The sequence below is a fragment of the Mobula birostris genome, chromosome 11, assembly GCF_030028105.1.
Source record: "Mobula birostris isolate sMobBir1 chromosome 11, sMobBir1.hap1, whole genome shotgun sequence".
Lineage (NCBI taxonomy): Eukaryota > Metazoa > Chordata > Chondrichthyes > Myliobatiformes > Myliobatidae > Mobula > Mobula birostris.
Genome location: NC_092380.1, coordinates 15,555,060 through 15,617,750, shown reverse-complemented (window position 1 = coordinate 15,617,750; position 62,691 = coordinate 15,555,060). Strand labels below are relative to the sequence as shown.

Here is a 62,691-nt window from a genome sequence, read left to right as displayed (position 1 = left end):
TTTCCATTGGTTGGAGGGTTGACCCGAAGATTTAAGATCACTAGCAAAAACTTCAGTGGGAGATGATTAGGAAGCACACCAGCTCCTCTGCTTCCTCAGAAGGCAAAGGAAACTTAGCAAGTCCCCAGTGACCTTCAGCAAGTTTCACAGAAACCCATAGAAGGCATTCAATCTGGATGCACTATATCTTGGAGCATCCAAGGCTGCCAGAATTTCCAGGGAGTTATGAACGGAGCCCAGCCTATCACAGAATCCAGCCTCCACTCCACGGTAAGGCCTGGACAGAGTGGACTTGGAGAGTAACAGAGTCCAGAATCTGAGGGCATTGCCTCGGAATAAATGGTGCGCCCCTTTAGAACTGAGGTGAGGATCAATTTCTTCAGTGAGAAGGCAGTGAAACTATGAGGAGCCATGGCCTTTGAGGGCAGTGAAGGTCAAGTCATTGGGTATATTTAAAGCAGGTTCTTGTTTTCTAAGGGAGAAGGCGGGAGAAAGGGGTTTGAGAATACAAGTCAGCAATGATTTTAGGACTTGATGGGCCAAATGGCCTAATTCTGTTCCTGTTTCTTATGTTCCATTACATTTCCCTCTGTATCAGAAAAGTAGCCAACAAAATCAAGGGCTCTCACCCTGGACATTCTCCCATCGAGCAGAAGATACAAAAGCCTGAAAGAATGAACCACCGGGCTCAAGGTCAGCTTCTATCCCGCTGTTATCAGACCTCCCCTATGCCAAAAGATGAACTTATCTCCCAATCTACCTGGTCGTGATCCTCACACTTTCTTTGTCTACCTGCATCCGCGTGCTCTGTCCGTGCAAGGCTGCCCCCAGTGGCCACTTTATTAGGTACACCTGTACGCCTGCTCGTTGATGCAAATATCTGTATCGGCCAATCACATGCCAGCAGCTCAACGCGTAAAAGCATGCAGACATGGCCAAGAGGTTCAGTTGTTGTTCAGACCAAACCTCAGAATGGGGAAGAAATGTGATCTAATTGACTCTTGACCGTGCAATGATTGTTGGTGGCAGACGGGTTGGTTTGAGTATCTCAGAAACTGCTGATTTTGTGGGATTTTCTCACGCAGTAGTCTCTAGAGTTATAAAGAATGGTGCAAAAAACATTTTAAATGAAACATCCAGTGACTGGAAGTTCTGTCGGTACAAATGCCTTGCCAATGAGAGAGGTCGGGGGGAATGGCCAGACTGATTCAAACTGACAGGAAGGTGACAGTAACTCAAATAACCACAGGTTACAACAGTGGTGTGCAGAAGAGCATCTCTGAACACACAGGAGGTACCTAAAGAATCTGAATCAGAATCAGTTTTAATATCTCCAGCATACGTCATGAAATTTGTTAAAAATAGGAAATAAAAAAAGTAGGGGAGAAGTGTTTATGGATTCAATGTCCATTCAGAAATTGGATGGCAAGGGGGAAGAAGCTGTTCCTGAATAATTGAGTCTTCAGGCTTCTGTACCTCCTTCCTCATGGTATCGATGAGAAGAGGGCATGCCCTGGGTGGTGGGGGTCCTTAATGATGGACGCCGCCTTTTCGTGGCATTGCTCCTTGAAGATTTCCTGGATACTACGGAGGCTCATGCCATGATGGAGCTGGCTAATTTTACAACTCTCTGCAGCTTACTTCGATGCTGTGCAGTGCCCTCCTCCCCCAATACCAGACTGTGATGCAGCCAGTTAGGATACTTTCCACAATACTTCTGTAGAAATCTTTGAGTGCTTTTGGAGACATACAGAATCTCCTCAAACTCCAAATGAAATATAGCCGCTCTCTTGCCTTTTTTGTAGCTGCATCAGAATGTTTGGTCCAGGTTAGATCCTCAGAGATATTGACATCCAGGGACTTGAAATTGCTCGCTCTTTCCATCTCTGATCCCTCTATGACTGGTGTGTGTTCCCTCGTCTTATCTTTTCTGAAGTCCACAATCAGTTCTTTAATAAAGTGGTATCTAATAAAGTGCATACAATGCACCCTGTTTTCTTTTTTACTATCTTGATGTGCTTCCAAACACATGCGACCTTCCTGGTGGCCAAAAAGCTAAGAAATCCGACTTAAAACATCACTAAAAATACCCTTTCTGAGGTAAATTTTGTTAAATTATCGGTGCAAACAGTGAAGGGGTGAGTGATGGTGAGGTGAGTTAAGGGGATAAATCGAACAGATGGAGTTCCGATGCTGGTGCAGCTGGTCCGGGAGGGAGGCTGGATTATTCTGAGCGCCGAGCTGACTTGAAGAGCTTGAGAGGGGCTTCGGGCCGGGCGGCGAAATCCAAGCCCGGAGTGAGTTGCTGGGCAGTGTGGCCTAGGCCCGGGGTCCTTCGCAGCAGCGGTGCCTGAGTCCCTAGTGTGAGGTCTGATACACCATTGAGACATTTTAAACGCTGGCCCAGATTAGAAGCGAGAACCGATTTCGCCCGTTCTCTGCCATGTTCACTCCTCTCTCCAGTGTGCCGGAGCCTTTTGTTGTTCCATTGTTGGGTCAATTTAAACACCGGCCCGGATAGACTGAAAAGACAGGGTGTCGGTCGGGACAAGAGCCAATTTCTCTTGTTCTCCGCAATGGTCATCTCCATGGCACTGAGGCTATGAAGACTGCAGCGGCTGCTGAGCTCCATGCCCCCCAGTATGATAAGCAAGGCTTTGGGCCTTCTCTGGGCTGCTCTAGGGTTCAGATCTGAGGGGTCAATTTTGGTTCAGAATATTGTTGTTCGCCTCAATTGTTTGTGCGATTTTTTTTTCTTTCTCCTGCACATTGGGTGTTGGTCTTTCATTTTTATTTTTATTCTTTTTTCCTTTAATTGTTTTTTTTTTGGGTTTCTTGCTTGGTAGCTACCTGTGAGCAAGCAAAGCTCAAGACTGTATAATTTATACATTCTTTGATAGTAAGTGTACTTGAATCTTGACTTGAATCTAATTATGCATTGCATGATCTGTCTGGATGGCAGACAAAACAAAAGATTTCCACTCTTTCTTGGTACATGCTTTGATAGCAAAACAGTACCAAGAAATACTGAAAGTGATTTAATTCAATCTAAAATCTGGGTCTTAAGTATAAATAAAGGTATATGATATGAATTGGCGGCAGTAGATTGAGAAACTGCATTACAATAGATGGCAGAAAGGAACGAGTGACTAACACGACCTAGTTTACAAAGCATAAGCAAATAAGAAAAACTGACAGAAATCAGTTGACCATCCATGGTCATCAAGAGAATTTATTCAAAATTAGATCTGAGTCAGAAGAAAAATAAGGTTCAGGTTTATTAGTACTGCCTCCAAGATGATCACAACCTTGTGGTTTGGAGGCCTGGGTGCCTCAACGACCCGGAGAGGTATGTTGGCTGGAGTCAGGGCTTTACATTTTGGCTCTTGGTAGAGTCACCCATGCCGAACAGGTCAAAGGGTAGAGGCCAGACTGGGAGTCCTCCAGGTTCAGGGGTTCAGCTCAGGGCTAACAACCCTGACAGGTCAAACAAAACTGTTACAGAATCAGCAATGAAGAATCCTTTAACATCTGAGTGTGACAGTATTCCTGAGTCTCCACCCAGGACTTGCATGACTGACAGGAGTGAAAACTGAGAGGAGGCTACTTATGGGACGAAGGAAGCCCTGAACATTGGCAGAGATGCGGTCCTTCGTTGTCACCCTGAACGCCAGTGGCCTAACAGACAGTAAGTAAGTAAGTTATTTTCACTGACATATGTCTTGAAATTTGCTCTTTTGAGTCAGAAGAACAGTGCAAGATATAAAAATTACTACGTTTCAAAAACATACAGTGTAAAGGAGAATAGCAAGGCAGCGTTCATGGATTCCTAGACAGTTCAGAAATCTGACGGTAAAAAGGAAGAAACTGTTCCTAAAATGTTGAGAGTGGGTCTTCAGACATTTGGAGAAGGACATGGATGGGAAAGGCTTAAGGGGTACAGGTAACTGGGGCTATTGGTCAGCATGGACAAGTTGGGCCGAAGAGTCTGCTGTTTTCCTCAGTGACTCTATGCTTTTATTTTATTCTCCCCTTTGATACCCTGTACATTGCCTCTCATTTCATTTTAATTTATTACTTTCCATCACTAGAAACCTCCTCCCCCTCTAACATTGTGTGTGTGTGCGTGTGCGTGTGTGCGTGTGTGTGCGTGTGTGCGTGTGTGTGTGTGTGTGTGTGTGTGTGCGTGTGTGCGTGTGTGTGCGTGTGTGTTTGTGTGCATGTGTGTGTGTGCACGTGTGCGTGTGCGTGTGTGCGTGTGTGTGCGTGTGTGCGTGTGTGTGTGTGTGTTTGTGTGCGTGTGTGCGTGTGTGTGTGTGTGTGTGCACGTGTGTGCGTGCGTGTGCGTGTGTGCGTGTGTGTGCATGTGTCCCTGTGTCTCTCCCCCTGCTGCACCATGCTCCCCTCAGACAATGCGAGACCCTGAAACCAGTGAAACCACCCCTGTACCTCAGTACGTGAATGATAAAGCTCACCACACCTTCCACCGACCAGCACAACCTGTGGCTGTTTGAAGATATAGACTACAGACCTAGTACAAACCTCCTAGTGATCCCCTATCCTCCTGTACACATGGACACCTGGACCACCCAGGGCAGTGGTTCAGGGACCCAGAGAGAGGGGGGGGGCACCGACCTTGTGACCACAAAGTCCTCCAGGTCATCAGGAGGATCAGTCGTTTCCCAGGGACAGCATTCCCAACAGTGGTCCTACCTACCTCCAGCTGGTTACACAGGGTAGGGCACATCACACGCACGATGCCAGAGCCTGGCAAACAGACACTCCACTCCCAGTTCTGCTTTGGGCACACACTTCCAGTCAGACAGGAAGGAAGATTCCTGGATTTGTTCAGCACCTCCTTCAAGGAATGAAGCAGTGCCACTAGCTCCTGGGAATCTCTGGCCTACAACTGCTCAGAGTTTAGAAACAGCATGGTGGATGGCCCTGGGAACACTGAGTCTGGGGATCAGGAGTCCGGTGTAAATCGAAGGAAGAGGGCAGCAGTTCACAAACTGCTCACCCACCATATCAGAGGGGAAGCAAGCCCTGGAAGTGAGGGAGTCATGCAATACAGCAATAGCCCCTTTGGCACAAGAGCAGAGGGACATAATCCACGTGCAGGTGAACAAGAGTACTTCCAATCGGCATCAAGGTCAGCACAGACACTGTGGGCTGAAGGGCCTGTTCCTGTGCTGTACTGTTTTATGTTCACATCACGGCTCCCCCTAAGCTGCGAGCACGCACGGCCACACAGTAACTGAAATGCTCCCGCACACATAGCCTTCACTGCCGCGCAGCTGGAATTGGATGCAGCTAGAACAGGATTACGAAACATAAAAAGATTTTCTTTGTTATACTGCATTTTATTGTACTCTCCAACAAATAAATATAATCAAAATTATGTGATTTTTCAATTTCCATTCTAAATGCTCTTAATATGCATATTACAAAAACAACATTTAAAGTGCCATACAGTTTCAGGCCATGTAAAAGTTTCCTGCACAAAGCAATGGTTGGTCTGTGCAGCTGTAAAAAAAATTAGAGGGAATTTCAGTTTACATCCATGCTGACTTTTTTGTCCATGCTCACTATAATTTCCTTTGCCTGCACTAGGTCCATTTCCTTCTATGGTTTGCCTATATAAATATCAAAGTATCTCTTAAATGTAATGATTGTATCTGATCCCACCACCTTGTTGGGCAGTGAGTTCCAGATCGCAACTGCTCTCAGCTTTCCCCACACACCCCCTTTAAAGTTCTTTCCTCTCACTTCAAACCTGTGTCCTTTTGCTTCAGAGTCGGGTCTTTTATCACCGACATTGGGCGGCACGGTAGCGTAGTGGTTAGCACAACGCTTTGCAGTTTCCAGTGACCCGGGTTCAATTCCCACCACTGCCCGTAAGGAGTTTGTACGTTCTCCCCGTAACCGCGTGGGTTTCCTCCGGGAGGTCTGGTTTCCTCCCACAGTCCAACGATGTACCAGTTAGTAGGTTAATTGGTCATTGTAAATTGTCCCATGACTAGGCTAGGGGTTAAATTGGGGATTGCTGGTCGGCACAGCTCAAAGGGCCAGAAGAGCCTACTCTCATTAAATAAAAAGTATCATGAAATTAGTTGTTCTGTGGCAGCAGTACAGTGGAATACATAAAATATACTATAACCTACAATAAGAAATATATCTAAACTAAAATAAGTAGTGTAAAAATAGTGAGGTAGTGATCATGGGTTAATTGTCCGTTTAGAAATCTGATGGCGGAGGGGAAGAAGCTGTTCCTAACTGTAGAATTTTGACCTCTTACTTTATTTAAGCCTCTTATGATCTTATATAGCCGTCAACTTCCTTCGCTCCAGGGAAACCAGTCCCAGCCTGCCCAGCCTTGATCCTGGGGGACTACATAGGATGAAGTGTAAATGAGGGGGAGGAGAGAAGAAGTAGTTTAACGTCGTTTGCTTGGTGCATTTCCCAGCCCATGTCACGCGGACCTGGGGATTGCAGTGGAAATCACTAGGATCCTATCAGCTTCGGGATCAGAATCCTGGGCCAGGGACTGGAGGCTGGAGGCCTGGCTGTGTGTGTGAGTGGGAGGAGAGGGGCTTGTTTTGCTGTTGTTGTTGCCTAACTGCTGCTTGTGTTGTCCTGATTATCATCGTGCGCATGCTTTGCTGTGATAACCCTGCTGGGCTGCTGCCAGCTCATCCTTAAGCCTGAGAAGAGTTTATTCATCATTTGGATTTGATGTTTCTCTCTGAACGACTTTTATGTTCTTTCTTTGTTTCATGGCTATCCGGAGAAGGCGAATTTCAGAGTTGTATATGGATACATGCTTTGATAATAAGTGAACCTTTGAACATACAGTCACACAAAAAGATAGTCACGTAGATACTAGTCCCTGAGTATCATGTCTTGTTGACTGATGGCGCATGGCATGTCGTTGGCAAGGACAAGCCCACTGCAGTCCAATCATCACACACTAAACAAAATAGTGCAGCCGCAGACGAACACAAACAGCTTGTCTTCCACCAAGCAAACTCTAGAGGGCAGCACCAACAGGAGGGGGAGCAACTCCCAACGCAGGTGGGTGCTGTTCCACACTGCCTCCAGCGCCTCCTCCCCAGGCGCCTGCAATAGGCAACCCCGCGGCATGAGGTCCTACTCCGCGCTACAACCGAGGCCACACAGCTCCCTCGCCTTTGGTCTTTCCAATGAAGCAGTGAACTGAACTTGTAGTAATCCACGTTACCAATGTCCAGCAGGGTCTAGCGATCACAAGAAAAACGTCCAAGACAATCACCCGCTCTGTTTGCTGGATCGCGCACCGCCTCTGACAGCTTCTTCCTTGGGTGGCTGAAGCAGGCTGCAACACAAAGTCCAACTCCACTGCTATTCAGTTACTTGCTAGTGTGGTAGGTGTTCTTTCCACTCAGGGAAGCAGCCATCATATTCAAAGACCCCTCCAAAATTGGCCATTCTCTCTTCTCCATCTTCCCATCAGGCAGAAGATACAAAATCCTGAAATCGCAGGTGACCAGAGTCAAGGATATTTTCTATCCCACTGTTATAAGACTCTTGAATGGATCTCTTACGCAATAAAGGTCAACTTTTGACTATTCGCTCTACCTTACTTGAGGTTCCTGATAACCAGCAGTGTCTGCGATTGTGAAAAAAAGAGCAAAGGACGAACAACTACACCTTTGGTTGGACCCAGAGAGCTGCTGCGTCCAAGCACGACGCCATTTTAGCAGGACAGTGGACTGTCCATTTTCTCAGCTGCCCCTCTCCCCACCGATTTAATTAGTGATTGCTTTATTATTGTCACATGTACCGGGAAGGGATACAGTGAAAAACTTTTGCTTGAACGCCATTCATGCAAATCAGTCCAAACATAAGTAGATTGAGTTAGGACAGAAGAAAAAGCAATGGAGGTCACAGAATGTTGTATTACTCTTGCAGAGAAAATGCAGTGCAGACCAACAAACTTGTTGTACGGGCCATGACAAGGTAGAGCAAGCAATCAAGAGTGATCTTTATTGTATAAAAGAGTTCAAGTGTTATGAATCTTATAATAGGCATCTGTTAGTCTCGTGAGACCACGGATTTGCTTGGAAGGTTTCCAGGGCGCAGGCCTGGGCAAAGTTGTATGGAAGACCGGCAGTTGCCCATACTGCAAGTGTCCCCTTTCCACACCACCGATGTTGTCCAAGGGAAGGGCACTAGGGCCGATACAGCTTGGCACCGGTGTCATTGCAGAGCAATGTGTGGTTAAGTGCCTTGCTCAAGGACACAACACGCTGCCTCAGCTGAGGCTTGAACTAGCGACCTTCAGATGACTAGACCGACGCCTTAACCACTTGGCCACGCGCCAAACAGTGTTATAATAGTCAAGAGTCTGAGAACAGTGAGATAGAAACATCCTTGGTTCTGTTCAAATGTGTTTTCAAGGTTGTGTGTCTTCTGCCTGACAGGAAGAAGGAGAAGAGAGAATGACCAGATTTGGAGGGGTCTTTGATTATGATGGCAGCTTCCCTGAGTGGGAAGTGTAGATGGAGGAGAGGCTGGTTTTCAAGCATTCACCGCCCTCTGGAATTTCTTGTGGTCTTGGGCAGAGTAGCTGATATATCAAGCTGTGATGTATCTGAATACAATGGTCTCTGTGAGGATCTATACAAATTGGTGAGACCACTAAGGACATGCCAAACTTCTTCTATCTTCTGAAGAAGCTTCCTTGGCCATAGTTCTACATCTTATGGCAGAGGTGTTGCCACCTATCCTTACAGATTGCAGTCTATCGATGGGGATGTCAATCCCCTCAGATCCCTTTGAGTGGGTACATGAAGCTGACAGCTTCCTCCTTTGTCAAGACATCTTTCAGTAAGATCTAAGATATTGTAATTCACTTCATTCACGGCGTTGACAGTTTTAAGCTCAGATAGATACCATTAAGCACTACAAGAATCCTTCTTTGTTGACTTCCCACCATTTTCCACCCTAAATGTGGAAGCTGGTGGTGAAGTTGATGGGTGCAGTTGCTAAAGTAGTGTAGAAAGAGTTGGGGAGTTGGGGTGTGTTAGCAGTGTGGACTTGCAGCATGGACTGCTCCATGTAGCCAACGAAAAGGCAGGCATAGCCGGGGCCCTTACGAGTGCCCATGGCCACACCTTTGGTTTGGAGGAACTGTGAGGAGCCAGAGAGTAATTGTTGAGGGCGAGGGCCAGTTTTGCCAGATAGAGGAGGGTGGCGGTGGAAGGGTCTGACTGTCAAGTTTTTGGCCAGAAGTACCCCAATTGTAGAGGAAAAAGGAAGCTTGAGGACTAAGGGTTAACAGAGTCATGGGGACAGCATGATAAGATGCAGAATGGGTCTATCTTACTTGTACTAACAAACAATAGATCACGTCATTAATGAGGGACCGTTTACCCTTGTCTGAAAGGCAATGTGATTCACACATAAAGTTGCTGGTGAATGCAGCAGGCCAGGCAGCATCTCTAGGAAGAGGTACAGTCGACATTTCGGGCCGAGACCCTTCATCAGGACTAACTGAAGGAAGAGCTAGTAAGAGATTTGAAAGTGAGAGGGGGAGGGGGAGATCCGAAATGATAGGAGAAGACAGGAGGGGGAGGGATGGAGCCAAGAGCTGGACAGGTGATTGGCAAAAGAGATATGAGAGGATCATGGGACAGGAGGCCTAGGGAGAAAAAATGGGGGAGGGGTGAAAAACCCAGAGGATGGCAGGGGGTATAGTGAGAGGGACAGAGGGAGAAAAAGGAGAGAGAGAAAAAGAATGTGTGTGTATAAATAAATAACGGATGGGGTACGAGGGGGAGGTGGGGCAATAGTGGAAGTTTGAGAAGTCAATTTTCATGCCATCAGGTTGGAGGCTACCCAGACGGAATATAAGGTGTTGTTCCTCCAACCTGAGTGTGCTTTCATCTTTACAGTAGAGGAGGCCGTGGATAGATCCTGCTTTCTCTGGCAGACAGAATGTAGGTGTTCAGCGAAACGATCTCCCAGTCTGCGTCGGATCTCACCAATATATAGAAGACCACATCGGGAGCACTGGACGCAGTATATCACCCCAGCCGACTCACAGGTGAAGTGTTGCCTCACCTGGAAGGACTGTCTGGGGCCCTGAATGGTGGTAAGGGAGGAAGTGTAAGGGCATGTGTAGCACTTGTTCCGCTTACAAGGATAAGTGCCAGGAGGGAGATCAGTAGGGAGGGATGGTGGGGACGAATGGACAAGGGAATCGCGTAGGGAGCGATCCCTGCGGAAAGCGGGGGGGGGAGGAGGGAAAGGTGTGCTTGGTGGTGGGATCCCGTTGGAGGTGGCGGAGGTTACGGAGAATAATATGTTGGACCCGGAGGCTGGTGGGGTGGTAGGTGAGGACAAGGGGAACCCTATTCCTAGTGGGGTGGCGGGAGGGTGGAGTGAGAGCAGATGTGTGTGAAATGGGGGAGATGCGTTTGAGAGCAGAGTTGATGGTGGAGGAAAGGAAGCCCCTTTCTTTAAAAAAGGAGGACATCTCCCTCGTCCTGGAATGAAAAGCCTCATTCTGAGACCAGATGCGGCGGAGACGGAGGAATTGCGAGAAGGGGATGGCATTTTTGCAAGAGACAGAGTGAGAAGAGGAATAGTCCAGATAGCTGTGAAAGTCAGTAGGCTTATAGTAGACATCAGTAGATAAGCTGTCTTCAGAGATAGAGACAGAAAGATCTAGAAAGGGGAGGGAGGTGTCGGAAATGGACCAGGTAAACTTGAGGGCAGGGTGATAGTTGGAGGCAAAGTTAATGAAGTCAACGAGCTCAGCATACATGCAGGAAGAAGTGCCATTGCAGTCGTCAATGTAGCGAAGGAAAAGTGGGGGACAGATACCAGAATAGGCACGGAACATAGATTGTTCCACAAAGCCAACAAAAAGGCAGGCATAGCTCGGACCCATACAGGTGCCCATAGCTACACCTTTAGTTTGGAGGAAGTGGGAGGAGCCAAAGGAGAAATACCACTCTGCTCCGTCTAGCGGAATTAGTCCTTACTCTTAATAATTTCTCCTTTGGCTCCTCCCACTTCCTCCAGACTCAGGATCTGTCCTGGGCCCGACACGTTGATGCAACCGTGAGGAAGGCCCACTGGTGGCTGTGCTTCACTAGGAGCTCGAGGGGCTTTGGTGTATCACCACAGACTCTGACAGCCCTGCAACGGAGAGCATTCTGGTTGGTTGTATCTCAGTCTGGCGTGGAGGCGCCAGTGTGCAGGATCAGAAGAGAACACAGAGGGCTGGAGTCTCAGACAGCTCCGCCACGGGGATAAACTTCACTGCCATCAAGGACGTCTCCAAAAGATGGCGCCTCAGGAAGGAGGCGTCCATCACTAACGACCTTCCCCATTTGGGACAGCACCTCTTCTCATTACTATTTATTCAATTTCATCGATTTTTATGTCCTTGCATGGCAAAATAACAACTTTTTATATCTTTTCTGCAGCAAAGTAACAAGCTTTGTTGATTGATTTATTTATTGAGATACAGTGTGGGATAGGCCCTTCCAGCCCTTTGAGCCACACTGCCCAGCGACCCCTGATTGACCCCTAGCCTAATCACAGGACAATTTACTACAGGAGTAACAAAGTAGAGTTCGTGGGGTTCATGGGCCGTTCAGAAATCTGATGGTAGAGGGGCAGAAGTTTTTTATAATTCATTGAATGTGGGTCTTCAGACTCCTGTAGCTCCTCCCCAGTGGTAGTAGAAGGAACAGTGATTAGGTGAGATGGTGTGTGTGGCGTGAAGGAGATCAGAAGTGTCAGCGGTCCTCCACAGGCTCCTGAACGGACATGAGGACATTCAGTCCTCGTTTATTGTCATTTAGAAATGCATGCATGCATTAAGAAATGATACAATGTTCCTCCAGAGTGATATCACAAAAAAAACAGGACAACCAAAGACTAACACTGACAAGACCACATAATCATAACATATAGTTACAACAGTGCAAAGCAATACCGTAATTTGATAAAGAGCAGACCATGGGCACAGTAAAAAAAGTCTCAAAGTTCCGATCGACTCCCGATAGTCCCCGATAGCAGGCGGCAGAAGGGAGAAACTCTCCCTGCCATAATCCTCCAGGCGCCGACAACTACCGATGTATTGGAAGCACCCGACCACAGCCGACTTTGAGTCCGTCTGAAAACTTCGAGCCTCCGACCAGCCCTCTGACACTGAGCACCGAGCACCATCTCTGCCGAGCGCTTCGACCCCAGCCCCGGCCGCCAGCAACAAGCAAAGCTGATGACTCGGGGCCTTCCCCTCCGGAGATTCTGGATCACACAGTAGCAGCGGCAGCGAAGAAGGCATTTCAGAAGTTTCTCCAGATGTTCCTCCGTACTCTCACGTCTGTCTCCATCAAATCAGGATTGTGCACGGCCCCCTACTTGACAAATAACAGACATCACCACCAGAGTGGCCACTGCGCGCTGCGTCGCACTGTCATCTTCTCCTCCTCCCTCAATAAGATGAGCCCCTGACCTCACAATTTACTCTGTTATAATCTTGTACTTAACTATTTACCTACACTGCCCTTTCTCTGTGGCTTTTACACTTTATTCTGCATTGTTATTGTTTTACCTTGTTCCATCTCAATGCACTGTGTGATGATCTGATCTGTATGAACTGTGTGCCAGACAATATTTTCACAAGAACATGTAGCAACAGTAAGCCAATAATCCTAATAATGAGGAAAAGCAGAGATCTTTCATGTTGTTTTACTGACTACCAAAGAGCTGTTTTGTGACTGCCTGTAAGGAGACAAATCTCAAGCTTGTATGCAGTATACATACTTTAATAATAAATGTACTTTGAACTTTGAACAAGATGATAAGAGGCATACAAAGTGTGAATAGCCAGAGCCTTTTCCCCAGGGCGGTAATCGCTAATACAAAGGGGTATAATTTTGAAATGATTGAAGGCAGTATGGGGGGGGGGGGATGTCAAAGGGAGGTTCTTTATTATGAGAGTGTGGGTATGTGGAACGGTTTAGGCAAACACATTGGGGGGCATTTAGATAAGCACGTGGACGATAGAAAAATTGAGTGTTATGTAGGAGCGCAAGGTTTGAGGAGGTTAAAAAGTTGGCACAACATTGTGGGCCAAGGAGACTGTTCTGTGCTGAATTGTTCTATGTTCCATAGTTTCAAGGAAAGGGGCCAGTCATTTAAAGCTGAGGCGCGTTGAAATTTCTTCAGAAGTTGTGAATCTCAGGAGTTCTCTGCTCTAGAGCATTGTGGAGGCTGGGTCAGCAGGTGTACTTAAAGTGAAGGTTGATATACTTATGAAGGATCAGTGGGCATCTGGTACAGTGGAGCAGATGAGGCCTGTGTGGTAAACCATGTATATAGGTTGTAACTGGGTTACCTGTCTGGACATGCCTGGACACGCCCCTCTGCTGACTGCTCCTGTGGCTCCTCCTACAGTCCCTGAATAAAGGTGATTGTGCCACTGCTCCTCCCCCAGTCCAGGACAGACATACAGCATGGACGTGGATCCATTTTACTGTTAATAAAAGCCTTTCAGTATTTACTCTACTTCCAGTCTTTTGGAGTAATTGATTGTACAACCTATACACATGGTTTACCACATTCTGGGACAGATCAGCCATGATCATGTTGACTGGTGGGGCAGCTTGAGGGGCCAAGTGGCCTACTCCTGCTCCGAGTCCCTTTGTTAGTTAGAAAGGCACAAGTTAATCTGGGACAGTCGGGAGTCTGACTGAACTTTCTAGAGAGGTGGAGAGTGGATGAGGGTGTAGCTTTGCTGTCGTCTACGTGAATTTTGGCTGGCTTTTGACAGGGTCTCATGAGAAGCTGTTCAATAAAGAGAAATAAAACATCAGATCCATGAAAGAAGAGTAAATTGTGTCCAGAACATCCTCCATGATGAGATGGAGCCAGGAATAGTTGTCCGTTACCAGTGGGGTCTCTCTGCACTTAGTCCCTGTCCCTTACTCTCTGTAATATATTACTTGTTCATCCATCATCGTCGTCGATGAGGACCTCCACACCATTAGGATGGTGTTGAGACTAGTGCATGATTTGAATTTAAGTGAGGGAGAGTTGCGCAGTGTCAGCCTCACTCTCTCTTCCCAATTCCCATCTGGATCCAGTGGCAAGACAGAGTCAAGACAGCTGGAGATGGGACTAGGCACAGTGGATGACCAGGACATCTTCTGTGCCTTGTTCTGCTCTACACGTTCCACGACACTTGCAGAGACCGTCTTCTTGACCGTTGGACCTTCCATTGGTCTCGTCCGCTCAATCCGCCGGAGTCTGTCTTCACAGGCTGGGATAGACAACTCCCTATCTCACCGAGGGTTTGAGACCCGTCTGCTACCCTCACCTGGCTTAGCCGGCTTGTCGAAGCCTTTGCCCAGGGTGTGGCCGCTGTCGCATGCAAACAGCTACAGGGAGCCACAGGTGAGAGCTGAGTGCCAGGTGGGGACCAAAGGTGGACAAACCGCCTTAAAAAGGATGCAACATGTTCCCCCACCAGAGGTTCTACCCCTCCCTGACACCCCATACACCCCAGGTATGTAATATAGTAATGTATACCCTGTTCATGTTCCATTGTCTTTCTATTTCCTCTCTTAATTCAGCATATTTCTGCTGTTTTTCACTTACTGATTTTCATAAGTTATGCGTGTTTGGAATGGCTATATCTATTAAGAGGCATAGACTTTAGTAAAGGTGGCAGGAGAAAAGAGTATGCAAATGATAGGGAAGTTCAAAGTTCAGAGTAAATTTATGATCAAAGTACATATATTTATCACAATATGCAACCCTGAGACTCATTTCCTGGTGGCATACTTAGTAAATCCATGATAGAATAGTAATCATAACACAATCAATGAGAGACCGCCCAATCTGGGCATTCAACCAGAGCGCAAAGGGCAACTAACTGTGCAAATATAAAAAGAAAGAAATAATAATAGAAAATAAATAAACAATAAACATTGAAAACATGAGATGAAGAGTCCTTGAAAGTGAGTCCATTGGTTGTGGGAACATTCCAAAGATGAAGCAAGTGACATTGAGTGCAGATATCTGCTCTGGTTCACCAGTCTAATGGCTGAGGGATAGTAATTATTCCTGAACCTGGTGGGGTGAGTCCTGAGGTTCCTGTACCTTCTTCCTGATGGCAGCAGCGAGAAGAGAGCACGTCCTGGGTGGTGGGGGGTCCTTGATAATGGATGCTTCTTTCCCGTGACAATCATTTGTGTAGATGTGCTCAATGGCGGGGAGCGCTTTACCTGTGATGGGCTGGGCCTTATCCACTACTTTTTGTAGGATTTTCCATTCAAGGGCACTGGTGTTTCCAAACCAGGCTGTGATGCAGTTGGTCAATATTACTCTCCTCAACACATCTTTCGAAGTTTGTCACAGTTTTAGATGTTACATCGAATCTCTGCAAACTCCTAAGTAAGTAGAAGTGCTTCTGCGTTTTCTTGGCAATTGTACTTACATGCTGGGCCCAGGACAGGTCCGCCGAAATAATGACACCCAGAAATTTAAAGTTGTTGACCCTCTCTGCCTCTGACCCGATGATGCGGACTGGCTCATGGACCTCTGGTTTCCTTCTCCTGTAGTCAATAATCAGCTCCTTGGCCTTGCTGACATTGAGTGAGAGGTTGTTGTGACAACACCACTCAGACAGATTTTCAGTCTCTCCCCTGTATGCTGAGTCATCACCACCTTTGAGTTGTCCCTGTGGAGGAAGGATGACAATGCAGGAGACAGAGATGGTCTGGGCCACTGGGCAAAGTGGCAAACGGAACCAAATGTGAAGAAGCGTGAGGTGATGCAGTTCGGTTCGTTTCGGATCCTGCAGCCCACCTGTGGGTCGTAGGGGTGCTTTCGCGTGCCTTGGGCTAGTGAGGCCTTAGTGGTGCCCATCTCCCTCCAGGCCAGACCACAGCCGATGTCCTCCAACTCGCTCTGGTCTTCAACACTTGGCTGCTGTAGTTCTTTGGGGAACTCATCTGCCCTGGCCGGTGACTTTGTCGACACGGTCCTTCGCCCAGTGATGCCGTGTTAACGCCACCCCGATCACGTCGTTTAGCCCGCCAGCTGAAGCAGTGTACTGGGGTGTGCCACTAGGAGGCAGATGTGACAGATTTAGGAGATGGATGAGGACCAGAGGTGCCCGTCCACCCTACTATGTAGAGTGCAGCTGCCAGACATCAAAGATACTACTTCTATCCAGAGCCCCCTACACCCCAAGGCGATGCAGTATAACATGGAAAAGGCATCTATTAGTCTTGCGAGACCATGGATCTGCGCCTGGAAAGTCTTCATTCTCCAGGGCACGGGCCTGGGGCAAGGTTGTATGGAAGACCAACAGTTGCCCATGCTGCAAGTCTCCCCTCTCCACAACACCAATGTTGTCCAAGGGAAGGGCATTAGGACCCATACAGCTTGGCACCAGTGTCGTCGCAGAGCAATGTGTGATTAAGTGCCTTGCTCAAGGACACAACACGTTCCCTCGGCTGGGGCTCGAACTCATGACCTTCAGGTCACTAGTCCAATGCCTTAACCACTTGGCCACGTGCCCACACAACATGGAAAAGGCACAGTCAATAAATAGAAAATACAGAGAAGAAAGGAGGGAAGGGACTTTGGGATGTCCGTCCACTTGTCCTTACTGGTAGCAGGGCAGGTTAAAGAGGCAGACATGACGTATTCCTTCATCAGCCAAGGCACAGAATACAAGCCTAGGCTGGTTTATTGTTATTGTTGCATTGTTATTTTTTTCTCAGCTCAAGCTGGTAAAAGCTGAGCTACGGGCATAGCCAAGCACACTCATTTCTCAATTGCTAGGAACTTTCAGACTATTCTAGTGGTGTTTAGTATTGTAGCTTTCTGGAGATTTACACAGATATTGCTGTGCAGCAATAATTGGTTGGTGCTAATGTGTGGTGACTTTGGGATGATACCAGTTGTAGATATTACTATCAAGACAATGTATACCCTGTTCATGTTCCATAGACTTCAATTTCCTCTTTTAATTCAGCATATTTTTAATGTTTTTTACTTATAAATTTCTGTATGTTATGTGTAATTGGAATGGCTACATCTATTAAGTAAGTTGTTCTTGCTTGTTTATCCTGTAATATGAGGGGTGATTGATAAGTCCGTAGCCTAAGGTAGAAGGTGTCAATTTTAGAAAACCCAGCACATTTATTTTTCAACATAATTCCCTCCTACATGTACACACTTAGTCCAGCGGTCGTGGAGCATACGGATCCCTTCTTTGTAGAAGTGGTCCACAGTAGGGGTGATTGATAAGTTCGTGGCCTAAGGTAGAAGGGGATGAGTTATTAACTTCAAACTTTCTGCATTATCATGCAAAGAGTTGAACTGCACGTGTATGTAACGAGAGTGTCTTGGACCTCCAGGTGGTCCACAGCAGGGGTAATTGATAAGTTCGTGGCCTTGGGTAGAAGGAGGTGAGTTATACAGCTCTTGTTACGTGCATGTGCAAATCAACTATTTGAGTGAAAATGCAGAAAGTTTGAAGTTAATAACTCATGTCCTTCTACCTTAGGCCACGAACTTATCAATTACCCCTGCTGTGGACCACTTTCTGGAGGTCCAAGACGCCGACTTCTACAAAGAAGGGATCCGTATGCTCCATGACCGCTGGACTAAGTGTGTAAATGTAGGAAAAATAAATGTGCTAGGTTTTCTAAAATTGACTCCTTCTACCATAGGCCACGAACTGATCAATCACCCTCGTATTGTATCCGGATGGTTATTATTGGTTGTCCTATCTGTATTAATGGATCAGTTTTAATATAATTTGTAGGAGTTTGACTCTAAAACTGGTTCAGGCTTGTATTTATAATAAGGTATGGTGTCTTTTATCAGTTTGTATTTTAAAGCAAGATTTTGGTGAATAATGTTTGCCAGTTGGATTGTGCCTGTGTAAGAGATCAGGTTGAGTTAAACTGCTGCAGGAGCTTGTAAAGTGTTGAATTGTTTCTGGTTTCTCTTGGCATTTTCTGCATTTATTGCCTTAAATTTGTTGGTGTTTTATTATGTATTTTTGATCATCTTTTGTGTTAACCTCCTGGTCCTGTATTTCCACAAGGAACCCCTCTGTTTCTGGGAAGAGGTCTCCAACTCTGAGCCACATGTTCGACACTTCTTGTTGACATTTAGTCTGCACAGATCATGGGGAAATCTTCCATGCTCTTCTATTGATCAATGTTTTCTTCTATAGTGATAAAGGGGCAGGAGAAGATGGCGGCGCAATGCAGTGCCCGTGGCCGCTCCAAATGATATCATATTTGTGAACTAGGATGCCGTGTACAATCCTGATTTGATGGAGACAGCTGTGAGAAGCATGGAGGAACATCTGGAGAAACTTCTGAAATGCCCGCTTTGCTGCCGCTGCTACTGTGCGATCAAGAATCTCCGGAGGGGAAGGCCCCAAATCCTCAGCTTTGCCTATTGCCTGTTGCCGGGGCTGGGATCAAAGCACTTGGCAGAGATGGTGCTCGGTGCTTGGTCAGAGAGCTGGTCGGAGGCTCGAAGTTTTCGGACAGACTCGGAGTCGGACTGTGGTCGGATGCTTCCAGGGTGCTGCATCGGCAAGTTTGCGGCGCTGGAAGCTCATCGCAGGGAGAGTTTCTCCCTTCAACTGTCTGTGTGAGATGATAGGACTTTTGAGAGACTTTGAGACTTTTTACCATGCCATGGTCTGCTCTTCTATCAAATTACAGTATTGCTTGCACTGTTGTAAATATATGTTATAATTATGTGGTTTTTGTCAGTTTTTTTAGTCTTGGTTTGCCTTGTGTTTCTGTAATATCATTCTGGGGGAACAAATTGTATCATTTCTTAATGCATGCATTACTAAATGACAATAAAAGAGGACTGCGTGTCCTCAGTTTTCTGGTGTGTAGTTATCAGAATTGCATGTGATTGTGTGGAGTGCTGAATCCTATATCCTTAGAAGTTCTATCTAACTGTTGTGCAAATTTTTTATGTCTGTTATTCCTCTTCCTCCTTCTCTCCAAGGTAGTGTTAACCTCAGTGTGTTCAAGTGTTTTCTAAAATTTATCATTTCAATTCTTATTTTTCTTTGTAAATTTTCCAGATTGGTTTTGGAACAAGATACTATGCCAAAAGAATACGTTAATATGGGTATAGTGGAAGTGTTTAATTGCCTTTGTTATACTTGTACTGTTGAGCTCTGTTTGGGAGATTTTCTCAACCTTGAAGTAAATTCTGCTGGAAGTTTCCCTTTATTGCACTATGATCTATTTTCTTTGTTTGTTGCTATCCCAAATACTTATATATTTCATATTCATCCATCGGTTGTATTGTATCCTGCTGCTCTGTTTTTATATTCTACTAGCTCGATTGCACCTTTCTTTATGTTCTGCACTTACCTAGTACATGTTTATATACCTTTCAAAATAGCTCTACTATTTGAATTAATTGCTTTAGCTTTATTGATGAAGGAGAGTATCATTTCAAGTCATCCATGTATAGAAGATATGTCAAGGTATAATTTGTTTGGTTGTCTCTTATTTGATACCCCATTTTCATCTGATTCAGTAAATTAGAGAGTGGAGTTAAAACTAGACAAAATCATAGTGGGCTTAGAGAGTCACCTTGGAAAATGCCTCGGTTTATTTTGGTAACAGTGGTCGTCCTTTTTTGTTATTAATAGATAAGGTGATTATAGTACCCCACTGCTTCAGCAGATGTTGGAAATGTTGGAATTTCGTAAGTATTGGGTGTAGTTTATATATATATATATATATATATATACACATACACACACACACACACACACACACACACATTCCTATTAACCATGAAGTAAAATCTGGACAGAATCAAATGCTCTTTAGTAGTCAGTATAACAACATGAAAGATCTCTGCTTTTCCTCATTATTAGGATTATTGGCTATAAGTTCTTGTGAAAATATTGTCTGGCACACTGTTCATACAGGTGAGATCATTACACAGTGCATTGAGGTAGAACAAGGTAATAACAATGCAGGATAAAGTGTAAAAGCTACCGAGAAAGGGCAGTTCAGGCAAACAGTTAAGTACAGGATTATAATGGAGTAAATTGTGAGGGCAGGGGTCCATCTTGTTGTACAAGATGTCTGTTCAGGAGCCTGTGGAGGACTGCTGACACTTCTGATCTTCTTCACGCCACACACAACATCTCACCTGGATGCATAATCACTGTTCCTTCTTCGTTCAGATCCAGGAGCCTCCTCTCCAGCAGCGCTGGGGGGTGGTACCACTCACCAGAAGGACTCCAGAACAGTTTCACTACCACAATTAGATCATTGGAGACGGACAATAAATGCTAAGAGTTGCCTCTGATCCTGTGGCCTGGATATAATAAATATAAAAATGCTCCAGGCGAAAATCTGTGGAGATTCTTAGGAATATAAAGATCTTGAATATCTCTTGTGAAGAAAAAAATTGGAAGTTCTTGTTTACATCAGGAAGAGTCTACTGGCAGCAGAAGTGACTGTAAAGTAACTGGGTCTCTGCTCTTGTTCAGTCCAACCCTATATGAGCCCAGACTTAGACCAGAATAATTAATTCTTCATGACCCCGTAGCTTGGTCTAGCCAGCCACTCTGCTGATCTATAAATGCTTGAAATCCATATCCTACTCCAATGCCTTGAACTCCAATACCCCTGAATGGAAAATGCTGCAAAAAGTAATGGATCCATCACAGGTGAAGCCCTCCCCACCATTGAGCACATCTACACGGAGCGCTGTCACTGGAAAGCAGCATCCATCATCAAGGACTCCCCCCATCATCCAGCCCATACTCTCTTCTTGCTACTACCCTCCAGCCAGAGGTCCAGCAGGCTTAGGTCACACCACCAGGTTCAGGAACTGTTATTAACATTCAGCATTTTTTACTAGAGGTGAGTAACATTAAAATCAATAATTAAGAACAGGCAATTAATTTTCTGATCAGAAACTAATTCTGACTCAGCTAAGTGACTAACAAAATTGATCAATGTTTAAGACTGTATTTGACAGAAGAGATCAAATCCAAGCCAGCATTAAACACAGGGAATTAATTTCAGGTCAGCTTTTAAAACAAGATTAATAATTAGACTTAGCCTGAACACAAACAATTAATGCGCAAAGCCACACAAACACAAAGCGGATAGTGGTCACATTAGCTTTGAATATGAGAAATTAATGGTCAGATCAGCATGAATCAATGTGCAGATTAACATTAAGCATGAGAGAATAAGGCTTGGATCAGCACTAAATCATAAGGACAGGAACAAGGCAAGATCATTGTAACCCACACAGTTACAGGAGGAGCATGCAAACTCCACACAGACAGCTCCTGAGGTCAGGATTTCATTTGTCAGAATTATTCTACATTCTTTCTCTTGTCTCTAGATGATTTTGCAATGTTTTCTTATTTTTTTCTATTTTATTTTCATCAAATGTTTAGCCAACCTTTCACCACTTTGAATACTCTCCCAACCTCTTTTCATAGACTCTCTTTGGAGCAGAACAAGTCTCTTTGCTCACTCTCACACAGTCCGGATTTTGTCACATGTGGGTCACCCTTCCTGTGAAGTTTCTAAGTTTTAGTGGAAGGTAGAATTGGGAACCGTGAAATATTTCTCCAAATGCCTGAGACCGCTTATGTCCTGTCCATGTTTTTAATCCCATTTCCCAATCTTATCCCTCACCCTTGGAAACTAACTGATTTATTTTATTTTAAGGCTGTGGGGTTTTAACTCAAGTTTGTCACTCTCAAAGGGAACACAATATTCTGTCATGTTATGATCACTCTTCCCCAAATAACCTTTTTGTAAGGTCACAAATTTATTTATTACATGTGGCAACAAGCATATTTTCCAGTGACAGGCAATCCACCTGAACTAGTCTGAGTCATGACCAAGGAAGGAGAGTGGAGGGATACAGGGAAAACCGATTTGTTCGCCCAGCGAGTGAAAGGGAGAACACTGGTGTCCGTAATTAAAGGAGTGATAACAGAGCATGAAGGAGCAAAGAACTTGACTGGGTAAAGCTGACATGAGCTTCTAAAAGAAAATGGTGTTTAATAAAGTTCTCTGAGAATTTAGGGCAGGAGTTGACGAGGGAGAACAAGTGATCCATAAAATAGCAGGACAGATCACCTAGAAACTAGAATCAGAACCAGGTTTAATACCGTATGTCATGAAATTTATTGGAAGGGGTACAGTCGACGTTTTGGGCTGAGACCCTACGTCAGGACTAACTGAAAGATCTCAGCCCGAAACGTCCACTGTACCTCTTCCAATAGATGCTGCCTGGCCTGCTGCGTTCACCAACATTTTGTGTGTGTTGCTTGAATTTCCAGCATCTGCAGATTTCCTTGTGTTGTCATGAAATTGGTTGACTTTGAGGCAGCAGTACAATGCAATACATAATAATAGAAAACACTAGTGGATTATGGTAAGTATATATGTATACACATAAAATAGTTGAATTAAATAAGTAGTGCAAAAATAGAAATAAAAAGTAGTGAGGTAGTGTTCATTGGTTCAATATCCATTCAGAGATCGGATGGCAGAGGGGAAGAAGCTGTTCCTGAATCATTGAGTGTGTGCCTTCAGGTTTCTGTACCTCCTCCCTGATGGGAGCAATGAGAACTAGGCATGACCTGGGTGATGGGGGTCCTTAAAGATGGATGCCGCCTTTTTGAGGCACCGCTCCTTGAAGATGTCCTGGAAGCCAGTGGCCATGATGGAGCTGACTAAGTTTACAGCACAACTGCAGTTTATTTTGATCCTGTGCAGTAAGCCACCTCTTCCCCACACCAAATGGTGATGCAGCCCATTAGAATGCTCTTCACAGTATGTCTGTAGAAATTTGCGAGTGTCTTTGGTGACATACCAAATCTACACAAACTCCTAATGAAATATGGCCGCCGTCATACCTTCTTTGCAATTGTATTGATATGCTGGACCCAGGGTAGATCATCAGAGATATTGACACCCAGGAACTTGAAGTTGCTCACTCTTACCACTTCTGATCCCTCTATGAGGAGTGTTGTGTGTTCCCTTGACTTGACCTTTCTGAAGTCCACAATCAGTTCTTTGGTCTTACTGATGTTGAGTGCAAGGTTGTTGCCACGACACCACTCAATTAGTTGATAGATCTCACTCCTGTACGCCTTCCTGTCACCATCTGAAATTCTACCAACAATAGAAGTATTGTCAGCAAATTTATAGGTGGCACTTGAGCTGTGACAGCCAGCTCAACTAATGCTCAGATCAGCTGGAACGCAGTTAATTAAAGAATGGTTTGGTGGTGTCCCCAGATCATAATTAAACATAGGGAGTAATGATTTGAACAATACTGCATACAAAGGCTTCTAAGGTTTAAGAGGTACATTTAATGTCAGAGGAATGTATACAATACACATCCTGAAATGCTTTTCTTCGCAACCATCCACAAAAACAGAGGAGTGCCCCAAAGAATGAATGACAGTTAAATGTTGGAACCCCTAGATCCCCCCCCCCCAGCTCCCCTCCCTCCTGCGCATAATCAGCAGCAAGCAACAATCCCCCCTCCCACCACTGGCAAAAAAAAGCATTGGCACCCACCACCAAGCACTCAAGCGTGAGCAAAGCAACAGCAAAGACGCAGACTTGAAGTCGCTCCAAAGACTACTTGTTCACCCAGTATTCAACATACCACAGTCTCTCTCTCTCACTAATAAAGGAGAAGGAGGTGTCTCCACTTCGAAGCAGGAGAAGAAACATAACGAACGATGTTAAAAGTCTGTTGCATCACTTTTTCTGAGCTCTGTGCCTAAAGGTCTCGGGTTTCTGGGCACACAGCCAGAGATCTTCCGTCTCCAAGGACACACCGATCTCTTGCAGAGGCACCGACCTCCGATCCCCCTGTCTCCAGAGCCATGAAATCCCAGTCCTCCGAAGGCGAGCGGAGCTCTTAGGCCGAGCCCTTGGCATGCTGAGCAACGGCCATTCACGAAAATACGAGAGCAGGTCTCATTCCCGCAAAGAACCGTAGTCAGCATGTAACTCCAGGGCAGGGTCTTCAAAAGAACCCTGAAAGGAAAAAAATAGAGATATTAAAGATGGAAATAGAGCTGTTACTGAAGATGTAAGCAAAGGAGTCACCGTTATGCGCCTTTAATCCTCCTAAGCTCCTCCCCAGTTGAGGAACGTAATGCTCTGATTAACAGCAATCCCTTTTGTTAAATGTGGATCTGAGTACTAGGTTGTGTTTATTACTGATCTGAGTATTGTAGTTTTTCATTTCTGACCTGAGTAACAATTACCTTTCTCTGATACTACACTGAGTATTAATCACCTGTCTTATGGTTATTAATCAGCTGTATCTAATTGCTGGTCTAGCAGTACTCACCCGTGTTTAATTCCTGCCAGCGTATTTCTCACTAGCTTTTAAAATTGGTCAGCCAAATTTTATATGTGAATATTGCTGATCTAAACACAAAGCATATTCACTGTTCCAGGTATTACTAATGTTGTTCGGTCTATTACCTGTTTTTGTGCATGATCAATGCCTTCTAGTTATTAGTCACCTGTGTACAGTATCATTCTATACGGTCAGTGGCCACTTTATTAGGTATGCCTGCTCATTAATGCAAATTTCTAATGAGCTAATCATGTGGCAGCAACTCACTGCATAAAAGCATGCAGACATGGTAGGTTCAGTTGCTCTTCAGACCAAACATCAGAATGGGGAAAAAACGTGATACAAGTGACTTTGACCGTGGAATGATAGTTGGTGCCAGATGGGGACCAATACTCTGTGTTTTGAGTATCTAAGAAACTGCTTATCTCCTGGGATGTTCACATGCAGCAGTCTCTAGAATTTGCAGAGAACGAGAAACATCCAGCGGGCGGCAGTTCTGTGGGCAAAAAAACACCTTGTTAATGAGAGAGGTCAGAGGTAAATGGCCAGATTGCTTTAAACTGACAGGAGAGTGACAGTAACTCAAATAACTATGCATTTCAACAGTGGTCTGCAGAAGACCATCTCTGATTGCACACCACGTCGAACCTTGGAGTGGATGGGCTACAGCAGCAGAAGATCACACCGGGTTCCATTCCTGTACCTAATAAAGTGACCACTGAGTGGATATTTCTCACATTTATTTCTGACCTGAGCAATGAATAACTCTGTCTGGAGCTCTAATCCAATTATTCGTCACTGACCCTGAGTATTAATCACCATGTCTAGGCCCAACTGATCTTTAATAGTTTTGAGTACTGATCGCAGCTTATTGCTGTCAGGATTTGAGCCATAGCTGTCTGTTCGATTATCTAAATGCCTATGAACATTGTTCAGATTAGCACTAAAAGACAGACAGGTATTGCTTTCACAGATGCCCAATACTCTGTGTAAAGCATTGGCAATTAACGCTGCCTGAAATAAACCCAGGAGACTCACGCTCAATTGAGATCTAAACGTTAAACTGGACCCTTGACCTCACAATCTACCCCGTTGTGACCTTGTACCCTATTGCCTGCTACACTGCACTTCCTCGGTAGCCAATGCACTCCTGTAATTGGTTAATCTTGTACTACCACAGTACACTCTGTAATGAAGTGATTGGTATGCAAGGTTTGCAGGACAGGTTTTTCACTGTACATGTGACAGTAATAAAGCAATTTACCAATTGAAACAGACAATGTGCTCAAAAACAGAGAATTAATGCTTGGATTATATTGAATAGACTACAGAAACAGGCCTTTTGGCCCTTCTTGGCTGTGATGAAAATGAAAACTCACCACCAACCCAGATGGGACTCGAACCCACAATCCCTGGCTTAGGAGGCCAGTGCCTTATCCATTAGGCCACTGGGGCTTCACACTTCTTTTTTGAATGGCACTGAGCTGCGGTCTCTGTTGAGGTCACGACTCAGACCTTGTTACTTTTTCAGGCTTGTATTTAGCTTTGTAGGGATGGTTTTGGGGACAGAGAGGAGAGTTAGGGTTTAAGGACAGGGATGTGGGGGAATTGGAGGACAGGCCAGAGTCTAAGCCTCTGCTCTGAATGCAAAGGCCAGCGGCGAGAGGGTGGTCAGATGTCCAGCCCGCAAACCAGCCAGAATGTTCTGGGTCCTGTCATCGGCGAGACCTGAGTTCAAGGCCTAGCTTTTTTTGGGGGTCCGGTCATCAGTGAGTCCGATGTTTGAGGCCTGGAATTCGGGCCCTCATCCAGGATCCTTATTCATCATCATCTGTGAGTCCTGGGTTGATACCACATATCAAAAGCTGATTAGAGGTCTGGAGCAAAGCTAGAATATCAATCAAAGCACAAATGTTAATCAGAGCTCCGGATCAAAGTCGGAAGGCCAATCAGAGGACTGCTTGAAACCCGAAGGCCAATCAGAGAACTGATTGAAGCTTGAAGGCCAATCAGAGGACTGCTTGAAGCCCGAAGGCCAATCAGAGAACTGAATGAAGCTTGAAGACCAATCAGAGGACTGTTTAAAGCCCGAAGGTTGATCAGAGAACTGATTAAAGACCGAAGGCCAATCAGAGGACTGATTGAAGCCCAAAGGTCGATCAAAAGTCCAGAAGCTGAGGTCCAAAGGCCAGAGCCTGGTTTTGCAAATCTCTGCGAATCCACTGGGGGTGTCAGGGTCCAGTGTCTGTGAGTCCACAAGTTCACTGGAGGCTGAAGAAGATGGCCTGTCCTGGGGGTTAGAGGACTGTGTATATGTGCGGATGAGTGGATGGAGGGAGGGGGGAATGGGACTGCTGTAGCTTTGTTGTGTTGTTCTGCCAAGCACTGTGGGCATACTATTTTGTTGGAGGCCAGTCTGTGTGTGTGTGTGTGAGTGGGTGGTGGGTGGGAAGGAGTTTGTTTTGCTCCTGTTGTTGCTTGTGTTGTTCTGCTGAACATGGTGGGCTTGCAATGTTGGCACTAGGCGACTCTTGCAGGCTGCCCCCAGCCAATCTTTAGGCTGTGTTGGCTGTTAACTGTCATTCATCCTTTTGGGGGGACTCCTCTGTTTTCATGGATGTTTGTGAAGAAAAAGAGTTTCAGGATGTATATTGTATACATTTCTCTGACATTAAATGTACCTATTGAAACCTAATGCAAACGACACATTTCACTGTAAGTTTGGATATACATTGATAGTAGTGGTAGTAGGCAGCCGTCGATCCCAGGGGATCGTGCATTTGTGCCTCTGGTGGACTGTGTCCTCTCCAGGGCGGGAAGATTTGAAGAAGTGGCTGTTGCCTATGCAGCGGGTTTCCCCTCTCCACATCACTGATGTAGTCCAAGGGAAGGGAAAGCGCCAATATAGCTTGGCACCAGTGTTGTCGCAGAGGCTGCCAGAGTGGAGTTGTAAACAACATCAAACTGCCTTAGGGACCCTGGCTCCGGATTTCCTCCTCAGGGTTTACTCCCGTAGCCTTTCCCATGGGTGAGTATAGCCGCAAGGCAGCAGAGATTTAAAATCAGAGTTGTCCTTCTCCCAGGCGGGATGATGAGCCCCACCTGCCCGAACATGTGATAGGTTAATAAATACATCTGAATCTGAACAGAATTAACAGTTCACAGTTATAGAAAGTTGAGAAAACCTCAAGTAATGAAAATGACAATGAATGCATTTTAAAAATAAAATTTTATTCATGATTTATCAGCATGAAATCCTTGAAATACTAACAGACACGGGATGACTTGCCTTAGCTGAAGCCTGAGGTGTCTGGTGTTCCACCACCAATGAAGTACTTCGGAAGATTTGGCAACCCACTGTCATTTAGATCCCGAGTACACACGGTCCGATCTCATAAATTACAATATGCTACCAAGAGACTTAGTGCTCCTGCAACACTGAAAAGTCAAATTCTCACATGATGTGCTGCTCTAGGGTCAAAGGTCAATGATCCTGGCGGTCAGGTCGGCTCAGGCTAGAAGGTCAAACCCATGACTGGCGAGCCCTGGGGTTGAGGTCCCCAAGGTCAAGCCTGCGATCTGCGAATCCTGTGGTCAACACCCAGAGGTCAGCAAAAGTCCAGAGGGCAAAACCAAAGATCAAAGTCCAGAGTTAGAAAGCGTGAAAGCTTGCAGTCTGAAGTTGGCAGCTCCGTTGGCAGGAGGGCGAGTCCAGGCCAGAGACTGGAGGTTGGAAGCCCAATGTCTGTGAGTTTGAGAGTCCAGGGAAAAGGATTTAGATCCAGAGACTGTCTGCCCTGGGGTTGGAGAGCCTGTGTGTGTGGAAAGGCTCAACAGCACAATCTAAAAACTTGAGAAACTTGAACAGTGGAGAGTATACTGACTGCTTGCATCATGGCCTGGTATGGAAACACCAATGCCCATGAATGGAAAATCCTGCAAAAAGTAATAAATACAGCCCAGTCCATCACAGGCAAAGCCTTCCCCACCATTGAGCACATCTACAAGGAGCGCTGCCCCAAGAAAGCAGCATCCAGCATCAAGGACCCCCACCAATCAGGCCATACTCTCTTCTCGCTGCTGCCATTGGGCAGGAGATACAGGAGGATTAGGTCCCATATCACCAGGTTCAGGAACAGTTATTATCCTTCACCTCTCTGACTCCTGAACCAGTGTGGATAACTTCACTCAGCTCAACTCTGAACTGATTCCACACCCATGGACTCACTTGGAAGGACCTGACAACTCAAGTTCTCAGTGTTGTTTATTTGTTTGTTTGTATTTGCAGAGTTTATCTTCTGATGCACGTTGTTTACTTTTGTCCATCTCTGGGGATAGATAGAGTTGACGTGGATAGGTTTTTTCTATTGAGAATGGGGGAGATTCAAACAAGAGGACATGAGTTGAGAGTTAAAGGGCAAAAGTTTAGGGGTAACATGAGGGGGATCTTCTTTACTCAGAGAGTGGTGGCTGTGTGGAACGAGCTTTCAGCAGAAGTGGTTGAGGCAGGTTTGATGTTGTAATTTAAAGTTAAATTGGACAGCTATATGGACAGGAAAGGAATGGAAGGTTATGGGCTGAGTGCAGGTCGGTGGGACTAGGTGAGAGTAAGAGTTCGGCACGGACTAGAAGGGCTGAGATGGCCTGTTTCTGTGCTGTAATTGTTATATGGCTTGTGTGTAGCTTTTCATTGATTCTATTGTGTTCCTTTGCATCTACTCTGAATGCTCGTAGGAAAATGAATCTCAGGGTTATATACGGCAACATATAAATACTTTGATAGTAGATTTACTTCGAACTTTGAGAAAGGCTTGTTTTGCTGCTGTCTTGTTTTGTTCTGTTGTCATTGTTGTTTGAGCTGTGCATTGCGTTGTTGCGTTGAACACTGCGGGCATGCAATGTTGCAGCCGGAATATGTGGCAACACTCGCGGGCTGCCCCCAGCACATCCTTGGGTTGTGTTGGTTGTTGACACAAACGACACACTTCACTGTGTGTTTTGAGGTACACGTGATCAATAAACCTGAATCTGGATCTGACTCTGATATCCTGGTAACATTAAGACCCTCACCATGCAGGACATGCCCTCTGCTCCTTACTACCACCAGGAAGGGAGTACTGGAGCCTGACGACCCGCAGTCAATGTTTTAGGGACAGCTTCTTCCCCTCCACCATCAGATTTCTGAACGGTCCATGAACCCATGAACACATCCTTGTTATTCCTTACTTTTGCACTATTTATTTATTTTCAGTAATTTAGAGTAATTTTGTGGTTTTGCAATGCACTGCTGCTGCACAAATAACAAAATTCACGCTATCTAAGCCAGCGTTAATAAATCTGGTCCTGATTCACTGCTACTTTAGCGAAGGCTGTCCACACCACACTCGTCCATCAGCCCTCCCCACGCACACAACTGGAGATGTCTCTACTGGAGGTTCAGCTTTCTTCAACAGATTCTTCTCCTGCCCTACGCCTCACGTTCCTCCGGTTTTCCACATCTCTCTGGTGTCCATAGTCCTGCTCCAGTCTCTGCAAGGAATGCCCACCTTCCCACCTTGAAGAAGCTTCCCTTCGCTCTTCGACAGCTGTGACCCCCACCCCCCACACCTTCCTCACCACCAAAGGTCTTCACCTTCTACTCCTCTTCCAGTCCTCAAACATGTTTGCACCAAGCCCCATCATCTATTGCCTGCTTGCCCCTCAACCTCCTCACATCTTTATGCCCCTACTCTCTACTCTCTCAAACTTTATGCGGGGCGTCAACCCAAAACGTTCCGTTTGCCTTTGATGTTGTCTTGGCAATTAGCTTGCAGACATTTCATCACCTGTCGAGGTGACAACCTCAGTGCACAGTTGTTGCTGTTTCTCTCTTGGGAGTGCTCACATTTATTTAGCCCCTCGTTCACTTGCCTCCACCCTGATTGGCCACCCCTTCAGTTGGCCTTTGAATTCCATGGGTTCGTCTAGCTTTGGTTCTTAGGGGTCCGTAGATGGTGTCTATTTTGGTATGTTAGTTTATGGGGTTCCCTTTGCCTCTACAGCTGTTGCCTTGCCCACAGAGTTCCTCCCGTAGTTTGTACTTCTCCCCTGAAATTCAGTATCTGCTGTCTTAAGGGCATAGATAAGGTGAATAGTTGCAGTCTTTTCCCAGGGTTTGGGAGTCACAAGTTAGTATCGGGTCACAAGTTTCACGTGAGCAGGAAAAGGTTAAGAAGGGACCTGAGGGGTAAGTGTTTCACATTGAGGTGTTAGGTAAGTTATATGGAATGAGCTGACAGAGGAAGTGGTAGAGGAAGCTACAGTTAGACTATTGGACAAGTACTGTACATGGAAAGGAAAGGTTTAGAGGGATGCAGGCCAAAAGTGAGCAAATGGCACCAGCCCAGCTAGACTATTTGATTAACATGGACAATTGACATATTCCCTCCGTGACCATTGGGTTTATCCCATATCCCAGAACTGCTTGGGTTGGTGGGTTAATTGGCTGCTGTGAATTGCCCCTCTTGTGTAGGTGAGTGGCAAAAAAGTCAAAGGGGAGCTGATGGGCCTGTTTCAGAATACATTACAGAGAAATCTTTGAGATGCAGTGTGGATCAGGCCCTTCCAGACCTTTGAGCTGTGCTGCCCAGCAATCCCCCGATTTAATCCTAGCCTAATTACAGGACAATTTACAATCAGTACATCTTTGGACTGTGGGAGGAAACTGGAGCGCCCGGAGGAAACCCACGTGGTCATGGGGAGAACGTACAAACTCCTTACAGGCGGTAGCGGGAATTGAACCCGGGTTGCTGGTACTGTTAAGCGTTGTGCCACGGAGGGGTGCTGTGTCCCCCGTGAGCTGGCATGGATGGAATGAGCCAAATGGAAATGTCTGATGGTCTAAACCTTGCTGTTGCTTCAGGCAAAATCACCAAAGCCACCAGATCTCACTTCTGGAACCCGGCCCATCTACTGTTCCCGCCTCTAGAATGTGGGAAATCTCCGGACCCTGCCTCCGGAATCTGGGCTATCTCCTGACTCCACCACTGGAGGGCACGGCCTGAGAATAGAAGGACGTTCCTTTAGAACAGAAATGAAGAAGAATTTCCTTAATCAGAGGGTGATGAATTGGTGGAATTCATTGTCACAGACTGTTGTGGAGGCCAAGCCATTGGGTATATTTGAAGTGGAGGTTAACAGGTTATTGATTAGTAAGGTGTCAAAGGTAACAGGAGAATGGGGTCAAGAGAGAAAATTAATCAGCCATGGTCTTTTTTGGGACCCCTTCTCCTTATCCTTTTTATAAATGACTTAATGAGGAAGTGTTTGTTTGCAGATGACACTAAGATCGATGAAGTTGTGGATAACGTAAGGAGTTGTTGTAGGTTGTGGAGGGACATTGACAGGATGCAGACCTGGGCTGAGAAGTGGCAGGTGGAGTTCAACCCAAAAAGGAGTGAAGTGATGCATCTCGGAAGTTTGAATTTGAAAGCAGAGTATAAGGTTAATGATAGGATACTTGGTAGTGTGGAGGAAGCAAGAGATCCTATGTTGGCAGATCCTTCAAAGTTGCTGGGCAAGTTGAAAGGATTGTTAAGAAGGAGTGGGGATTGAATTCAAGAGCAACAAAGTACTGTTGCAGCTCTATAAAACTCTGGTTAGATCATACTTGGAATATTGTGTTCCAGTCACCTCATTATAGGAAGGATGTGGAAGTTTTAGAGAGGGTGCAGAGGAGATTTACCAGGATGCTACCAGGACTAGAGCGTATGTCTCCTGAAGATAGGTTGCATGAACTATGGTTTTTCCCTTTGGAGGGAAAAAGGATGAGAAGTGACTTGATAGAGGTGTGCAAGATTAAGAGACATAGATCATAGAGGACAGCCAGAAACTTTTTCCCAGGGTGGTAATGGCTAATAAAAGGGGGAGTCATTTTAAGTTGATTGGAGGAAAATATAGGGGGAATGTCAGAGGTAAGTTCTGCCTTCTCCCTTTCCCAGTTCTACAAACCTCTCACTTCTCAGGCCCTTTAACTCTTACCATATTCAGATTCATTAGTATCTTTCTCCTGCCCAGGACCTCAGTCTGAATGGGAAGTCATTCAAAGGCAAGTCAGTCATGGAGAATCACAGCAGAAGCAGACCCTTCAACCCACCGTGTCTACGTGGACCCTCAAGCAGCACCGTGGTGACACGTACTGCAGAAACACACGGCAGGGCTTGTACAAGTGAACTGCCTGGGTCTGGTTTCATCACAGAGTGGTCCAGCTGAGAGGGTGAACAGCTTCAAGTTCCTCAGCATACACATCATCGAGGATCTCACGTGGTCTGTACATACCGGCTGTGTGGTGAAAAAAGCACAACAGCGCCTCTTTCACCTCAGATGGTTGAAGAAGTTTGGCCTGAATCGCCAGATCCTAAGGACTTTCTACAGGGGCACAACTGAGAACATCCTGACTGGCTGCATCACTGCCTTCTATGGGAACTGTGCTTCCCTCAATCGCAGGACTCTGCAGAGAGTGGTGCGGACAGCCCAGCGCATCTGTAGATGTGAACTTCCCGCTATTCAGGACATTTACAAAGACAGGTGCGTAAAAAGGGCCAGAAAGATCATTGGAGACCCAAGTCACCCCAACCACAAACTGTTCCACCTGCTACTATCTAGGAAACGGTATTGCAGCATAAAAGCCAGGACCAACAGGCTCCAGGACAGCTTCTTCCACCAGGCCATCAGACCGATTAATTCATGCTGACACAACTGTATTTCTATGTTATATTGACTATCCTGTTGTACATACTGTTTATTACAAATTACTATAATTTGCACATTGCACATTTAACTGGAGACCTAACAAAAAGATTTTTACTCCTCACATATGTGAAGGCTGTAAGAAATAAAGTCAGTTCAATTTAATTCAATTCTTCAGATGGAAAGGTGGAACTGGGCTGTGCGTAGGGACAGAAATCCCTCAGTGTCAAACTCGCAAGATTATCTTCTGACACTAACCACCCCTCTGACCCACAGACCCTTGTTTCTGCCGAGAGTGTTCAGTGTTCACCAACCTGTGCCGGACAGCTGTCGACAGCAGCTGTCCCGGCAGTGGAATGTGTGAGACACAGGCACCCACTGTCCAGTCTGCAGATGTCGGAGGGGGAGAGCAAGCAGACAGCCCGCTCTGGAAACTCGCTGGAAGTCAGCAGAGAGCTCAGGCGAACTGTGGGGTAACCAGACCAGCCACACAGAATTGTCTGTGCCCGGTGTGAGTTGTCTAAGCACAGACCCAGACCCTGAGACAACCTACAGATATTACCCGTGTTCTTCCTGAGAGACGCATTTACAGCCTTCGTCAAACCAAACCATCATCGGCGCATCCCAAGCCACCCAATGCAACCACACCCTCACCGATATCTCAACAGACCTGAAAAGATGAGATCAAATCCTTTGCAGAGATCAAGGAGAGGACATTTATGATTTAAGTAAACTCTACAATGGAAGGTTGTTCAGAGTCAGGACAGGTTTAATTTCACTGATTTATATGATGTGACATTTGCTGTACAGCGCAAAGACATAAAATCTCTCTAACTAACAACTTGATGCCTGTTATGGTGGCCCGACTGTTGTAGGAGAGCATCTGGTGTGAATGTCAGGAGAAGGGGCAGACACATAACAGTCTTAAAACCAGTTGCTTTGGGCAGATGGAACTGGTAAGCCAGATGGCAGCTCATCTAGAAGGAAAACTCCTAGATGCTGCGACCTCGGCTGCCTTGTGGCTATACCCACTCATGGGGAAGGCTTCAGGAGTAAACCTCAAGGAGAAACCCGGAGCTGGAGTCCCTAAGGCATTCCTACGGAGAGTTCAACCCTGACTGGCCACTCCTGCGACGCCACTGGCGCTAAACTGTATCGGTCTCTGCCATTTCTTTGGATTCATCAGCTGCATGGAGATTAGAGCTTGCTACAGGGGCAATAGCTTGCTCTCCATATTGTACTGCCCTGGCTTGAGTACTGGTTATAACAACTGGGACACAATGTCCATGGGCAACCCCAAGCAATGGAAGACATCAACATACAGACACACACACACACGTATACACACATGAGCTGGACACACATGCATAGACACACATGTGCAGAGACGCACACGCGTGGGTGTACTCACGCATACATGGTCGAATATACATGTGCCAACACACGAGTAGACAAACACATACACATGTGCCGACAAATATGTACACACACACACATATAACCCTTCCCGCACACTCACACACTAACCTACACATCACAGACACATATACAGTGGCACAAGAAAATTTGTGCATCCTGTAGAATTTTCTCTATTTCTGCATAAATATGACTTAAAATGTGATCAAATTTTCATGCAAGTCCTAAAACTAGATAAAGAGAACCTAAATAAATAACACAAAACATTACACTTGTTCATTTATTTATTGAGAAAAATGATCCAATATTACATGTATTTACTGGAAAAAGTATGTGAGCCTTTGCTTTCAGTAACTGGTGTGACCCCCTTGTACAGCAGTAACTTCAACTAAACGCTTCCAGTTATTGTTGATCAGTCCTGCACATCGGCTTGGGGGAATTTTAGGCCATTCCTCCTTACAAAACTGTTTCAACTCTGGGATGTTGGTGGGCTTCCTTGCATAAACTGCTTGCTTCAGGTCCTTCCACAGCATTTCTATAGGATTAAGGTCAGGATTTTGACTTTGCCATTCCAAAACATGATTTTTCTTCTTTTTAAACCATTGTATTGTTGATTTACTCTTGTCTTTCAGATCATTGTCTTTTTGCATTATCCAACTTCTATTAAACTTCAGGTAACAGTCAGCTACCCTGACACTCTCCTGTAAGATGTCTTGATAGAATTTTTAAATTCATTGTTCCCTCAACGATTGCAAGCTGTCCAGGCCCTGAGGCAGCAAAGCAGTCCCATGATATTCCTTCCACCATGCTTCACGGTTGGGATGAGATCTTGGTGTTGGTGTGCAGTGCACTTTTTCCTCCAAACATAGCAGTGTGCGTTTCTGCCAAAAAGTTCAATGTTTGTCTCACTTGTCCACAGAACACTGTCCCAGAAGGGTGTGGAACATCCAGATGGTCTTTTGCAAGCTTGAGATATGCAGCAATGCTTTTGTTTGGAGAGCAGTGGTTTCCTCAGTAGTGTCTTTCCATGAACACTATTCTTGTTCAGTGTTTTTCTTATAGTGGCCACATGAACAGAAACTTCAGCAAGTTCTAAAGATTTCTGCAGGTCTTTTTCACCTCCTTCAGCAATGCACGTTGTGCTCTTGGTGTGATCTTTGCAAGACGCCCACTCCTAGGGAGAGTAGCAACAATACTGAATTTCCTCCATTTTGTAGACAGTTTCTCTTCCTGTGGACTGATGAACACTCAGGTCTTTAGAAATACTTTTGTAGCCTTTTCCATCTTCATGCATCTCTACAATTCTTCTTCTAAGGTCCTCTGAAAGTTGTTTTGACTGAGGTATGGTGCGCATAAACAGATCTTTCTCGAGAAGAGCAGGCTTTGTCAGTAACCTGACTTAGTGTATCTTTTTTATAGAGCAGGGCACCTCTAAAACCCACACATCCAATCTCATCTCATTGATTGGAACACCTGTCTCCAAATAGCTTTTGTAGAAGGCATTACCCCAGAGGTTCATATACTTTTCCCAACAAATAAAAAAAATGGGATATTTTTTTCTCAGTAAATAAATGAACAAGTATGATATTTTTGTGTGTTTTTTTAACGGGTTCTCTTTATCTAGTTCTGGGATTTATGTGAAGATCTGGTCACATTTTAGGCCATACTTATGCAGAAACAGAGAAAATTCCACAGGGTTTGTAAACCTTCTAGCACCACTGTATATGGAAGTACAACACATCTCATCTTTAAACATCATTCAGCTAATCTGGATGATAAATATCAAAGTGCCCGACTGCTTCAGTAGGAAACAGGCTTTAAGAGGAGTTACTCTGACTGGGACCCAGAAGTTCACACTTTTGTGAACTTCTATTAAAGGGAGCGGGCCACGTTGTCAGGTGGGAGGCCGACTTGGGCGGCTCATCATCGAAGATACGTCAGTATTGTACATACTACAGCGAGTAGAGTGTGCCGGCAGGAGCTTCCCCACAGGTTTCTGAGAACAATTAAAGGAAACCGGAGCACATCCCCACGGTCACGGGGAGAACGTGGAAAGTCCACATAGACAGCAACCCTGGTGAGGATCGAGTCTTCTCGAGCTGTGAAGCTCCGAATGCGCTGCCTAGTTATTTAATTCATTTTTCTTTGACCTGAAGCATGATGTGTTTCTCGTTCTCGGGAGGATTTTGCTGTGCACATCTTGATTGCAGCGTTTCCCACAGCAGGGCAGTGACCTAGGGCGCAGCGTTTGGGAGGATGCGGGCGGCGCTATACGAACGCAAGTGTCTTCAAGGACGCTGCCTCGGGTCTGTACAGAAGCTGGAAAAAAATCACATATCCAGATCCTTGAAAATCCCTCAGTGCCGAACCCCTCTATGGTTAACTTCTGACCCCAACCACCCCTCCGACCCACACGGCCCCCTGTCTCTGCCGTCTAGTGTCCGTTCCGTGTTCACCAACCTGTGCCCACAGCTGTCGACAGCAGCTGTCCCGGCGGTGGAATGTGTGAGACACAGGCACCCACTGTCCCGTCTGCAGATGACGGAGGGAGAGAGGAAGTAATCAGCCCGCTCTGGTGACAGCTAAAGTCCTTCGCTTTTCACTTTGTGAGGACGGAACTGGGGGACGCCCAGCCGTCCCTGGAGAGCTGATCTTTCAGTTCTCCCTCCCCTTCTCACAGGTGCTCACTTCTCCGAGCGGGCCAGGGAGAGTTTCCTGCCACCGGTCGGAATGCCGGCGGACACAGCCCATTGCCGGGGATTCTCAGTCGGCACCTCTCAGCACCCGGCAGGAAACTATTGTATCAGCCACTCGCTCCCTGCTCATCGCACACTAACAGGCGATGAATCCAACGGGGAGAACTCGACGTGAACTCACCTTGGACCCCACTTCACCGAGACACTCCAGCCTTTCCCATCAGCTCAGGAGCGGACCCCCGCCCTCGCTCCACTCTCCCCACTCCCCCTGTGACCTTTGAAGCCTGCTCCTTTCTCCCCAACCGTGGAGCGGTAATGGCTTTACAATTGTCCCGTGTACCGCAACACAGAGGGTGTCGACCGGACGGATCATCCCACACATGAGATTATCGAGTCCCGTACAAACAGAAGAACGTTACAAAATGCAGAGTAGAGTGTGACCGTGACATGGGGAAAGTGCAGGGTGGTTAGGCAGATGAAAGTGCGAGGGCCACGACGACCGGAAGATCATGGGTCCGTGTTTATTGTTCACGAGTCTAACAGCGGGGTAGAATCTGCCCTTGTGCAACGCACACAGAATGCTGGAAGAACTCAGAAGGGCAGGCAGCAAAAATCGAGGGGAATAGATGGTAGGAGCTCCAAGCGTTTGTTTCTTCCGCCCGATGGAGAACGTCCGCGAAGGGACGGGTCCGTGATTATGTTGGCTGGTCCACTGAGGTGAAAGGCCCCTCAGACACACCCAGGAGGAAGATTATTGAATGATGAGACCTTTCGCACCACAAATGGGCGATGAATTCAAGGAGGGAAACTCGACGTGACCTCTCCTCTGTCTCACCTTTGACCCCGCGGGTCACCGGCCTACTTCTGCCCGAGCCCCCAGCCCAGGAGTGGACCCTCACCCTCGCACTACTGCCCAGTGAGTTCCCCCCGCCTCTGCTCCCTCCTTCGGGCTGGCATAGAGACAGCAGCCCCCGTTACTGGGCCCGCGGCAGCCGCTCTAGGCCCTCGACTCTTGGGAGGACGGTGGGTTGGAGACCCCGAGGGAGGGAATGAATGATCGCTTTCGTCGCCCGGTAGAGGGGTAGAAGGTGAACCTACAGCAACTTTGAGGGAGGGGCGGACGGAGACAAAATCCGAGGGGTGGGGGAAGCAGGATCAAAGATGGCGAATTGGCTCGTTCAGCAGCCTGGCAAAGGCACAATCGGTTGGATGGTCTCCTGGCTTCAGAAAAATACTATCCACCGTCTGTCAGAGGGTCCAGAAGGCACACCGCCCCAGCAGCTGGTGTCAGTGATGCACAGGAACCATACAGCATTGGAAACAGGCCTTTCGGCCCAACTTGTCCATGCTGCCCAAAGTGTGCTAACTGTATTTACCCCCCTTTGGACAATATACCTCCACATTCTTTCTATTAATGCACCTGTAAAAATATTTTTTAAAACCTATTTGTACCCACCTCTACAAGTTCTTCCGGAAGCTTGTTCCATATACCCAGCTGCTTTTTTTTCAAGTCAAGTCACTTTTTATTGTCATTTCAACCATAACTGCTGGTACAGTACACAGTAAAAACGAGACAATGTTTTTCAGGACCATGGTGCTACATGAACAATACAAAAACTACATTGAACTACGTAAAAAACAACACAAAACTACACTAGACTACTGACCTACCCAGAACTGCGTAGAGTGCACAAAACAGTGCAGGCATTACAATAAATAATAAACAAGACAATATGCTCAGTAGAGGGCAGTAGGTTTATAATTATAAATAAATAGAGGTGTCAGTCCAGGCTCTGGGTATTGAGGAGTCTGATGACTTTGGGGAAGAAACTGTTACTTAGTCTGGTCGTGAGAGCCCGAATGCTTTGGTGCCTTTTGCCAGATGGCAGGAGGGAGAGGAGTTCGTATGAGGGGTGTGTAGGGTCCTTCATAATGCTGCTTGCTTTACGGATGCAGCATTTTACCCCAACCCCATGTCTTCCACCTCTCACCTTAAACCTATGCCCTCTAGCTTAGACTCCAGTGCCCTGGGGAAAAAACTATCCACCTTATGATTTAAACAAGCTCTCTATCTCCCCAGCTTCTTTGATTCAGGGAAAAGATAAGAATTAGGAGCAGGATTAGGTCACCTGGTCCATCAAACCTGTTCAATAAGATCATGGCTGTCCTCTATCTGTAAAGCTCCAGTCCTCCCATCCCAGCAACACCCCTATGAATCTTCTTTGCACTCTCTCCAGCTTAACCTGCACCCTTTTCAGTTTAAGGGAGGGCTTCCAAAAACCCGCAAGGACCGAACAGGTGCAGCAAGGTTCCTGCGCGCTGCCAGTGTTGTGTTGAACGTGTGAATGGAGAGCAGGAGGCGACCAGTCAGTTCCTTCTGCCAGCTCCACCATTAATACGTTAGTTCACGTCTGCATTCCTGTCTAACCACCCCAGCTTATAGAATCAGTTCCATAGAAGGAGTTCCATAGATTCAGGACTCTCTGAGGGGAAAAAAATGTCTCCTCACCTCAGCTTAAAGAAGCAACCACTTATTTTCAAACTATTATTTACTTATTGAGATACAGCACGGAACCGAACTTTCCAGCCCTTCAAACTGCACCGCCCAGCAATCCCCTGATTTAACCCTAGCCTAATCATGGGACAATTTACAATGACCAATTAATCTATCAACCAGTATGTCTTTCGACTGTGGGAGGAAACTGGAGCACCCGGAGGAAACCCACGTGGTCACGGGGAGAATATACGAAGTCCTTACAGGCAATGACAGGAATTGAACCTGGGTCGCTGGTACTGTAAAGGCTTGTGCTAACCTCTATGCTATCGTGCCAGACTCAGGATCTGTCCTGGGCCTGACACGTTGATGCAACCGTGAGGAAGGCTCACTGGTGGCTCTGCTTCACCAGGAGCTCGAGGAGCTTTGGTGTATCACCACAGACTGTCCAGCACATCACACAAACCAATCTTCCGTCCTTGGACTCACTTTACACCGCGCACTGTCGGAGCAGTGCTGCCAGGATAATCAAGGACACGACCCACCCAGCCAACACGCTTTTCGTCCCTCTTTCCTCCGGGAGAAGGCTCAGGAGCTTGAAGACTCGTACGGCCAGATTTGGGAACAGCTTCTTTCCGACTGTGATAAGATTGCTGAACAGAGTCTGGGCTGTACCCTCCAAATATCTGGACCTGCCTCTTGGTTTTTTTGCACTACTTTACTTTCACTTTTCTATTTTTTATTTATGATTTATAATTTAAAGTTTTAATATTTACTATCGATTTGTACTCCAGGGAGCATGAAGTACAGAATCAAATATTGCTGTGATAATTGTACGCTCTAGTATCAACTGTTTGGCGACAATAAGGTAAAGTAAAGATTTCCATAAAAGCTGGAGAGGTACAGCACCAAAACCAGCCTTTTAGCCCATCGAGTCCATGCCAGCCATAATCTAATCCTGTGCTGGTGGTGGTTGATGGGAAACCTGGGCAGGAGGGTTTTTAAAGTGGAAAAGCACTGGGGCAGTTCCACTCTCTTGACCCTGGAAGTCCAGGTCCAGTGATACAAGATGTCATCATAGATGTCTTCTTTGTTTGCAGTGGATGACCATGATTCCTCTGTGCCTCATCGTGCCCTTCGCTCTCCACGGAGCACTGCAGATCCGCCTTCCTGGTTGTTGGATTTCACTGTAGATCTCATCCACTCAGCCCGCCGGATCTGAATTCACATCCTAGGACGAGCATGCCCCTATCTCACCGGGCTATGATGCCCTCCCGTTACTTTCACCTGGTTTAGCCTGCCATCGAAGCAGTGTACCGGGGTGTGGCCTCTGTTGCACACAAATGGCTACTTGGAGCTACAGGTGAGAGTTGAGCGTCTGGTGTGGACTAAAGGTGACCAAGCTGCCCCAGAATGGACATGACAAGTCCCTGCATCAGAGGTGCTACCCCTCCCTGGACACCAATACGCACCAACCTTGCACTAATTCATTGTGTTCTCCCCAAATTCTCATCAACTATGCCACCCACCTCATGTTCACTCCTACACACTGCTCACACAAATATGTCCCTACCTCCTACTCCCACCCCACACCCTGTTCACCCCCACCTGTTTCCTCTCCATTTTCTCCACAGCCACCCTCGCCCCCCCACACCTGCTCTGCAAGGAACCCTCTCTCTCTCTTTCCTGACCCTGCAGCCCTCTAACCCTCTGAAAACTCTGCTCTCCCCCTCTATGGCTTCATACTCTGTCACCCTCTGCCAGTGGTAGCCGTGCCTTCAGTTAATGACAATCTGAGCCCCAGTACAGCCCCACTCTGTCCTGCCCTGTCTGCCTTTCTCCCCACCATTTGTTCACCCCTCTGACCCTCCCCAGCCTTTCCTCCCCATATTTCATCAAGTCAAGTCAAGTCACTTTTTATTGTCTTTTCAACCATAACTGCTGGTACAATACACAGTAAAAATGAGACAACATTTTTCAGGACCATGGTGCTACCTGAAGCAATACAAAAACTGCACTGGACTACGTAAACCAACACAAAAATTACACTAGACTACAGACATACCCAGGACTGCATAAGGTGAACAAAACAGTTCAGGCATTACAAAAAATGATAAACAAGACAATATGCACAGTAGAGGGTATAGTAGGTTGGTGTCAGTCCAGGCTCTGGGTATTGAGGAGTCTGATGGCTTAGGGGAAGAAACCGTTACATAGTCTGGTTGTGAGAGCCCGAATGCTTCAGTGCCTTTTGCCAGATGGCAGGAGGGAGAAGAGTTTGTATGAAGTGTGTGTGGGGTCCTTCATAATGCTGTTTGCTTTACGACTGCAGTATGTGGTGTAAATGTCTGTAATGGCAGGAAGAGAGACCCTGATGATCTTCTCAGTTGACTTCACTATCTGCTGCAGGGTCTTGCGATCCGAGATGGTGCAATTTCCGAACCAGGCAGTGATGCAGCTGCTCAGGATGCTCTCAATACAACCTCTGTAGAATGTGGTGAGGATGGCGGGGGGGCGGGGTGGGAGATGGACTTTTCGTAGCCTTCGCAGAAAGTAGAGACGCTGCTGGGCTTTCTTTGCTATGGAGCTGGTGTTGAGAAACCAGGTGAAATTCTCCGCCAGGTGAACACCAAGAAATTTGGTGCTCTTAACGATCTCTACGGAGGAGTTGTTGATGTTCAGCGGAGAGTGGTCGCTCCATGTCCTCCTGAAGTCAACAACTATCTCTTTTCATGCCCCCATCACTGTCCTTCTCCCCTTTCTCCTACTCTCTCTTTCTCCAGTTTCTTCTCAGATTTTCTTTCTCTCAGCTCCTTATCCACCTCTCCATCTGGTTACTCTCTCACCCCTTCTCTCCTCCCCAACCCTCATGATCTGTCCATCACCTTTTTTTGGTTCTCCTCCTTGTCTCTTTATTCCGTGTCCTCTCCTATAGATTCCCTCTTCTTCAGCACTTTACCTCTTCCACCGATCACCTCCCAGCTTCTCACATCACCAACCCAACTTCTCCCCTCACTTGGCCTCACCTATCACCTGCCAGTTTGCACTCCTTCCCCTCCCCTCACTTTCTTACTGTGGCTTCTGCCTCCTTCCTTTCCAGATCTGATGAAGGGCCTTAGCCCGAAGTGTCAACTATTCATTTCTCTCCAAAGATGTTGCCTGACCTGCTGAGTTCCTCCAGCATTTTGTGTGTTACTAAGATGTGAAGGAGCTGTTCTACCAACTGTCCCCCTGTACTTCCTTCCCACCTCTCTGTCCCACAGCTCAGCTCCCCCTTCCAAGCATCAGTCAGAGTGACGGTTCCTTTCACAGTGCTCCTTCAACTCCCTCCCATCACCCTCATCCTAACCCAGCCACGTTGCTAATTTTCCAGTTTTTACCCTTGGGACAAGTTCGAAGCAAGTGTAAACGCAAGTCAGTTGTTGGCAACCTAATCGAAACAGTGACCTTCAATTCAAAGTTTGTGCCCACAGCAGGGTTACTGCTGTAACGCATACCCAATGGCCCAATGGTCATCGATGCAAATATCTAATCAGCCAATCGTGTGGCAGCAGCTCAATGCATAAGAGCATGCAGACATGGTCAAGTGGTTCAGTTGTTCAGACCAAACATCAGAATTAGGAAGAAATGTGATCTAAGTGATTTTGACTGTGGAATGATTGTTGGTGCCACAGGGGGTGGTTTGAGTATCTCAGAAACTGCTGATCTCCTGGGACTTTCATACACATGAGTCTCTAGAGTTTAGAGAGAATGGTGCAAGAAACAAAACAAAACATCCAGTAAGTGGCAATTCTGTAGGCAAAATTGCTTTGATAAAGAGAGAGGAGAGTGGCCAGACTGGCTCAAGCTGACAGGAAGGTGACAGTAACTCACATTACAACAGTGGTGTGCAGAAGAGTGTCTCTGAATACACAACATGTTGAACCTTAAAATGGATGGGCTGCAGCAGCAGAAGACCACGAACATGCATTCAGTGGCCATTTTATTAGGTACCTCCTGTGCCTAGTAGAGTAGCCACTGAGTGTAGCCCATTATTTCTGGATAATTGGGATCCCTTCTGGGGCAAGTGTGACCTGTACAAAAGGGATGGGTTGCACTTGAATCCGAGAGGAACCAATATTCTTGTGGGCAAGTGTACTAAAGCTGTTGGGAGTGGTTTAAACCAATATGGTAGGGGGATGGAAACCAGGATGATAGAGCTAAGGATGAGCCAGCAGGTTTACAAGTAGATGATGGGTGTAAGATGAATGTAAGGAAGGACAAGCCAATGATTGTGTACAAATGCAGACAGAGTGAAGAGTTAAATTGTACCACAGAGGCAAAATTCAAAAGGGCGAAGAACGTAGGACTGAAGGTGCTGTACTTAAATGCACGTAGGGTTTGGAATAAGGTGGACAAACTCGTGGCGCAATTACAGATTGGTTGGTACGGCGTTGTGGACGTGACTGAATCGTGGCTGAAAGAAGGCCATAGTCGGGAGCTTAACATCAAAGGATATACTTTGTATTGAAAGGACAGGCCGGAAGGCATAGGTGGTGGTGCGGCTCTGTTGGTAAGAGATTGAAGGGGGTGACACAGGGTCAGAGAATGTTGAGTCTTTGTGGGTGGGATTAAACTTCAAGGGTTAAAAAAAATTATGGGAATCATATATAGGCCTCCAAATAGTAGCCAAGACGTGGGGTTGAGATTGCAAAGGGAGCTGGAAAAGGCATGTAATAAGGGTAATGACACAATTGTAATGGGGATCTTCAATATGCAAGGGCATTGGAAAACGCAGTTTGGTGTTGGATCACGAGAGGGAATTTGTTGAATGCCTATGAGATGGCTTTATACAGCAGCTTGTACTTGAGTCTACTTGGGGATAGGCTATCTTAGACTGGGTGTAATGTAATAACCCAGATCTTATTAGGGAGCTTAATGTAAAGGAACCCTTAGGAGGCAGTGATCATAATATGATTGAATTGATACTGCAGTTTGAGAGAGAGAAGCATAAGTCACACATATCAGTATCGCAATGGAATAAAGGGAATTAGAGAAGCATGAGAGAGGAGCTTGTCCAGGTGGTTGGAGGAGGATGTTGGCAGGGATGATGGTAGAGCAGAGATGGCTGAAGTTTCTGGGAATAGTTCACAAGGTGCAGAATAGATATGTCCCACAGAAGAAGTTGTTCTCAAATGGCAGGATAGGCAACCATGGCTGACAAGGGAAGTTGAGGTCTGCATAAAAGCCAACAAAAGGGCATATTAGGCAGCAAAAGTGAGTGGGAAGTTGGATGATTGTGAAGCTTTTAAAATCCAACAAAAGGCAACTAAAAAAGTGATAAGAAGGGAAAAGATGAAATATGAGGATAAACCAACCAATAATATAAAGCAGGATACTAAAAGTGTCTTCAGTTATGTAAAGAGTAAAATGGAGGTGAGAGTTGATATTGGACCATTGGAAAATGATGCTGGTGAGGTGGTAATGGAGGACAAAGGAATGGCAGATGAACTTAACAAGTACTTTGCATCAGTCTTCACAGTGGAAGACGCTAGCAGTGTGTCAGAGATCTGTGAGTGTTAGGGAGCTATTCACAAAGTGAGTGCCATTGCTATTACAAAGGAACAAGTACTAGGCAAACTCAAAGGTCTCAAGATAGATAAGTTACCTGGAGCAGATAGATTACATCCAGGAGTCCTGAGAGAGGTTGCTGAAGAGATAATGGATGCATTGGTCATGATCTTTCAATAATCACTTGTTTCTGGCATGGTCCCAGAAGACTGGAAGATTGCTAATGTCACTCCACTCTTTAACAAGGGAGGAAGGCAAAAGGGAGGAAATTATAGGCCAGTTCGCCCAACCTCAGTAGTTGGGAAAGTGTTAGAGATTTTGAGGTATTTGGAGATTAATGATAAAATAGTCAAAGTCAGCATAGTTTCGGTAAAGGGAAAATCTTGCCTGACAAATCTGTTAGAGTTCTTCAAGGAAGTAACAAGCAGGGTGGACCAAGGAGAGGCAGTGGATGTCATTTGCTTGGATTTGAATTGAATTGACTGTATTACTTACATCCTTCATATACATGAGGAGTAAAAATCTTTATGTTACATCTCTGTCTAAATATACAATTTTGAGTAGTTTATAATGCTATAAATTCAGAAGGCATTTGATAAGGTGCCACACATGAAGCTGTTTAACAAGATAAAATCCAATGGCAGTTGCAGCAGGACTTACACAAATGGGCAAAAAAGTGGTAGATGGTATACAGTGTTGGGAAATGTAAGGTAATGCATTTTGGTAAAAGGAACAATAGTGCGGACCTCTATCTAAATGGGGAGAAGGTTCAAATGTCAGGGGTGCAGAGGGACTTAGGAGTCCTCATGCAACACTCCCAGAAGGTTATTTACAGGTTGAATCTGTGGTGAAGAAGGCAAATGCAATGTTGGCATTTATTTCAAGGGGAATAGAATATAAAAGCAAAGAGATAATACTGAGCCTTTATAAGACACTAGTCAGACTACACTTGGAGTATTGTCAACAGCTTGGGCCCCATATCTCAGAAAGGATGTGTTGTCTATGGAGAGAGTCCAGAGGAGGTTCATGAGGATTACTCCAGGATTGAAGGGGTTAACATATGAGGAGAGTTTGGCAGCCTTGGGCCTGTACTCACTGCAATTTAGAAGAATGCAGGGGAATCTCATTGACACCTACCAAGTGTTGAAAGGACCAGATGAGGTGGATGTGGAGAGGATATTTCCTATGGTGGGGGTATCCAGAACTAGAGGGCACAGCCTCAAATTTGAGGGGTGACCTTTTAGAATAGAGGTAAGGAGGATTTATCTTTTAGCCAGAGATTAGTGAATCTGTGGAGTGCTCTGCCACAGACTGTGGAGGAGGCCAGGTCCGTGGGTGTATTGAAGGTGGAAGTTGATAGTTTTTTTGATCGGTCAGGGCATCAAAGGATGTGGCGAGAAGGCCGGTGTATGGGGTTGAGTGGGATCAGGGATCAGTCATGCTGGACTGGCATAGCAGACTGGATGGGCTGAGTGGCCTGATTCTGCTCATAAGTCTTATGGTCTTATATTGTAATAAGGCTTTTGGCTTAAGCAACAGTGACACACATTGATACATTATCACAAACGAGCTCTATGACAGAGAACAGAATTCTCACTCTTGCCATGAACTCTAGGCTTGATTTACTCCAAATTAGGATCATACATCTTACAGGCAGCAGTAGTAAATCAACTTTGTGTAACGTCCTTGGGTTCCTCTGTGGCTACAGCCTGCGCTGTCACTCAGACAGAACATCCTTTCCTGACAGCAACCACTTCAAACTGAACACTGGTGTTTATTACAACCATACATCAGGCCATTCCACTCCCCACCCCACGCTTCTCCGCGGGACAGTGGAAATGCCCAGAAGACCATGGATGTTAGTTTTTTTGAGAAAGAGAGAGAGAAAGAGAGAGAGAGAGAGAGAGAGAGAGAGAGAGAGAGAAGGTTATTGAGGATGGTGTCAGCAGGAAAGAGATAAAGATTAGCTTTATTTGTCACATTAACATCAAACTATACAGTGAAATGTGTCGTTTGCGTCGAAATGCGATGATTGCGCTGGGGGCAGCTCACGCTTCCGGTGCCAACAGCGGTGCCCACAACTTCTGGTGCCAACATAGCAGTGCCCACAACTTATTAACCCTAATCCCAGGTGTTTGGAATGTGGGAGGAAGCTGGAGCACGAGGAGGAGACCCACACGGTCATGAGAAGAACACCCAGTCTCCTTACCGACAGCAGCGAGAATCGAACCCGGATTGGTGATCGCCAGTGCGGTAAAACGGTCGCACTAACCGCTACACTACCAGAGGAGCCAGGGTTTTGGGAGAAACAAGGCGAACCTTGAAACATAGGATATAGAACCCAGAGCAGGTCAGTACAGAAACGGGCCCTTCGGCCCGCCATGTCTGTGCTGGATACAATGCCAAATTAAACTAATTCCCTCTGCCTGCATGATATACATCCCTCCACTTTGCATATTCATGTGGTTATCTAAATGCCTCTTTAACACCACCACCTCTTGGAGCAAATTCCAGGCACCCACCCCCATCTGTGTGAAAAAACAAAACCTGCCCCATGCATCTTTGGGCTTTTTCCCCTCTGGCCTTCGGGTACCTGATATTTCCACCCTGGGGGGAAAATATTCTTTCTACCCTCTCCAGGCCTCTTGTTGTTTTATTTATATCAGTCTTTATTTGCTCTAACCCTCAACAATCAGGCTATTGAATCAAAGAGAAAGCTTCACTTCCCAACACTGAACTGTTCCTACAACCTACAGGCTCACTTTCAAGGACCCTTCATCTCATGTTCTTGATATTTATTGCTTACTTATTTATATTATTGTTTCTTCTTTTTGCATTTGCAAGATTTGTTGTCTTTTGTATTCTGGTTGTTTGTCCATCTGGTTGTGTGTGGTCTTTCATTGTATCTTTTACTTCGATACAAAACTTACTTTGAACTTTGATACATAGTCATAGTCATAGTCATACTTTAATGATCCCGGGGGAAATTGGTTTTTGTTACAGTTGCACCATAAATAATTCAATAGTAATAAAACCATAAATAGTTAAATAGTAATATGTAAATTATGCCAGTAAATTATAAGTCCAGGACCAGCCTATTGGCTCAGGGTGTCTGACCCTCCAAGGGAGGAGTTGTAAAGTTTGATGGCCACAGGCAGGAATGACTTCCTATGATGCTCTGAGTTGCATCTCAGTGGAATGAGTCTCTGGCTGAATGTACTCCTGTGCCCAACCAGTCCATTATGTAGTGGATGGGAGACATTGACCAAGATGGCATGCAACTTGGACAGCATCCTCTTTTCAGACACCACTGTCAGAGAGTCCAGTTCCATCCCCACAACATCACTGGCCTTACGAATGAGTTTGTTGATTCTGTTGGTGTCTGCTAACCTCAGCCTGCTGCCCCAACACACAACAGCAAACATGATCGCACGTCTCGATCTTTTCTATTATTCCATCGTGTAGGAGGGTCTGAGGGTTTCCCGATGACGAGGGCGCAGAGAGGGTTGTGTGGAAGCAGTGAAGGTTAGAGCTGTGATGTCGATCAGCAGTCAGAGAGATAGAGAAAGGGATGGAGAGGATGGTGATGAAGAATAATCAAAGGCAAATGGTTCCAGCACCAGTCATAGACTGTGGGGTCCGCTTAGGCCATGGCAGCCCTCACTCAGACATCTCCATTGGAGTTAGAAGTAGGAGGAGGCAATTCAGAACCTCAAGCCTGCCCTCCCATTCATGGCTGACTACCACAAACATCACGTTCCTGTACAGTTTCCATATCCTGTGAATCCCACCCCCCAAGTATCCAGAGGTCGAAGGAGCAATGCACAAACCCACTGAGGAACTCAGCAGGACAGGCAGCATCTATGGAGGGAAATGGATGGTCAACATCTCAGCTTGAGACTGTTCATGGATCTCCATTATGGATGAACTCAGCAACCAAGATTCCGCACCCCTCGGGTAGGGAATTAGATTAGATTATGAGGACATGCAGTCCTCTTTTATTGCCATTTAGTAATGCATGCATTAAGAAATGATACAATGTTTTTCCAGAATGATATCACAGAAACACATGACAAACTGTCTTAAAAACTAACAAAAACCACAAAATTATAACATATAGTTACAACAGTGCAAAGCAATACCGTAATTTGATAAGAACAGACCATGGCACGGTAAAAGTCTCAAAGTCTCTCGAAAGTCCCATCATCTCACGCAGACGGTGAACCTCCAGCGTCGCAAACTTGCTGATGCAGCATTCTGGAAGCATCCGACCACAGTCCGACTCCAAGTCCGTCTGAAAACTCCGAGCCTCCAACCAGCTCTGATACCGAGCACCGGGCACCATCTCTGCCAAGTGCCTCGACCCCGGCCCCGGCAACAGGCAATAGGCAAAGCCGAGGATTTGGGGCCTTCCCCTCTGGAGATTCCCGATTGCACAGTAGCAGCGGCAGCGAAGCGGGCATTTCAGAAGTTACTCCAGGTGTTGCTCCGTGCTTCTCACGGCTGTCTCCATCAAATTCGAATTGTGCACGGCCCCCCTAGTTAACACATACGATATTCATTTGGAACGGCCGCATGCGCTGTGTCGCACCGCCATCTTCTCCTCCCTCCAAAGATTCCCCTGACTCTGGGTGAGGAAGTTTTTCCTCAGGGATAAGTCTTTCTGAGACTGTGGCCGCTGGCTCCACTCTCCTCAGCAGGGAAACATCCTCCCAGAAACCGGCCCATAATTATGTTATATATGTGGAACAAGCTGTAGGCCCCGCGCTTCCCCGGGCTGCAGGCCCCACATTCCTCAGCAAGGAAATGTCCTCCCGGCAACCAGCCCATAGTTTCATTACATATGTGGGCCAGAATACCAGGATCCATGTGGAAAGAACAGAAGATTTCAAATATTCTGTTCCAAAACCAGAATATTTTCCCAGAATCAATAATAGTGTTGCACAGGATTTTCCTATGGGCCTGGTCTCTGTGGTCCATTGGGAGGGGAACGGTGGTGAAAGGTGGGTGGGAAGCACAGAGAGGAGGGCAGATGGGAGCAGGGTCTACCTTGCCCACAGACGTCACCCTCAGTCCAGGACAGCTGATGGCCCCCCTCGGGGAGCGGTTGCAATGGGAAGCGGGTTATCATGGTCACAGATGAATGTGGATGTTACTGGCAGGTTGGGGTGAGGTTACTTGATTTGCTTGGCATGGCAGGATGGACCAATAACACCAATACCTCATCCAGTGGGGCTGGGAAAGCACATTTATTATCAAAGAATGTATAAGTTATACACCTTGAAATTTGTCTTCTTGTTGACAGCCACAAAACAAAAAACTCGACTAATCCAATTAGGAAAAAGACAAAAAAAAACTACAAAGAGGAAAAGAGGAAAAAAAAATGCATTATGCCAACAGTAGAAGCAAGCCAACAGCATCCCGAACCAAACTGAGTCCTAGGTCTGCTCCCGGAGCAGCTGGAGTGGGCCGAAGTTTTCACACCAGAGTGGCAGAAATACTCAGCAGCCAGGTCAGTTCACAACCTCAACTCTGCAGAGAAAAGATTGAACATTTGTGGGAGAGCGGGCAACAATCAGCTCAACCTTTGCTTCAGTACCTGACATTTAGGCTTCCAGCCTATCTAGGCCAATGTTTAAATTGTCCAAACACCAAGTCGTTGAAGGAAATCTGGAAGTTGAACCTGACCAGAGGGCTTAAAAAGAGGATTTTCATAGCAGTCATAGAGTCCATTCTCATGTACGGATGCGAGACGTGAACACTCACCAAGACGATGTGAAAGTCTGTAGATGGTTGCTATACACGAATGCTCCGGATGGCTCTTACGTGAGTTGGCAACAGCACATGACGAACGTCGAGCTCTATAACAACCTACCGATGCTCTCCACTAAAATCGAGGCGAGAAGACTGCAACTAGTGGGGCACTGTCTATGCCACCCCGAGCTACCTGCCAGCCTAGTCATCATATGCGAGCCTAAGCACGGGAGGATGAACCCTGGGCACCCTCCCAAGACTATGGTCAACACGCTCCTAGAAGACAGTGGCATGGCTAATGTAGATGAACTGAACACACTGATGAGGGTGAGGGAGAAGTGGAGAGCCCTTCATCGTGCCCGATGCCGGCACCCTAGGCCTGAGTTGACGTAGTCGTAGTAAACACCAAGTAGTGCCAAGACTTTATAATGCACTAGTGAGGCCTCACTTGGGGTATTGTGAGCAGTTTTGGGCCCCTTATCTTTGAAAGGATGTGCTGAAACAGGAGAGGATTCAAAGGAGTTTCACAAAAATGATTCCAGGATTGAATGGCTTGTCATATGAAGAGCATTTGATGGCTCTGGACCTGTATTCACTAGAATTCAGAAGAATGAGGGGTGACCTCATGGGAACCTATTGAATGTTGAAAGGCCTTGGTAGAGTGGATGTGGAGAGGATGTTTCCTTTAATGGGAGAGTCTAAGACCAAAGGACACAGCCTCAGAATAGAGGTGCATCCTTTTGGAACACAGAAGAGGAGGAATTTCTTTAGCTAGAATGGTGAATCTGTGGAATTCATTGTCACAGGCAGCTGTGGAGGCCAAGTCTTTATGTACATTTAAGGCACAGGTTGATAGATTCTTGATTGTTAAGGTCATGAAGGGATACGAGGAGAAGTCAGGAGACTGGAACTGAGAGGAAAATTGGATCAGCCATTTTGAAATTCAGGAGAAGACTTGATGGGCCAAATAGCCTCATTCTGCTCTGATGTCTTATGGTCTCTGTGACTCTAATATTAAAGCCACTTGCTGTGGTGAAGGCAGCCAATCTGAATTCTAAAAGCAATCAGTATCCTAAAGTTTTCACACCCCATTCCCATGCGAATTGTGCTAATTTTAGTTCCTATCCTGTTCTCTTGACATTAAAATAACAATTCATATTTATACAGTGCTTTGAATGTTGTAAGATGTCCCGTGACACTTCCTTGGGGCTTTACCAAATAAAATTTGACACTGAGCAGCAGAAGGGTTGTTGGGACAGGTGGATAAACTTCTACCTTAGGGCTAACGTGATGGCAGATTTTTGCGACACAAGTGGATGCACGTGCAATACACAAAAAACCAGAGGAACTCAGTGGGTGAGGCAGCGGCTGTGGAGGGCAATGACAGTCGACGTTAGGGGTCAAGACCCTACATCTGGACTGATAGATAGAGGGGATATGGGCAGATACATAAAAGTGGAAGGAAGAGGGTGGAGGTGATGGGTTGATTCAAGTGAGGTAGGCAAAAGGTAGGTAGGGAAGAGATCTGTCCTGGGTGAGCAGTGTGGATCTCCTGGCTGCCAGGTGCCTTAATTCTGCTCCCCATTCTCACACCAACAAGTCTGTCCTCTGTCTCCTGCATTGCCAAGATGAGGCGAATTACAGAGAGCATCAACACCTCATAATGTACCTGGACAAGATGGTGGTATGTACAGTGAATTCTGTGACTTCTGTTATTGGAAAGCGGAGCTTAAGAGGATTAATGGCACCTAACGGCAACTCCTTTGTTTGCATCTTCGGAAACAGCTCTATTTCCATCTTTAATATCTCTGTATTTTCCCTTTCAGGGTTCTTTTGAAGACCCTGACCTGGAGTCACATGCTGACTATGGTTCTTTGCAGGAATGAGACCTGCTGCCAGGGTTTCATAACTGGCTGTTGTTCGGTACGCCAAAGGCTTAGCCTAAGAGCTCTGCTCGCCTTCGGCGGACCGAGTTTTTGTGGCTCTGGAGACGGGGAGACTGGAGGTCGATGTCCGAGCAGAAGATTGGTGTGTCGTGGGAGATGGAAGATCTAAGGCTGTGTGCCCAGAGACCTGAGATCTTTGGGCACAGAGCTCGGAAAAAGCGACACAACGGACTTTAACATCATAAACCGGCGAGTTGTTTGTTATGTCTCCCCTCTCGCTATGAAATGAAGACATCCCTTCCTCCCTTATTAGGGAGAGAGAGAGCCTGTGGTATGTCGAATACCGGGTGAACAATATAGTCTTTGGAGTATTGCAAATCTGTGTCTTTGCTGTTACCTTGCTCAAGCTCAGTGGCGAATGCCAATTTTTTTGCGGTGGGGGGGATTGTTGCTCACTGCCATTTATGCGTGGGAGGGAGGTGAGCTGGGGGGGATCTTTGGGGTTCTAACATTTAACATGTCATTCATTCTTTGGGGGCACTCCTCTGTTTTCGTGGATGGTTGCGAAGAAAAAGCGTTTCAGGATGTATATTGTATATATTTCTCTGACATTAAATGTACCTTTCAAACCTCTGTCACTTATCTCTCCCCTCCTGATCTTCCACATCACCGTCTCTTTCCCCTCCTCCACCGTCTCCATCTGCCCGTCACCCACATACACCTCCCACTGGTTCCCCTCCCCTGATCCCACGCTCCACCGTCTTCTCCTATCAAATTCCATTATCTTCAGCTCTTTGTTGTCTCCACCTATCACGTCACAGCTTCTGACACTATTCTCACTCCCTCTTCCCCCTCTGCCTGTCAACCCCTCTTAACCTGTGTCCACCTATCTCCTGCCCCATCCCTTCCCTTCACCACTTTATGCTGTTCATCCCCCTTTATCTATCAGTCCAAAGGAAGGATCTTGGCCCGAAATGTTGACTGTCCATTCTTCTCCGTAGGGGCGGCCTGACTTGCTGAGTTCCTCCAGCATTTTGTGTGTTGCTGGAGAGTTTATGTGGAGGGAATTCCTGTACCTCGGGCTTTGATAATGAAGGCACAGCTGCAGTGGTGAGTCATAGACACATTGAGCACAGGAACAGGTCTATCGGCCTATCAAGTCTGTGCTGGCCATCAAACACCCAGTCACATTCATCCCATTTCTTATTGTCTCCACACTCCCATCTACTCTCCCAACCCTGATTCTCCCCCTCACCAACATATAGAACACACAGGAACAGGCTATTTGGCCCACAGTGTTGTGCTGAACCAGCTAAAAAGCAAATCAAAAACACCCAAACACTAATCCCTCCTACCTACACCTTGCCTATATCCCTCCATCTTCCTCACATCTGTCTGTCTATCCAAACGTCTCTTAAAAGCCTCTAATGTATTTGTCTCTGCCATCATACCAGGCATCTGCCACTCTCTGAGTAAAAAACTTACCTCTCACATCCCCTTTGAACCTACCTCCTCCCACCTTCAATGCATCTCCTAGGTATTAGACATTGCAACCCAGGGTAACAGATACTCTCTGTCTACTCTACCTATGCCTCTCATGATCTTGTAAACCTCTATCAGATCTCCCCCCAGCCTCTGATGCTCCACAGAAAACAGTCCAAGTTTGTCCAGCCTCTCGTGATAGCACATGCCCTCTAAACCAGGTAGCATCTCAGTAAACCTCTTCTGCACCATCTCCAAAGCCAGGACATTGTCCCAATAGTGGAGCGACCGGAACGGAACGTAATACTCCAGACGTGGCCTAAGCAGCGTTCTACAAAGTTGCAAGTTTATGAGGGGAACTTTGCAGCGGCTAGTTAACCTCCCAAACTGCACACCTTTGGGATGCAGGAGAAAGCTGGAGCACCTGGAGGAATTCCACCTGAACACAGGATCAGGATTGAACCAGGGCCACCCTTGCTGTTAGGCAGTCACTCTACAAACTGTGACACTGCATCTCACAAATAAAACTTGTCCCCCTCCTATGCCATGATCTGCTCTCATTCCCCTTGCCTGGGTTACACTTACAATGAGCTGTTGGCTCCTCATTCCTCTCAATATCAACCAGTCCATTGCTGAGAGGGTCTGATGGGCTTTATAATCATGTGTATGGGTGCAAATGCCTGATATCTAAAGTAGACATGGAGAGGATGTTTCCAATAGTGGGGGAGCCTAGGACCAGAGGGCACAGATAGAGTGAAGCAGAGAGGATGTTTCCAATAATGGGGGAGCCTAGGACCAGAGGGCACAGCCTCAGAAGAGAAGGTGTCCCTTTAGAACAGAAATGAGGAAGAACTTAGTTAGCCAGAGGGTGGTGAATCGGTGGAATTCATTGCCTCAGATGGCTGTGGGACAATTCAATTGGTATATTTAAAGCAGGGGTTGATAAGTTCCCGATTAGTCAGGGTGTCAAAGGTTAAGGGGAGAAGGCAGGAGAATAGGGTTAAGAGGGATAATAAATCAGCCATGATTGGATGGTGGAACAGACACGCTGGGCTGAATGGCCTAATTCTGCTCCTGTGTCTGGTCTTATCAACTCAAATATTTTCAGTGCCATCAGTAATGCAGTTTTCCTTCATTAACAGGAGGGGTCTCAGGAACATAATACAGCCCAGCCCCAGGAATCTGCTAGTAATGAATTAAACTAAATCCCAAACAAAATAACGGTAAGTGTGGCCTCGATTTTACTGTCCTTTTTCATAGAAACATAGAAAACCTACAGCATAATACAGGCCTTTCGGCCCACAAAGCTGTGTCAAACATGTCCTTACCTTAGAAATTACCTAGGGTTACCCATAGCCCTCTATTTTTCTGAGCTCCATGTACCTGTCCAGGAGCCTCTTAAAAGACCCTATCGTATCTGCCTCCTCCACTGTTGCCGGCAGCCCATTCCACACACTCACTGCTGTCTGCGTAAAAAAACTTACCCCTGACATCTCCTCTGTACCTTCTTCCAAGCAGCTTAGAACTGTGCCCTCTCATGCTAACCATTTCAGCCCTGGGAAAAAGCCTCTGACTATCCACACAATCAATGCCTCTCATCATCTTATACACTTCCATCAGGTCACCTCTCATCCTCTGTTGCTCCAAAGGAAAAAGGCCGAGTTCACTCAACCTATTCTCATGAGACATGCTCCCCAATCCAGGCAACATCCTTGTAAATCTCCTCTGCACCCTTTCTGTGGTTTCTACATCCTTCCTATAGTGAGGCGACCAGAACTGAGCACAGTACTCCAAGCGGGGTCTGATCTGGGTCCTATATAGCTGCAACATTATCTCTCAGCTCCTAAACTCAATCCCACGATTGATGAAGCCCAATGCACCGTATGCTTTCTTAACCACAGAATCAACCTGTGCAGCAGCTTTGTGTGTCTTATGGACTCAGACCCCAAGATCCCTCTGATCCCCCACACTGCAAGAGTCATACCATTAATTCTATACTTTGCTATTATATTTGACCTACCAATATGAACCATCTCACACTTATCTGGGTTGAACTCCATCTGCCACTTCTCAGCCCAGTTTTGCATTCTATCAATGTCCCGCTGTAACCTCTGACAGCCCTCCATACTATCCACAACACCCCCAACCTTTGTGTCATCAGCAAATTTACTAACCCATCCCTCCACTTCCTCATCCAGGTCATTTATAAAAATCATGAAGAGTAGGGGCCCCAGAACAGATCCCTGAGATACTCCACTGGTGATCGCCCTCCATGCAGAATATGAACTTTTCTGAAAGTTCTCTGCAAATTCTTCTGTTGTGCACTCTCACATTCTGACGAATTCAAGACAAATTTTTCTGGGAATTTCTTTACTGCAGTCCATCACGGATTCGGGAGCTTGCTGGAAATCCTAGCACTGCCCCTGGGATCGGGTCGGATCTGACACCAGATGCGGAGTCCATGCATTTCTTAGCAGAATTAGATTAGTTCCTTTCTTTAAATTATTCTCATTTATTGTGATAGTTTCCAATCTTTTTTTAAAATTTAAATTAAGTTAAATTAATTTACTTCCAATAACTTGAGGTGCTGAATGCTGGAAGTTTCCAGGAGTATTGAAAACTTTGACAGCTTTGACAGGTGGCAAAACTAAGGGGAAGGAGATGGGACTGTGCTGTCAGTCAAAGCTTTTCTGCTGGAGCTTTGGGGCAGATCTTGTAGCCCCACCCAGGTCTCTCAATTACATAATGTGAGGCTCGACCACCAGTTCGTGTCTGTTTTTGTGCTGTATTGTAATTATCCAACCAAGAAATCGGAGCAGTTGGTGTTAACCCACGTGGTCACAGGGGAGAATGTGCAAAGTACACACAGACAAGCCGCTGAGGCCTCTCTGGAGTTATGAGGCAGTGGCTCTACAAGGCCTGCCACCGTGGTCGATGGCCAGCATGACCATGTGGTTTAGTGTAAGGTGACTCTGAGAATGATATCATCCACACTCAGCTCAAAGTCTGTATTTCTGCTGATCTTCTTCTTGGACCTTGTTGACACCAAAATGAAACAATAACAGAGGAGAGCTCAGAAACACAAGGACTTAACGTGACGCAGAGAGTAATGGGTGTTGTCGGTAGTGTAGAAGGTTGGGATACAGACAGGATACAGAGCTGGGCAGTGAAGTGGCAGATGGAGTTAAATCCAGTAGTGTGAAGTCTCAAAGGCAGAGTAAGAGGGTAATGGCAGGATTCCTCGCAGTGTGGAGGAACTGAGGGATCTCTGGGTCCATGTCCATAGATTCCTCAAAGTTGCTGCACAAGTTGGTATAGAGGTTAAGAATGCGTCGGGTGTGTGTCATGAGCCCTCCTGACCTTGTGCCAGTATCTGTTAATTATTGAGTCGTTAAGCCCTTGTTCTTTCTGTTTAATCTTGTCAAGTTTATTTTGACTGGCATGGGTTTTCCCCGTACTGTGATTATTTAAAGCGGACTCCTAATTAGCGCTCACCACGGTGTCCTTGTATGTGTGTGTGTGTGTGTGTGTGTGTTTCAAGAATGATTTCTCTTGCAGTGTCACTTGGTCAGCTGGAGTCCGGACGAATAAACACTTGTTTCTGCCTCGACATGGGAGTTTGTTATTCCTCCGCACCTGATTTCAGCTGTCTGTCAGCACACATCGTGACAAGTGTGTTGCCGTTTTTTCAGTCTTGGGTTTGACTCCAAGAGCTGTAATGTTGAGTCAAGTTTGTGGGTCTGGGAAGTGGTAAAGAAAGCATTCTCTGCGAATCGATATATTAATCGTTTATTTACAAACAGTAAAAGTTTTACCAAATTTTCATGTTCCCAAGTTACAGACATTATAAAGCTGAATATTCATCAAACATACTTAGTTAAAAGTGCATGTAGAATATACCTTCCCAATCATCATGTGCACCCTTGCCTTAAACAAAGGAAGAAGAGAGAAAGCCCCTTCCATGTGCTATTTTATATTCCCAGGATAATTGACACTGGGCACCAGGCATCTATCCAATGGGAAAAGCAGCTTCTAAACTAACCAAACACAATGCAAGCAAAATCAGAATAAGGCGTGCCCCCACAGGACAAGAGCTGCAATGTAATATTGTAGCTCTATAAAACTCTGGTTGGATCACATTTAAAGAATTGTGTTCAATTCTGGCTGCCTCATTATAGATAGGATGTAGAAGCTTTAGAGAGGGTATAAAGGAGGCTGCCACGTGCCTTATGAGGAATGGTTGACTGACCTAGAGCTTTCTCTTTGGAGCGAAGGAGGATGAGAGGTGACTTGATAGAAGTGTATAAGATTATGAGAGGCATGGATAGAGTGGACAGCTAGGGCAGCAATGTCCAATACCGGAGAATATCCATGTAAGGTGAGTGGACAAAAGTTTAGGGGTGATGTCAGAGGTAAGTTTTATAACTTTAAGGTGCTTGGGCTGGTGGTAGAGACTGATGTGTTATGGATAGCTAGATCACGTGGATGTAAGAAAAATGGATGGTTATGGGCTGGGTAGAGGGAAGAGTTGTGGAGTAGGTTCATATAGATCTGTACAAGGTTGAGGGCCATAGGGCCTGTATTGTCCTGTACTGTTCTATGTTCTACATTTTATGCTTAAGTGGACAAAAAGAACCCTGCTCAGTTACACTCCAGCAATATCTAAGATCCCACCCATGGACCCAAGACCCTAACCCTACACAAAGCTTTGGTTAAGTTTCACTTGGAGTATTGTGTGAAGTTTTGGTCACCCCGTTACAGAAAGTGTGTGGAAACCTTTGAAAGGATGCGGAAGAGGTTTACCGGGATTAGAGGGTATGAGTTAAATGGAGAGTTGTTTTCTCTGGAGCACTGGAAGCTGAGGGAAGACCAGATAAAAGTTTAGAAAGTTCTGAAAGGTGTAGATGGAGTGAACATTCAGAAATTTCTTTCCCCCAGGGCAGACATTTCAAATTCTAGAGCAGATGCATTTAATATGAGAAGGGAAATTTTAAGGGAGATGTGTGGGGAAAATTTCTTTACACAGAGAGTGGGGGTGCCTTGAAAGGAGTGGTGGAGCAGGTACAACAGAGGAGTTTAAGAAGCTGTTAGATAGGCATGTGACCTTGTATGGATGGAGAGACATAGGTCATGTGCAGGCAGGAGGGGTTTAGTTTAATTTGGTACTGTGCCCAGCACAGCACAGTTTTATGTTCTGAATGCCATTTTGCATCTGCAGTAACATTGACGTGAGCATTGGAGTTCTTGGCCATGTTGTTGCTTAGGCAACAGCAAATGGATCCACCCTCCCCTCCCCCCCCCCCCCCCCCCCGTCCTTTCATTCCCTGCGGCAACGATTTCCACTTGGAGCTGAGAGCAAATCTACTTTGGTCAGTTAGCGGCCCAGTGAGGAACAGGTGGCGTTGTGGCGGACTCTAGTGGTCTCAGCGGCAAGAACTTGCTCCCTTCCAGTGCCGAGTGTCTTTCCAGAAGTTCCCTGGCACTGCAACATTGGCAGGCTGGCCGAGCCACTCATGACACTAAAACAGTTCTCTGAGGGTGTACCAGAAAGGAGAAAGCTTAAATGTACATGTCTGTGTCTAAACAAGGAGCAGGAAAAGGCCCCACAGCTCTTCAGATTCCTTTGCTAGTTAATAAGACCATAACGCCATTAGACAGAGGAGCAGAATTAGGCCATTTGGACCTTCGAGTCTGCTCCACTATTCCATCATGGCTGATTTATTATCCCTCTCAAAGCCATTCTCCTGCCTTCTCCCCATAACCTTTGACACCCTGACTAATCAAGAACCTATCAACCTCTACTTTAAATATACCCAGTGACTTGGTCTTCGTAGCTGTCTGTGGCAATGAATTCTACAGATTCACCGCCCTCTGGCTAAAGAAATTCCTCGTCATCCGTGTTCTAAAGAGATGTCCTTGTATTCTGAGGCTGTGCCCTTGGGTCCTAAACTCCCCCTTTATAGGAAACCTCTCCACACCTGCTCTAATCTCAGCCTTTTAATATTTGGTTGGTTTCAATGAGTTCCCCTCCCTCCTATTCTTCTAAACTCCAGCGAGTACAGACTCAGAGCCATCAGAGGCTCCTCATCCTTTCATTCACGGGATCTTTTCCGTAACCTCCTCTTGACCCTCTCCAATCCCAGCACTTAGATAAGGGCCACAAAACCGCTTCACAATACTCTAGGTGCCGTCTGACCAATGCCTTACAAGGCCTCAGTTCTTTAGGACCATAGGTAACCTAACTGTAACCTTTGCTCCCCACGTCTATGACCACACCTGGATCACCCACTTGGAAGGTGTCTCTAAATCAGAGTCCTGACCCTGCACCCTGATGCTCACCTGCAGATAACATCTGGACTACACGCCTGGAGTGTCGGCTCAGACCCCAGTCCAGTAACGGATACCTGAGCCTCCGCCTCCGGGATGGACCCGCAAAGCACCCAGGGTCATGTGCAAAAATTCAAATTTTATTAAAGTAAACTTATTTTCAAAGTATGTATATGTTACCATACACAACCTTGAGATTCATTTTCTTGCAGGCATTTAGAGGAGAAAAGGTAAAAACAATAGAATTTTGTGAAAAGCTACACACAGACAGACCAAGACTGACTCACAACCAGATATAGTTCAGGTGTGTTTATGAAATACACGCTTCGTGTCTGCGGTGTATGCCTGACCTGTACTGGTGGGTTACTCATCTGGAAAACACAGTCAGAATTCCAGGGAAGATATCCCCAGAATACACAACTGGACCCAAGAGATTCAACGGATGCTGGAAATCCTGAATAAGACACACAAAGTGCTGGAGGAAGGGGGTCATCTATTGTATCCCAGTGTGGCCTCTTTACATCGGTGAGACGTGATACAGTAGATCAGGAGACAGTTTCACTGGGCACCTTTGCTCTCTCCGCCGCAGAAGGCGAGATCTCTCAGTGGCCACCTATTTCAATTGGACGTCCCAGTCCCATTCCAACATGTCTGTCCATAGCCTCATCTGCAGCCATGATGAGGCCACACTCAGGCTGAAGGAGCAGCATATCATTTTCTGCCTGGGTAACCTCCAATTTGAAGGTAAGGACATCGATTTCTCTCACTTGAGGTAAATTCTCCACCTTCCCCTTCCACTCTTTCACCATTCCCCATTCTTGTGGCTCTGTCACCTCTTCTCCTCACCTACCCATCTGCTCCTTCTGGGGCCCCACTTCCTTCCCTTTCTTCCATGATCTACTGTCTTCTCCTATTAGGGTGCTTCTTCTTCAGCCCTTTGCCTCTTCCACCTCTCACCTGCCAGCTTCCTACTTCAGCAACCCTCCTCCACCCTCCCCTCCCACTCATGGCAGTATGTACCCCACTCCACCTCCACTTTCCTATTCTGGCTTCTGCCCCCTTCCTTTCCAGTCCTGATGAAAGGTCTGGCCTGAAATGTCAACTTTATTCCCCTCAAGATGTGCTGAGTTTCTCCACCACTCGGTGTGTAATACATAGCAGGAATGCACATCTGCTTTGTACTCCTAAAATATCTCCCTGGATTACGCATTTTGAACAGCTGTAAGGAGCCAAGGTGGAATTAGTTGCCTGAATTAACCTTATACGAGGGGATAGTACTAAGGTGTACCCCACAAATCATGCTGCTGGAACACCCTGGTCACAGCTCTAGCTGTTACAACTGGAATACCCTCTGAAGCTGCAGGTGAAACAGCGGCCCAGGTGTGAGAGCACATCTGGATCCGACCTCTGGATCACTAAGCTGGAATTTGCACAGCAAGCATTCACCATTGCTTCACACAACCTTGTGCACCCCAGAAAAGGCTGCAGGAAAGCCAGACTGAATGTTCCAAGATAGATTCCTTCCCTAAACACTGACCTCGATCAGTGACCTTTCATACATGCTGGCACATCGATCAGACTCGCAAAGCTGGCATAGTGACTAACACAATGACCTTACACTGGGAGAAGACTCTGATTAACCACTCTCCCCAGGCACACTGACCTGGGACGTAAACTTTGAACAGGGACCTGACCCACAGATCTTACCCATCCACCTGATACCCCTAATGGAACACAGAACTGACAAAGTGACCTAATGTAAAGAACTGATACACTCATCTTGTACACAGATTGGAAACACTGGCCTCACACAACAGTTGGATACAGTGATCTCACACTCTGATTGAATACACTGATCTCCCACACTGGATGCACTGATTTCACTCTCTGATTGGACACTCTGACCTCACACACT

At 46.2% G+C, this 62,691-nt stretch overlaps 1 non-coding gene across 1 annotated transcript; it reads right to left on the bottom strand.

The window, feature by feature from the left end:
- Window positions 1–25,826: 25,826 nt before the first annotated feature.
- On the bottom strand, window positions 25,827–25,900 carry trnar-ccu (transfer RNA arginine (anticodon CCU)). The gene has a single exon. It is a non-coding gene; the product is annotated as a tRNA-Arg (tRNA).
- Between the last annotated feature and the right edge of the window lie 36,791 nt (window positions 25,901–62,691).